The 70,949-nt window shown below is 45.0% G+C and overlaps 2 protein-coding genes across 3 annotated transcripts; one reads left to right on the forward strand and one right to left on the reverse strand.

Annotated features, from left to right (window-relative positions):
- The first annotated feature begins 2,346 nt into the window (after window positions 1-2,346).
- LOC106555069 (uncharacterized) lies at window positions 2,347-21,008 on the forward strand. The gene is made up of 7 exons (XM_087705771.1): window positions 2,347-2,441; window positions 10,479-11,428; window positions 15,893-15,944; window positions 16,045-16,147; window positions 16,358-16,500; window positions 17,449-17,697; window positions 19,435-21,008. The coding sequence occupies exons 1-7, from the start codon at window positions 2,370-2,372 to the stop codon at window positions 20,158-20,160; spliced, it is 2,295 nt and encodes a 764-aa protein (XP_087561897.1). The 5' UTR covers window positions 2,347-2,369; the 3' UTR covers window positions 20,161-21,008.
- A 5,118-nt stretch (window positions 21,009-26,126) lies between these two features.
- Window positions 26,127-57,266, reverse strand: CHFR (checkpoint with forkhead and ring finger domains). 2 transcript variants are annotated; one of them, XM_087705773.1, is made up of 18 exons: window positions 57,098-57,266; window positions 53,716-53,870; window positions 52,687-52,786; window positions 50,370-50,479; window positions 48,544-48,603; window positions 48,221-48,424; window positions 47,225-47,434; window positions 46,021-46,177; window positions 43,508-43,662; window positions 41,370-41,532; window positions 38,437-38,579; window positions 37,227-37,346; window positions 35,347-35,430; window positions 34,641-34,711; window positions 33,983-34,070; window positions 32,168-32,275; window positions 30,785-30,857; window positions 26,127-29,527 (listed from the first exon to the last, which is right to left on the reverse strand). In XM_087705773.1, exons 2-18 carry the CDS (start codon window positions 53,855-53,857, stop codon window positions 29,485-29,487), a joined length of 2,031 nt encoding a protein of 676 aa, XP_087561899.1. In that variant the 5' UTR covers window positions 53,858-53,870; window positions 57,098-57,266; the 3' UTR covers window positions 26,127-29,484. The 2 variants fall into 2 exon arrangements, with proteins under 2 accessions (XP_087561899.1, XP_087561900.1); XM_087705774.1 differs by lacking the exon at window positions 57,098-57,266 and adding an exon at window positions 54,734-55,667.
- Window positions 57,267-70,949: the final 13,683 nt, after the last annotated feature.

The following is a 70,949-nucleotide window of genomic DNA, read 5'->3' on the forward strand; positions in this document are numbered from 1 at the left end:
AAGGCATCTAATTCACAGTAAGACCTGTAAGATGGAAAGTAAAATAAATAAATGAGAAAACTTAATACAATACAATACAATACAATAGCAGAGTTGGAAGGGACCTTGGAGGTCTTCTAGTTCAACCCCCTGCCTAGGCAGGAAACCCTATACCATTTCAGACAAATGGTTATCCAGCATCTTCTTAAAGACTTCCAGTGTTGGGGCATTCACAACTTCTGGAGGCAACTTCTATTCCACTGATTAATTGTTCTCACTGTCAGGAAATTCCTCCTCAGTACTAAGTTGCTTCTCTCCTTGATTAATTTCCACCCATTGCTTCTTGTCCTACCCTCAGGTGCTTGAGAGAATAGTTTGACTCCCTCTTCTTTGGGGAGGCCCCTGAGATATTGGAAGACTGCTATCATGTCTCCCCTAGTCCTTATTTTCATCAGACTAGACATACCCAGTTCCTGCAACCGTTCTTCATGTGTTTTAGCCTCCAGTCCCCTAATCATCTTGGTGGCTCTTCTCTGCACTCTTTCTAGAGTCTCCACTTGGAGATGTCTCTTCTACAAGTTGGTGGCATCTAAGCGAAGAGGTTTTGAGTTGGTCCCATCAGCAGAAGATGGGTGGCCTTTCTACTCTCACAGCGGTTATCATTTCCAAGAGCTCATTTATACCTGCATATTAAACACCATTTCCACACAAAGCTGAGCTTTGTTTTCTGTTTGTTTTTTTCTAGCAATACCTCCATACCACCTTCTCGTTCCTTCCCTTCCCCTTCCACCCCGTTTCCTGTTTCTGAAATTTGTGGTGGATGTTGGAATGAGAAACATCAAGGAGGGGGAAAAAGATATTTATGGGACAGTGGTGGGTTTCAATTTTTTTAGAACCTCTTCTGTAGGTGTGGCCTGCTTTGTGGGAGTGGCTTGCCAGCCATGTGACTGGGGTGGGAGTGGCTTGCCAGCCATGTGACTGAGTGGGCATGGCCAACTTGTAAAATGTGGTGAAACTCACTTAACAACGCTCTTGCTTAGCAACCAAAATGTTGGCTCAGAAACTCTGGCTTTTGAAGCACGCAAGTCTTAAAGCTGTCAAGTTACAAGACCCTTGCACCCCTAACCCTTTAGAAAAAAAACCCGTTTTTTTGGGGTTCAAATTTGACAGCTTTAAGACTTGTGGACTTCATCTCCCAGAATTCCTCCTTTCGCTCTTCATCTTGATTATGTGCGGACGGGCGGGGGGGGGGGGGAGAGAGCTGGAACCGGTTCTAAACGGCACTGCAGATTTGTGGAACCTCTTCTATAGAAGAGGTTAGAACTGGCAGGAACCCACCCCTGTTATGGGCGGAAGACGAAATAACATGATGGGCTCGTTCTTCAATATATGCGCTAGAGTTTCTTTCTCCCGCTTCCTCAGCACTTAGGTTGATGGCTAAGGACATGAGGGGGAATCCCCCAGTTTCTGGTTTATTTGTGCTGTTTAAAATGTCAAACATCAGGGATGTCTTTAAAAACTGTATGCCTTCCCCTCTCTTGTTCATCTTAAGGTGGCCCAGCTGCACATGAAAATAGCATAATTGGGAGAAGGAAGGAAGGAAAAGAAGGAAGGAATTGAGAGGGGAAGGAAGGAAGAGGGGAAAGAGATGGGCAGGGAAGGGAAGAGGGGGAATGGAAAAAGAAAACAAGAAGAAGGATGAAAGGAAAGAAGGAAGGGATAGAAAAAAAGGGGAAGGGAGAGGGAGAAAAGGACAGATAAGGGAGGGAGGGAGGAAGGAAGGAAAGAAAATGAGATGGAAGGAAAGGAGGAAAGAAAAGAGGAAGGAAAATGAGAAGAAAGGAAAGAAGGGAGGGAGGGAAGAAAGGAAAGGGAAAAGTTGAATGAAAGGGACAGAGGGAGAGAAGGAAGTAAAAAGAAGCAGAAGAAAAAAACGGGAAGAAAAAAAGAAGAGGGAGGAGAAGAAAGGGGCCACCGGGGGACCCCTCCCTTCCTTCTTAGACTGTATAAAAGAAAGAGGACCCCAAGAGCCAAGGGGGGACCCCCAACCAGCGGGCCGGGACAAACGCAACGGCTCCTCCTTTCCCTCTCCCGTTAGCCGAAGTCTCCCCCGCGACCCCCGCCTCAAACAAGGCTGGCTAGAGGAGGAAGGGGGAGAGATCTCAAAGTCTCCCCTCCTGTCGCAGGTGATCCGCCCGCGCCGGGGAGGCGGCCAAGAAGCGGAGAACCGGGCGGGCGGCGTCGGGGGAGGACGGAGAGGGGAGCCGGGCGGGGGCAGCCACCCACCCACCCCGTCAGCCGGCCCGTCCCCCCGAGCGGATAGGGGCTGAGCCTCCGCTGCCGCCGGCTGTTTCGCCCAGCAGGCAAGCGTCCCAACCGGAGAAGGCAGGATGGGCCGTCCCGCCTGCTTGCCTCTGCTGACAGCGGCCGCCCTGTGCTGGTCCTGGGGGGCTCAAGGCCAGGTAAACCCTGGGAGGGGGGAGGTTTATGCCAAGGGGGGGGGATCTCCCTCTGTCTGTCTGTGTCTGTATGTGTTTCCCTCTCTGTCTCTCTCTTTCTCTATCTCTCTCTGTGTGTGTCTTTCTCTCATTCTCTCTCTCTGTCTCTCTCATTTTCTCTCTCTACTCTCTCTCTGTCTCTGCCTCTTTCCCTTTCCCTTCCTCTCTCTCTTTCTCTCGCTCTTCTCTCTTTCTCTGTCTGTCTGTCTCATTTTCTCTCTCTCTGTCTCTCTGTGTGTCTTTTCTTTTTCTCATTCTCTCTCTCTCTTTCATTCTCTCTGTGTGTCTCTCTGTCTCTTTCTGTCTGACTCTTTTTTCTTCTTCTTTCTCCTTTCCGTCTCTCGCTTCTCTTCCTCTTCTCCTCTTTCCCTAATGCTTCTTTTCACTCCTTTGCAAAAACTTTCCGACGCTGGGGACTCCCGGGTTCCCCCCCCCAAAAAAAACCCCAAACTCTGCCACCTCCCCACCCCCCAACTTTGCATGGAAAGAGCCTCTCCCGACGACGCGAAGGGCCCGGCACCTCTCCAAAGCGGCGGACGGGCTGCGTAATTGCGCTTCGCCGTGCCCAGACTTCGGGCGGGCGGGCAGGGAGGGAAGGAGTGGGGAGTGTTTGTGTGGGGGGTGGGGAGGGGGAGTTTATCCGGACATGTCGGGGTGGCTTCTCTTCCCCCCTCCCCATCTTCCTCCGTTTCCTGGGACTCGTTGGAAAGTTGCGGGCGGGAGAGAAGGGGAGAGGCAGAGCCGGAAGAGAGGGATTCCCAAACAGGGTCCATGTGGATTTAATTGAAAAGGAAAATTGGGGGGGGGGGTAGGTGGATGGAAAGAGCCATTGACGTTGTTTACGATCGCCGGAGCTGGCAGGGAAGGAAAGAGCCGGCCAGGACTCGCTTTGATTTCAAATTCCGCCCCAAACGAAGCCAGGCGGATTTGGGGAGGGGGAGAGGACTGCGGGGGGCGTCGGAGCGCGCTTTCCCGGTCGGAAAGCCTTCGCTGAACAGTCAGTTCCCTTGGCCATGACACTGTAAGCCACTGGACTAGCCACCTTGAATGAAGTGATGAAAAGAGGAAGAGGAAGCAGAGGTGGTTGGATGGCGGGATGGATGGATGGAAGCAATGAGAATAACAAGAGTGGGAAGGGACCTTGGAGGTCTTCTAGTGTTCTAGTCCAACCCCCTGCTTAGGCAGGAAGCCCTACACCACTTCAGACAAATGGTTATCCAACATCATAAAAGACAAAATAATAAATAATTATTAAAATAATTGGAGGAGGAGGAGGAGGAGAAGAGGAGGAGGAGGAGGAGGAGGAAAGAAGGAGGAGGAGGAGGAAAGAAGGAGGAGAAGAAGAAGAGGGGAAGAAGGAGAAGAAGAGGAGGAGAAGAAGAAAAGAAGAAAAGAAGAAAAGGAGGAGGAGAAGAAGAAAAGGAGGAAGAGGAGGAGAAGAAAAAAAGAAAAGAAGAAGAAAAGGAGGAGGGGAAGAAAATGAAGAAAAGAAGAAAAGAAGAAAAGGAGGAGAAGAAGAAGAAAAGAAGAAGAAAGAAGGAGGAGGAGAAGAAGAAGAGCAGGAGGAGACAAAATACTCAGCAACTTTAGAATTCAGACAAATAAGCACCTGCCACACAACACCACAACAGTTGTTGATAAGAAATTTAAAAAAAATGGATAGTGAATGTGGCATTTGCTGGAGACAGCAGAATAGAAGAGAAAGAACTGGAGGGGGGGGAAATATCACAAAATACAAAGACTTGCAATAGAAGGAGAACAACTATGGCCAAAGAAAGCCCAGATGTGGAAATATTGCAGATTCTTTCCCCCTCAGTCCGAAATGAAACTCGCTGGACAGGCACCCCAAAACATCTCTGGAGCAACATTTGAACCCCATCAGCATTGACAAAATAAGTCAATTGCAGAAGGCAGCTTGGCTTGCAACAGCTGCCATCCTGCAATGAAACCTTTACCACCAACTTTCCAGATGCTGGGGAAAGATTCCACCCGGAGGGGGGACCAAAACACCAACTCCAGTCTAAACATCTGGCTGGCTGTGTGATCAAGCCTAATAACAAAGTGAACAAAGATGGATTTTCCCCCTCCTCCCTTCCACTCGGCCTTGCTCCTAAGCTCAGTAAAGTATTTGGTTAGGGAGGGGGAAAAAATCCTTCCACTCGGAAACTATGTCCCTCAATTAGCAAAGAATGCAGTTTGATTAATAAAGTCTATGACATTTCAGCTATTAAATCTGGCAGCCCGGCTGGGATCACAGCTTGCTGAATTAGCTCCCTTGCCAGATCAACCAAGCAAATAATAGAAGCCAAGAAATCTATGCCATAAATAAGGCCAAGTGTTTAAAAAATGGGCCCCTTTGGCTTATAATAGACCAGTGTTTCCCAACCTTGGCAACTTGAAGATGTCCGGACTTCAACTCCCAGAATTCTGGGAGTTGAAGTCCGGACATCTTCAGATTGCCAAAGTTGGGAAACACTGTAATAGACGTTGGGTTGTTTGCAGCCAACAAAGACCTCCACAATGAGGAAAAATTGGGAGGGGGAGGAAGAGGAAGGTTGGGTCAGTCATGACCAAGAATGACCCATCGTATCGGAAAAAAATTGCCCTTTTGATAATGCCTTCAGCAAGGTATTGAGGTCCAGGATCACTCAGTTGATGGTCTCCAGTTCCGCGGTGTCCTAACTTTCATCTCCATACAGTTGATTGGTTTCTTCTCAATTTGGAGACCTTCCAGATATGGAGACATTGAACCCCAGAGTTGTTAGTAAAGGCTCGTGATATGGAGACTTGGAGACATGGAGCTGAAAGGATGGGACATCCAAGATCAAACCAGCGTTTTGGTCCTTGTTGTAAGAGCAGGTGGGTCTACTTGTAGAGGTGTACCTAAAACTAATGTAAGAAACTAATGTTCATCAAAACTACAGGCAATGTTCCTTCAGGCCTTCCTGTCCTCTACCATCCTCTGGTCTCCATTGAAGCTCATGCCGACTGCTTCGGTGACTCCATCCAGCCACCTCATTCTCTGCCGTCCCCTTCTTCTTTTGCCCTCCATCGTTCCCAGCATGAGGCTCTTCTCCAGGGGGTCCTTCCTTCTCATTAGGTGGCCAAAGTCTTTGAGTTTCCTCTTCAGGATCTGGCCTTCTAAAGAGCAGTCAGGGTTGATCTCCTCTAGGACTGACCGGTTGGATGGCCTTGCAGTCCAAGGGACTCGCAGGAGTCTTCTCCAGCACCAGAGTTCAAAGGCCTCCATTCTTTGGCGCTCAGCCTTCCTTATGGTCCAACCTTCACAGCCATCCATTGCAACTGGGAAAACCATCACCATGATTATGCACACAGGTTGATGTCTCTGTTTTTTAGTATGCTGTCTAGGTTTGCCATAGCTTTCCTCCCCAGGAGCAAGCGTCTTTTAATTTCTTGGCTGCAGTCCCCATCTGCGCTGATCTTGGAGCCCAGGAAAACAAAAACTGTCACTATCTATCGGCCAAGAATTGAGAGGGCCGGATGCCGTGATATTAGCTTTCTTCAGGTTGAAAACTACGGTAATATTCATCAAAACAAGGTATAATCCAAAACTCTGGAATTTGGTGGTCGGTTAGAGGAAGCATGGAGGGGAAATAAAATTATTTGTGGCATCCAGGGAGGTTGAAATCCAGAGGGAGTAATCAAAATAATCTCCTACAGCCTGGCCTCTTTCGTTTCCCACATGTGGGTTGTTTTCTTATCCATATGGCCTTCTGTAGCATGCTCAACATGTGGAAATATCCTGGGGCCCACATGAAAGAGAGCCTACTTTGGGGCGTTGGAAAACAAAGTCGACTTTATGCTTTCATCTCAGCATGGGGAAAGAGGAGAAGAGAAGGGAAGGAACTGAGCTTTGAAAAACTAACACAACCTCTCCTAAAAATTTCCTCCAAGGATTTGATTTGAACATGGCTTGGATTTTTCTCAGCAGATTCCCGGACTGTTGTTGTGAGGGGGGGGGGAGAATCTACAGGACCAGGTTTCCTGAAGAGAAGACCACTAAATTATACATTTATAAATGAATTAGAAGAAACCAATCAAGGAGAGAAGTCACCTAGAACTCAGGAGAAATTTGTTGACAGCTAGAAAAATTAATCAGTGGAACAACTTGCCTCCAGAAGTTGTGAATGCTCCAACACTGGAGGTTTTTAAGAAGAGATGGGAACAACCATTTGTTTGGGATGATGGAAGGTCTCCTGCTTGAGCAGGGGGTTGGACTAGAAGTCCTCCAAGTTCCCCTCCAACTCTGTTATTTCGATATAACTGTGATGGCGAACCTATGGCATGCCACAGCTCCACTGCGCATGTGCCTCCCGCCAGCACATTGATTTTCAGATCTTCTACGGGAGACATGCATGGGGGCCGGGGGAGTCATGCGTGCATGGGTGGGTGGGTGAAAGGGAGTATGGGGGTGGGGGGCGCTGCCCCCCTGTGTCTCATTTTTTGTTTCAAGAGGCTTCTGGGAGGCCTGCCAGGCCCAAAACGGGGTGTGAGGGGTCGCACACATGTGGGGGGGAGCGCACAGGGGGTCATATGCATGCGTGGGGATGGAGGGGGTGTGGGAGGGTGTGCTCTCATGTGCAGGGTGGCGGGGCACATTGTATTATGGGTGTGGGCACGCATGCGCAATTTTGGCATGCAAGGAGAAAAAAGTTAGCCATAAATGTGATACAGCAACCCAGCTTTTTCCATTTTGCTCAATGTTGTCCTATTAAGCTACATTTTCTAAGCCACACACATGCACGGGAACAAAGCGCATGTGCGGAATTCCGCTCACATGCGCAGAAGGCGCACACACTCACAGTTTTGGTGCACACCGAACCGGTATTACAATTATGTGAAACCCACCTCTGTCTACTACAAAGAGAAAGACATTTCACATAGAAACAACAAGCTGTTTCGTATTCAAGAAGTTTGTAAAGAAAGCCACACCTTTCTCTGAATGAGTAAACCAGCCTCCGTTGAGTCACAAACAGTTTTCTCCTTCCATGCAATTACCAGACAGACTTTCCTGGCATCTGAAGCTGTAATCAACAAGAGCAAAACATGTCAGTTAAGCTCCAGTAATTTGGCGCTATGGAAAAATAATTTCTGGCTAAGCCCCGAAGACCAGAAACAAATTCTGAATCTTTTTCCTAATAAAGAGGCAGCTGCATTGACTTTGTAAAATTCAGCTGGTGATGCAAAGTAGGCGGTAACACAACGATAATTTACTCTATTGGGTTAGGATTTTTTTTTTTAAATGTAAATCTCATGGGTTTAATGAGGTTTCTATGCTTTCTCGTCTCTGTTTATTTCGGTGTAAAAGATTCAAGATAAGAGAAGATGGATGTCCATCCAGATGTTGTTGAACATCAGCTAGTGTGGCTTCAAGCAAAGGGCCTTGAGAATAGATCTCCAGCAACCTCAGATGAGTTACCCCAAGGTGCTTTTTCAAGAGGCAATTGGACTCTCTTGTTTTCTTCTTTGAAGATGTTTTGCTGGAGAGCCAAGGTGGAGCAGTGGTTAAATGCAGCACTGCAGGCTACTTCAGCTGACTGCAGTTCAGCAGTTCGGCTGTTCAAATCCCACTAGGCTCAAGGTTGATTCAGCCTTCCATCCTTCCGAGGTGGGTAAAATGAGGACCCGGATTGTTGTTGGGGGCAATATGCTAACTCTGTAAACCGCTTAGAGAGGACTGAAAGCCCTATGAAGCGGTATATAAGTCTAACTATTGCTCTTCCCAGAAGTTTCTTTAGTTCAACAGGAATCATTTGCACCACTCAGGTGACCCTGAGGACACAAATAAACTTCCAAGTGGCCTCAATGACCCTCTAAAAGGATGCAAATGACCAGCTGTCTGCAAGGAGAATAAATCCTTCCATTCCCCACCGTCCTGTCAGAGCTGAAGAAGCTTCTTGAATGAGAAATGAAATGTCTTCAAAGAAAAAACAAGAAAGGTTCAGTTCCCTCCTGAAAAAGCACCTTTGGGAAAACCATGGCCTGGATCAGAGATCACCAACCGTAGGGACCACTAAATTCATAATTTTAAATCCTGCGGACCACTAATATGAATTTTTAGAAAAAAGATAAATAGGATTTAGTGCAATATAAAACATGCAAATAATTTTTCTGCGGACCACCAAACTTTTCTCCTGGACCAGGCCAGCGGTCACCATCTGCCAGTTGGTGACTGCTGGCCTGGATGACTGTGAATCTCTACAGAGTTGGATGGGATAGATAGATTATGGGTACCAGATCTGGGTTGTAAAAATAGGCATGACCACAAGATGGCAGCACAGACACGTTGGGGGTGATTATTCTTTAGCTCCACCTTGTGGTCACCTGGATTTTTCGGCACATTTACATAATCTAGATTTTTGCATCTCATTGCATAAAATGGGTATCAATCTTGATACCAAAATTGTTTGGGTCCGCCAGAAAAATTAGGAGAAACATTTAAATCCTAAAACACCATGCTCATTTTCGGGTCATTTTCCTGGCTGTTTTTGGCCCGAAAAACAGCCAGAAAGCAGGCATGCATGTGCCGACTAGCTGGTGTTTGGGTTTTCTAGTGCTCCGGCGCAGGTACATGCACCTGAGTTCCGGTTTGGGCACTCGGTGGCGAAAAAGTTCGCCATCACTGATATAGGGTCTCTTGCCTGAGCAGGGGGTTGGACTAGAAGACCTCCAAGGTCCCTTCCAATTCTGTTCTTTTATTATTCTCCAGCGAGTTTAATCTGAGGCCGAAGGGGAAAGAATCTGCAATATTTTCACATCTGGGCTTCCACACAAACTCTGTGTGACTTCTCTGTTTTCTTGCCAAGATCCATTTCTGTTGAAACAGACTAAAAATGACTTAATCCCTTTGTAGTTTCTTTCCCCCCTCCCTTTTAAAACCTCCTTTCCTCCACAATTAATGCCAGAGAACGGACGGCGTTTAAGAGAAAGTCTTGTTAATGTATAACTTTGCTCTATCGAAGCTTAATTGCCAGCGGGATTAGAAAATATATGAGGATTTATATCTTGTGGGTCAAGGCTGAAATTCCATAGATGCTTTATGCCAGGGGTGTCCAAACTTGGGAACTTTAAGACTTGTGGACTTCAACTCCCAGAGTTCCCCAGCCAGCATTGGCTATCCAGTCTCTTCTTAAAAACCTCCAGTGATGAGGCACCCACAGCTTCTGAAGGCAAGCCGTTCCACTGGTTTCCTCAACACAATCAGTTGTGATTGGAGTGGAGGTCTCGAGTCTCTGAACCAGCATGAGTTTTGTTCTCCTCCCAACATTTTTTTCAAGACAGGAAAAACTTTGTTTTGTATCCATGAGCAACAAATAAGTATATATAAAGCCTTAGTAAGACCGCCCCAAGAATTCTGCATCCAGTTTTGGTCACCACACTATAAAAAGGATGCGGAGATTCTAGAAAGAGTGCAGAGAAGAGCAACCAGGATGATGAAGGGACTGGAGGCTAAAACATAAGATGAATGGGTACAGGAACCAGGCATGGCTAGTCTAGTGAAGAGAAGGACCAGGGGAGACAGGATAGCAATGTTCCAATATTTGAGGGGCTGCGAGAGAGAGGAGGGGGTCAAGCTATTTTCCAAACCACCTAAAGGCAGACAAGGAATAATGGATTTAAGGTGGTGGATGTTGGATTTAAGGAGAGATTCAACCTGGAAATAAGGAGAATTTTTGTGACCATGAGAACAATCAACTAATGAAAGAGAAGTTGCCTTCGGAAGTTGTGGCAGCTTCATCACTGGAGGCTTTCAAGAAGAGACTGGACAGCCATCTGTCAGAAATGGTGCAGGGTCTCCTGCTTGGGCGCGGGGTTAGACTAGATGACCTACAAGGTATCTTCCAACTCTGTTAATCTGTAAAAAAAAAATTAACTCAGAACTGATGGGTCCAAAATGGAGGGAGAACGTGGTCAGTTGACAGAGTGAAAGCTTTTGTTGAAGGAAACGAGTGTGACTTTTCCTCCTTTTTGTTGTTTCAGGTCTATTATTCTTGTGGGGCTCAGTTCAGTTCCTGGGAAAGAGGATTGATTTTATCTCCTGGATTCCCCAACAATTATTCATCGGGGATGCACTGCGTCTGGCGATTTCTTATCCCTGCTAAGACCTACCTATTGTTGGAGATCTTTGACTTTGATGTCTTTGAAAGCCTCAGTGAAGACGCCTGGGATGGCTATTTTTCTTTGACCAAAAATACAAACAAGGAGTCATCATCTGGAGAAGAAACTGCAGGATATTCCAGCTCCATCTTTCCAACCAAGACTTCGGTGGACCCTGATCTTGACTCAACGGATCCCGTTGAGGGCCTTCTCGAAGCCACTTCTCAAAACCTTGAGTGGAAAGAATCCCATCCAAGTGGAGAACCCAAAGACTTAGCTGTCACACAATCAAGTAAATTTCCAACCCAGGGAGGAACCAACAACACCTTGATGAGACAAGGTGGAAAACAAGAGAAGAAGGACTTGGTGGACAAAATAGTATTTGCTCACTATCCTGCTAAGGAGACGGCCGAAGGTCCTCAGAAACGTTCAGGGAAGGTGATTTTTGGAGACGATGCTGCCATTTCAACCGTGATCTTGCCGCTGAACATCTCTTCTACCCCATCATTCTCCGCTGATGTTTGTCCAGATGACGTCTTATATGTCTCGGACCTCATTGCTTTTTCTTCTCGTTTCTGTGGGACAAAATCACCCTTGAACCAAAACATGACCTTTGGGTCGTCTCTGAAAATGGTGGAAGTTATTGTGGAGCTCATCACCACCACCGACCGTGGGCGAGGCTTCGCCATGCTCTTTGAGTACAAGAACGGGACGGAGATGATGCCCACCAACGATATCAAGGATGGAGAAGAGAATACCATGATGCTCGTGGTCATCACTGGCATCCTGTTCTTTGCGATGGTCCTCCTGTCCTCCCTCTGCATTGCATGTAGGTAAGTGAGCGATGGTGGATCCTTCACCGTTTTGTGTTTTCAGTCTTGACAGATTAGCAGAGTTGTAAGGGACTGTGTAGGTCAACCACACCACCCAAGCAGGAGACCCTACCCCATTTCAGACAGATGGCAGTCCAAGACTAAAACTGTAGGTTTTCGTCTTCAGATCATCTTAGATAGATTCAGATTAACAGAGGATGGGAGAGACCTTGTAGGTCATCTAGTCCAACCCAAGCAGGAGACCCTACACTATTTCTGACAGATGGCAGTCCAGTCTCTTCTTGAAAGCCTCCAGTGATGAAGCTCCCACAACTTCTGAAGGCAACTTCTGTTCCATGGGTTGATTGCTCTTCCTGTCAGGAAATTTCTCCTTATTTCCAGGTTGAATCTCTCCTTGATCTTAATCCTTAATCCCATGTTTCTGAAGTCACTTTAAGCTGCAATACTAATGGATTTAATGACGTGGAGCGATGTTTCTCCAATACTAGAAAAAAGTGAGTCCTTGTGTTATGACCATAACTGAGCCCAAAATGTACATGGTTAAGAGAGAAATTCGTTAAGTGAATTTCACCCATTTGATGACTTTCCTTGTCGCAAAATGGGACAAAAGTCACTTAACAAAGTCTCACTTAGCAACGGGCATTTTAGGCTCAATTGTGAACATAAATCAAAGACGACCTGAAATTAAATGCTTAATTAAAACATGGATAATTTTTAATACAACAGCTAAATAGGTTACATACACCATGGTGCATCACCAGCTGGATAATGCTTCTGCCTTATCAGTGGTTTTAATAGGTTTTAGTCAGATGCATTTAGTACAGATTAATAAATTAATTACTCAGATTGATACATCAAAAACACATAATCTTAGATCAGCAGTCATTTCAGCCCTTGTATGAAGGGATGTGGTGGCTCAGTGGCTAAGACGCTGAGCTTGTCGATCAGAAGGTCAGCAGTTTGAATCCCTAGCGACCCATCGTGACCCCACAGACAACGTTCCTCCAGGCCTTCCTGTCCTCTACCAGCCTCTGGAGTCCATTGAAGCTCATGCCGACTGCTTCAGTGACTCCATCCAGCCTCTGCATTCTCCATAGTCTCCTTCTTCTTTTGCCCTCCATCGTTCCCAGCATGAGGCTCTTCTCCAGGGAGTCCTTCCTTCTCATTAGGTGGCCAAAGGATTTGAGTTTCCTCTTCAGGATCTGGCCTTCTAAAGAGCAGTCAGGGTTGATCATCCCTAGGACTGACCGGTTGGATCGCCTTGAAGTCCAAGGGACTTGCAGGCATCTTCTCCTGCACCAGAGTTCAACGGCCTCCATTCTTTGGCGTTCAGCCTTCCTTACGGTCCAACCTTCACAGCCATCCATTGCAACTGGGAAAACCATCGCCTTGACTAGACACACTTTTGTTGGCAGGGTGATGTCTCTGCTTTTTAGTCTGCTGTCTAGATTTGCCATCGCTTTCCTCCCTAGGAGCAAGCGTCTTTTAATTCCTTGGCTGCAGTCCCCATCTGTGATGATCTTGGAGCCCAGGAAAATAAAATCTGTCCCGACCTCCATTTCTTCCGCAGGAATGGAAGGGGCCAGATGTCATGATCTTAAGTTTTCTTAATGTTGAGTTTCAAGCCAGTTTTTGCACTCTCCTTTTTCGCCCGCATCAAGAGGCTCTTTAGTTCCTCTTCACTTTCTGCCATTAGAGTGGCGTCATCTGACTATCTGAAGTAAAAGAATAGGCATCCTGAAGCCTTGTGGTCCAACCTCGCCATCTTCCAATACACGAATCCAGTTAATGGATTGATTCATGAGTGAGTCTTGGGAACCTCAAGCTTCAAGCTCTTTCCTTGGGGCAACGCTGATCCGAAAGTCCAAAACTTGATTGGTCAGTTATTAAGGAAAAATTCACATGCTGTTTTGGGGAGCATGGGACATTTTCTCCTTCCCTGTTGCTCTGCTGTGCTTTCCTGAAGCTTCAGCCAGTAGCTACTGTGGTGGTGGTTACTTCTCTCAGTGCTTCTCTTCATCTCCTCCTTCTCATTTTCTCTTTTTTTCATTTTTTTATTTTTCTTTTAATACAAACATTTCATCATTCATTAAACATTGTGTTGTCTGGGTATAAAATTTTTGTGTCATAATAGTTAAATCTTACATATATATATATATATATATATATATATATATATATATATATATATATATATATATATATATATATATATATATATACACACACACATACATACATACATACATACATACACATACACACATACATACATATACATATACATATACATATATTCTTATTTTAATACTAATACTTAAAACTTCGCATATCTATTATTATAACATTTCTCTTAATTTATTTAACTTTATAATACATCATTTTCATATTTATTCTCTACCCATTGATAGAATAGCTCCCATATATTATAATAGTCAGATTCTTCCTTTCCTTTAATTGCAAGTGTTAATCTATTCATTTCTGCACATTCTAATATTTTTTTAATCCCGTTTTCACCTGTGGGGAATCTCTTCACCCTTCCAATTTCGTGCAAACACAACTCTAGCTGCAGTTATTACGCGAATAGTCAAATATACATTTTCTTTACTATATTTTTCTGATAATATACCCAACAAGAACAGTTCAGGTTTTAGATCAATGCGTCATCTTCTCCAACCACATTTGGATTTATTTTTTAAAAAGTTTTTTTTATTTTTAGTCTCATACACACATTTACAAGTATACATTCCCTTCGTTATTATTCTTATCACATTTTAATACTTTTAAACATTCATTTTTCCATATATAAAATTAAAATATATGATGGGGATTACTTTGCTTACCATCCCATACACCTATTTTGTTTTGATGCCACTCTACTTTCCTTTTCTCCCTCCCTCCTTTCTCTCCTTTCTTCCTTCCTCCTCTCCTTTCCCTTTCCTTCTTCCCCTTCCTCTCCCCTACTCCTCTCTACCTCTTCCCCTTCATACCCTCTCTCCTCCTCTTCCTATCCCTCCCCATCTTCCTCTCCTTTCCTCTTTCTTCTTTCCCTCCTTCCCTCTCTTCTCTTCACACCTTTGGGTTTCTGCCCAGTATTTTTTTTAAACTTCTGTACATGTCCACCACATATGATAAAATGTCAGGTGACATGTCCAACGTTTAGTTGATTTGTCTTTAAACATTTTTCCTCCTTCTCATTTTCATTGGTGAGGCTAAAAGTAGCAGCCTGGACACAATCAGCAAACCACCCCAGACATATTTCTCCAAATTCTGGCTGTGTAGGACACCTAACGCTGTTCTAATAGTGTGTGTTTGTGCGTGTAAATGAGGAGTGGGTGGGGGAAGGAAAAGACAGTTCCTCAGTGAAATGTCCAAAGATGGATTCTCCTCCACCACTTTCTGGGGATTCTCCAAGATTTTGCCACACTGCTCCCTTTGTGTACTGGCTGGAGAAGGAATGAAAGCTTTGCTTGTTGGTTGCCCAATACTTCTAATTGCTTTTGGCCTCCGAATTCATCTGGCCACCTTTGTGACTATGAACCATGCCCTGTCGAATGCAGGATGGGGTTTGCCTTGACTCATTTGCGAAGACAAAAGAGCTTGCCACCGAAGGTCTCCCAACTTTGCAAACTGTGGAATATCTGAACAGCCAAACTTACAGGGAGTCCTCGAGTTATTGCGCCCTGAATTTGTGTTGCTAAGCAAGACGTCAGTTAAGTGGGCTTTGCCCCATTCTAAGACATATTTGAGAGGCTGACACAGAGAGGAGGAGGGTCAGGCTATTTTCCAAGGCACCTGAAGGCCAGACAAGGAATAATGGATGGAAACTGAACAAGGAGAGATTCAACCTGGAAACAAGGAGACATTTTCTGACAGTGAGAACAATCCACCACTGGAACAGAAGTTGCCTTCGGAAGTTGCGGGAATTTCATCCCTGGAAGCTTTCAAGAAGATAGTAGTGTCAGGGTTCCAAATAGCATCCAAAATAAAATAAGAATCTGAGGCAAGAGGTTCCTCAAATTTCCAATTTATTAAAAGAACCATGTTGGCACATCTGGGAAAACCTGAATCTGAAAGCTTCCAGGTTTTCCCTACCAGTTGAAAGTTCAAGACCCAGCCCCAACACCCATAAGTTCATCACATGGTCCAATCTTCCACTGCCACGAAGACAGATTCTTCCCATCCAGTTCCGGCCAGGTGCAAAGACAAAGATGACCTTGAATTTCTAAGAAGAATGTTATTATGGCTACATATCACCCAACTCCATACAATCCCCCCTCCCATTTTCAGAGTAGAAAGTGTGGCAAGCCTGAAGTCCAAAAAGAAAAGACGGCTTGCAGGCATGACAACTGGACTGGTGGGGGGTAGGGGGAGGTTGGACTAGATGACCTACAAGGTCCCTTCCAACTCTGTTTGTTATTGTGTTAAATGATTGAAATGTTTTCTGTTCTTTTTATTTTCTAGATGGAGGTTATGTCTCAAAAGAAGTTCTCTGGAAGTCCACAGTGATCAAGAAGTAAGTATAATTATTTCAGGTCCCCTTGTGAGCTTTGTTTATCACTTTTGAAACTCGTTGCTGATCGATTGCTTGAACTTGGAAATGTTTGGAATTGTAGAATCAGATCCACAACTCCGGTGTCGACGTCAGTGAACTCCAGCTGGTGATCCCATATCAAGAAAATGAAAACAACAATCATTCTCTTGGGAGAAATGGCGTCGGTAAGCAGATATAGGATTACGTTGTCCAATTCTGGAAAGTTCTTGTTCAGGGTTCAATACTCCATTCATCTTTGCTGTGATATCACACAACCATAGAGTATTACACTGTTATAGAGCATTTGAGAAGAATGCAGAGTGGGTTACAAATGATTCTGAAAACATGCTTGCTATTTCTTTGGTGCAAATAATACATTTTGGTATTTTCTCCAGTCACTTCCTGCCCTGGCAATCTGGAACCCATCATTGATCTAGAAGCCCCTCCAATGTCAGCTGTCATGGGAGGTGATGAGGTGTTCATTATTTCTGCCAATCCAGAACCTGGTCGCTTGAGTTTTACTTCTTGTAAAATACAGGTAAGGGGGGGGGGAAGAGAGAGAGAGAGAATAAAAAAGAAAGAAAAAGAAAAAAGGGAAACAAAGAGAAAGCATGTGAGAAAGAGAAAAAGAGAAAGGAGAAAGAAATGCAGAAAGAAGGGGAAGAGAAAAAAGAGAGAGAAATAAGAGAGAGAAAGAGAGAAGGGAGAAAGAGAGGTAGAGATAAAGAGATAAAAAGGTAAAGAAAGAAATAGAAGGAGAGAAAGGGAGAAAGAGGGGGAGATATAAAGAGAGATAAAAAGGTGAAGAGAGAAATAGGAGAGAGAGAGAGAGAGAAAGAGAGAAAGAAAGAAAGAGAAAGACACACAGAGACAGAGAGAGAAAATGAGACAGAAAAAGAGAGAATGAGAGCGCGAGAAAGAGAGAGAGGAAGGGAAAGAGACAGACAGACAGACACACACACAGAGAAAATGAGAGTGAGTTTTCTTGTTCAGATTTTGCCTGCTTTTAATCTTGTTTTTGCCAGTCAAATGTATAGCAATAGTAATAGCAGTTAGACTTATATACCGCTTCATAGGGCTTTCAGCCCTCTCTAAGCGGTTTACAGAGTCAGCATATTGCCCCCACAGTCTGGGTCCTCATTTTACCCACCTCGGAAGGATGGAGGGCTGAGTCAACCCTGAGCCGGTGAGATTTGAACCACTGAACTGCAGATAACAGTCAGCTGAAGTGGCTGCAGTACAGCACTCTAACCACTGAGCCGCCTTGGCTCTTTTGACTTTGCTTGCATTTCATCAATAAACACCATGCATTTTTTCCTGCATGGATTCCTGCTCCAGCCCCAATAGAGGGGCTGTCTGGGGGATGGGCTCGCTGAAGGGATCATCATTTCCCCACAAAGCCACGCCGTGGCTCAAGAGAGGATGTTCAAACCAGCCACGTGAAAATCCCACGCCATCTTCCCACGGGGGTTTTCTCTCTCCTTAGGACAAGAGGTTGACGAGAAGCGTCACTAGCCCGACGTCCGTGTCGGAATGGCTAATCCCCAAGCCAACAGAGCCCAGCATCCAAGGGTCCAATTCCCAGGGAGAAGAACCCTCCAAGGGCGCTTGTCTGAAGCCACAGGCGTGGCGCGCACGTACCTTCCATGACCTCTTGGCTCCCTTCCCACAGCTGCAGGAGCAATGGAGCCACTGGGCCAACAACGGTTCTTTCTCCAAAGGGGCCAAAAGCGGAGTGAGTATTTGTTGGGGCCCACTGGTGGCCAGCGGAACTGGCAGCAAAGTCGGACAGGGAGGAGGTTGGGGAGGAAGATGGGCCAGTCCTGGAGTCTGGGCAAGGCTCGCTTCAATGACCGTAGCAAAATGGTGGTACAATCAGGCACCACTCCAGGGTGGAAGTTCTGAGCCCAATTATGGCCGTACATCAAGTACTGCTTGTACATGAGACTGTAACAGAATCTGTGCTGAACCAAACTGGCACTTTATGCTCCAGTGTGTGTTTGTGTGTGTGTGTGTGTGTGTGTGTGTGTGTGTGTATACACACACATATATACACACACACACATACACATACACATACACATATAAACATACACGAGGTGATGGAATATATATATTCCTCATAGATAGGTAGATGTGCGTGTGTGTGTGTGTGTGTGTGTACATACATACATACACATACATACATACACACCTACATACACATATACATACAATCATCCTGTCTGTCTATCATCTATCTATCTATCTATCTATCTATCTATCTATCTATCTATCTATCTATCTATCTATCCATCCATCCATCCATCCATCCATCCATCCATCCATCCATCCACCCACCCACCCACCCATCCATATCTATCATCTATCTATCTATCTATCTATCTATCTATCTATCTATCTATCTATCTATCTATCTATCTATCTATCTATCTATCTATCTATCCCTTATCTATCATATCTATTTATCAATCATCTATCTTATTTATCTCTCTCTCTATCCTATCAATCCATATCTATCATCTATCATCATCTATCATCATTATCTATCTATCTATCTATCTATCTATCTATCTATCTATCTATCTATCTATCCCTTATCTATCATATCGTATCTATTTATCAATCATCTATCTTATTTATCTCTCTCTCTCTCTCTATCCTATCAATCCATATCTATCATCTAATCTATCTATCTATCTATCTATCTATCTATCTATCTATCTATCTATCTATCTATCCATCCATCCATCCATCCATCCATCCATCCATCCATCCACCCACCCACCCATCCATATCTATCATCTATCTATCTATCTATCTATCTATCTATCTATCTATCTATCTATCTATCTATCTATCATCTATCTATCTATCTATCTATCTATCTATCTATCTATCTATCTATCTATCTATCTATCTATCTATCCCTTATCTATCATATCTATTTATCAATCATCTATCTTATTTATCTCTCTCTCTATCCTATCAATCCATATCTATCATCTATCATCATCTATCATCATTATCTATCTATCTATCTATCTATCTATCTATCTATCTATCTATCTATCTATCTATCCCTTATCTATCATATCGTATCTATTTATCAATCATCTATCTTATTTATCTCTCTCTCTCTCTCTCTATCCTATCAATCCATATCTATCATCTATCATCTAATCTATCTATCTATCTATCTATCTATCTATCTATCTATCTATCTATCTATCTATCTATCTATATCTATCTATCTAACTATCTATCATCCCTATATCTTATCATCTATCATCCATCAAGCATCCATTATCAAACACTTTCTCTATTTCATTTTTATTTCTTCCTCTCCCTCTCTCTCTCTCTCTCTCTCTTATATCTGTCACTATCTCATCCATACGCAAGAGCCTTAAAGAAACGCTTCTTCTCTATTTTCTCTCAAAGTCCTTGACACGGATCTTCTCTTCCCTGCCAGGGTTTTTCAACCTCCACCCCAACCCAGCCCACCAGGATTCAAAATGTTCGCTCTGCCGGAGAAACGGAAGGGACGTCTGAAGGGTCCCATTTGGAAGATCTGGCCAGTAACCCGTGGACACCTTCGGCCCAGAAACCACAGAAGGCGACCGGTGGTTCTACCTTGAGAAGGTCCGAATTTGCAAACCCATCTTTTGATTTCTTGACCGGTTCTCCTGATTGCGGCCACCCGAGGCTTTCCGAGCCCTCCCAAGTTGAGAGCTCTCTGTCCCTTGTCCAAAGTCCCCGTCGGGGAGGGAAGGATGCTCCGGAGGTTGCCTTCAGATTGAAAAGCAATGCCATCAACTGTGCCAAGCCCAAGGAGGGTCCGGTAGACATAGAAGGGCCCAAAGCAGTCTTTGTGATCTCTGAAGAAGGGGATGACCAACAGCCGTTGGTTTTGGCGGAGCACACCAATCAATGCATTGATGTTTTGCCCAAGACAAACGCTGTCCTCCGTGAAGGAGGAACGGCCACGAGGAAGGAGCAGATGGTGGACCTATCGCTTGAAGATGACTTGGAGGAGGCCACCAGAAGCAGGTTGGGCATGGAACTGTGGGGGGAGCCCTCCAGTTCCTATCAAGATGCCTTTCAGGGTGACAGGGATGATGAAACCTACACTCCTGGCCCAAAGCCAGAGTCGCTGGCCCGTCTCAATTCAACGACATCTCCAAACGTGCTCTTTTGATCGTCCATGACGGTCCTAGAAGTGGTGAAGACTGCGATATCTTTGGAGATGGAAGAGGCAGACGTTCAGAAGCAGCCTTTGATCTGCTTAGGCAGGGGCACGATCCGGCACTCAACAACGCTCGCCCCAAACTTTTGTCTTAAGTGTTAATGCAATTATTATGGATATTGCTGTAGAAGCACAATTCTTGGTCTTGACGCATGGAGACCCACCTGACGTTTTCCCTTCTGAAATAAGCTTGTGTTGTTTTTTTTCAGGTTGTGTTTGACTTGGGAGGTGTGATCAAATCTAAAGCCTATCAGGTTTTAGGTAAAAGCAGTGATGTGATTCAGCCAGTTCGCACCACTTCGGGAGAACTGATTGTTAATTTTCTGAGCAGTTTGGTGAACTGGTCGTTGGAAGAAATCATTAGGGAAGAAAACCGGTTGTTAAATTATTTGAATCCCCTCACTGGGTAAAAGGACTGTTCTGGATATAATCCTTAGCAAGAAATCAACCAAATTCTGGCCATGATGAAGAAAGTTCTACTGATGTTGGATTATAATTCCCTCCCCCCAAAAATATGGGTAGCTCAGTGGCTAAGACGCTGAGCTTGTCAATCAGAAAGGTCGGCAGTTCAGCAGTTCGAATCCCTAGTGCCGCATAACGGAGCAAGCTCCCACGACTTGTCCCAGCTTCTGCCAACCTAGCAGTTTGAAAGCACTTAAAAATGCAAGTAGAAAAATAGGGACCACCTCTGGTGGGAAGGGAACAGCATTCCGTGTGCCTTCGGTGTTGAGTCATGCCGGCCACATGACCACGGAGACGTCTTCGGACAGCCCTGGTTCTTCGGCTTTGAAACAGAGATGAGCACCGCCCCCTAGAGTCAGGAACGACCAGCACTTATGTGTAAGGGGAACCTTTACTTTTATAAACAGAACTGGGATAGCTAAAAATACAAGCAACGCATGTGAAAAGGCGATTAGAGGTGCAACATTTAGATTAACACATTTTATTCAAAGGAGTCACTGGCTTTTGTGAATCCTATCTCTCTCCCCTATAGTGACTACAGCTGAGGTTCAGGATAGCTATTCCAAAGTCGGGTCAACGAAATACCACCACCATACCAACAACAGGCCTTGCAACTCGCACAACACATCACACGCAGTTTGGGTGGGTTGGCGCGCCATATGCGCTCAAGAAAAAGTTGGGTCGCATGTGCTCAAGAAAAATTTGATATATAATTTTATGGTACTACTACAACAAAAAAGTGGTGTTATTAGCCATCAAACCTCAAAATACTTTCCCCAAAAGGTTTCCACAATTTTGGCCATTACTTATACAGCTCTTGAAAGCAGCTGCATCATTTCTGAGATCGCACAATGACAGAATCTTGGGAAGAGATGTGGTGGGTTTAAAAGGTTTGCCGTCCTAAACGCACAATATTTTGAATCGGCTCTGCTCCACATTGTTAAGCCAATAGCCCAGCCTTGGGTTCAAATTCCTCCCTCAAGAGAAGATTTTCAAGAAGGGGGTCAGTCTGTGACCCCTTAGTAAATTGCACTTGGAATTACAGTATTATTAGAGAATGAAGATTTGTGTTGCTTGAGGGTTTTGAACTGAACGGGAGGTGATAAGATGTTAAGCAAACTTTGTTATGGTTTTTGCAGAAGATGCGTGATTTATTTGCAAAGTCCATGACTATTAGCGACTTACAGGTAGTCCTCGACTTATAACAGTTCATTTAGTGACGGTTCAAAGTTAAAAAGGCGCCAAAAAAAGTGACTTACGACTGCTTTCCCCACATACATAGACGTTGCGGCGTCCCTGTTTAAAATTCAGACATTTGGCAACTGACTCACCCCTATGACGGATGGTCATGCGACCTTCTGATAAACAAAGTCCATGGAGGAGAACAGATTCACTTGGCGGCTGTGTTACTAATTTAACAACGGTAGCGATTCACTTCATAAACATGGCAAGGGAAGTTGTAAAACGGGGGCACTTAACACACTTCTCACTTAACGACATAAATTTGGGGGATCGTACGTTGAGGACTACCTGTAATGCTTCCCTGTGGCCACTAAAACAGGGCACCGCTGGGTTTTAATCGCACAACTTCATACCTGAATCAAAACAATTTTTCTTTTAACCCAGCTGCTGTATTTTAATGGCCTTGTCCTGGAATGTGATTTTTCAGACTCTTTTGAGGCTGGAATAGAAGGGAATGTTATCCAAGTCCTGCATTTGGTTCAGGCAGCTGTTGGAGAAAGTCCCTGAAATATCTCTCTGGAAAACAGGGCCAAGGGAAGGAATGGGAAAAATCCAGCTCTTATTAAAAATAGATTTATTTTATTTTTTGGTTAGCATTTTTCGGGCGCTGTCTGAGAGAGCTTTAAAACTGGCTCCTAAATTGCTTAACTCAGATTAATTCCTCGTTTTCACCTGCTGTTTTAAGCTTCCATCTGCGCTAGCTTAGAGTACCCTGCACAGTTGTGGAAGGGTTTAAGATTTCTCTGTGTGTGTGTGTGTGTGTGTGTGTGTGTGTGTGTGTGTGTGTGTTTTGTGCACATTTGCACTTTGAAATGAAGTATTTTCTCCCCTATAGGAGCAGTAGATTTGATCGTAGTAATAGCTCAGTGGCTAAGACGCTGAGCTTGTCGATCAGAAAGGTCGGCAGTTTGGCGGTTCGAATCCCTAGCGCCGCGTAACAGAGGGAGCTCCCGTTACTTGTCTCAGCTTCTGCCAACCTAGCAGTTCGAAAGCACGTAAAAAATGCAAGTAGAAAAATAAGAACCACCTTTGGTGGGAAGGGAACAGCGTTCCGTACGCCTTTGGCATTGAGTCATGCTGGCCACGTGACCACGGAGACGTCTTCGGACAGCGCTGGCTCTTTGAAACGGAGATGAGCACCGCCCCCTAGAGTCAGGAACGACTAGCACATATATACGAGGGGAACCTTTACCTTTACCTTAATGGGGAAATACAAGCAGAACTTATAGTGCCTTTGAACTGAAACCTGCTTTTCCTCTCCGACTTTAATCATTTAAGATTGCTAGTTCTGTTTTTGTTCCAAGCAGGACAATCAAATTGAAGGATTCTCCCTTCCCCTAGCCTGCTGCTTCCTGTTGTTTTGGGGGAAAGAATTTTTTTTATAAGAAGCTTGTTTGAGTTTTCTTATCTCTCCAAAAAGTTGGGGTTGTGTGTGTGTGTGTGTTTTTTTTTTTTTTAAATTTGTATGGTTTCCCCCCCGCATTACATTTTCACACCTTATAGCTATGTGATCAGTGCAGGAGATGTGTCTACGTGTCAAAAACTAAATAAATACAAAATTCTTAAAATACTTTCCAGCTTTTTGTATGTTACTGGTTTGGGTAGAAGGCAGGCTGATGTGGAGTCCACATTTGTAAAACCGCCTCAATTTTGTGGCTGGTAGCTCCAAAGTTGTGCGTCTGAATTCTGAACCACACACATGGCAAGAATTGTGTCCCTTGTGTGCCATCTCTCCCACAGGTTGCCTGCCATGCCCGCCTTGGAGTCTGACTGTGACCTGGAAGATGAGCAGAGAGCGGGAGAGTGGCTCCATTGGCTGTGGAGGAAACTGGGGAAGGGCAAAGTCAGGCTGGGCAGAGTGGAGGAGAGAGAACAGGGAAGAGGGGGTTCAGACGAAGACCAAGGGCCACCCCCTCCTCATCCTAGGGAGCGCAGGGAAGAACAGAGAAGAGAGCAATGTGGGTTGCGTGGCTTACAAGGGAGGAAACGGCCTCCCTTCCTTTCCTAGGGCACACCTGGGGATGGAGTTTAAAGGAGAGGCAAATGGGAGGGGCGGTTGTCGGGAACAAACACTGAGTTTAACTGCTTATCGGAGTTCCTAGCATCCTCCCAACTGGTTTGATTTACTGCCGTGCCACTTCACTCCTGGAACTCCTTATCTTGCTTGCCCTGCCGGATTAATTAGAGCCGAGGTGGCGCAGTGGTTAAATGCAGCACTGCAGGCTACTTCAGCTGACTGCAGTTCTGCAGTTCGGCTGTTCAAATCTCACCGGCTCAGGGTTGACTCAGCCTTCCATCCTTCCGAGGTGGGTAAATTGAGGACCCGGATTGTTGTTGGGGGCAATATGCTGACTCTGTAAACCGCTTAGAGAGGGCTGAAAGCCCTATGAAGCGGTATATAAGTCTAACTGCTATTGCTAATTACCTTCTCTTGCCTTGTTGGATTTATAGTTGGAAGTTTTCTGCTTACAACATTTGGACTGGAGTATTTTCAGCCAAAGGCTGTTACAGGTTTGTGGAAGAGCCTTTCTCCAGGCCGGAGAGTTGAAAGGGATGTTGAGGGGCACAGTTGGTGTTAATAAAGGGACTCATACCGGTTCTCTGGTGCCTTTGTGCCACGCCCCGGGTCATCACATTACCACAGGTAGTTCTCGACAAAGGACTAACAGATGGGATCAGTTGTTCAGTTGCTAAGTAAGGAAGCTGTTAAGAGGATCGGGCCTGATTTTATGACATTTTTGTTGTTGTTGCCACGTTTGTTAAGCTGTGGCTAAATGAATTATGCCGTGGTTAAAACAAATCTTGACTTCGACTTTATTTATCGTCAGCTGGCTAGGAAATTTGTCGCAAGTGGTGATCACATGACCCTGGGATATGGCAACTGTGATCAATAAATGCCAGTTGCCAAACACCCAAGTTTGATCACGTGGAGGCGGGGATGTTGTGAAGGACAAGGGGTGACATGATAGCAATATTCCAGTATTTGAGGAGCTGCCACAAAGAAGAGGGGGTCAAATTATTCTCCAAAGCACCGGAGGGCAGGACAAGAAGCAACGGATGGAAACTAACCAAGGAGAGAAGCAACCTGGAATTAAGGAGAAACTTTCTAACGGTGAGGACAATTAACCAGTGGAATAAAAGTTGCCTCCAGAAGTTGTGGGTGCTCCAACACTGGAAGTTTTTGAGATGAGACTGGACAACCACTTGTCCGAAATTGTAGAGGGTCTCCTGCTTGAGCAGGGAGTCAGACTAGAAGACCTCCAAGGTCCCTTCTAGCTCTTATTCCGATTGATTGATAGTCATCACAGGAGGATTTGTTGTAAGTCATTTTTTTCCAGGGCTGTTATAACTTCAAACAGCTGGATGAATGGATGCAAGTTGAACGTTCTTGCCTTTTGCAATGCAAAAGATGCTAAGTTTCATTCTTGATAAGGATGGAAGATTTTTAAAAAACATCTGGAAGCGCCTACCACTTATTTACCCTTTTGTAAAAGGGAGGCTCAACATCTAGAGAAATAAATTTCAGCGTCCACAGATAGGTAGGCTGTGGTGAATGGGACAGCCAACCATTCCCTCTGTCTTATTACAGGTTGTACTCAACTTACAAGAGTTTGTTTAGTGACTATTCGGAGTTACAACAGCACCGAAAATAAGTGACGTAGCCAATTTTCACATTGCCTCTGCAGCAACCCCGTGGTCATGTGATCAAAATTCAGACATCTGGCGACTGACTCGTATTTGTGATGGTTGCAGTTGTCCCGGGGTCATCCCTGTGATCCCCTTTTGTGAACCTGCGTGGGCGGAGGGTGGGTTGGACTAGATGACCTACAAGGTCCCTTCCAACTCTGTTCACTTGAATTTCTGACAAGTCAAGTCCACGGAAAACCAGATTCCCGTCACAATTTTGGCCAGGAAAGTTCTAACGTGGGGTCCAAACTGACTTAAGAACTGTCTTGTTTAGCAACAGAAATGTTGCGCTCGATTGTGGTCATAGGTTGAGGACTACCTGTAGTCAATAAGGTGACCTTCTTATCTGCAGAGCAAGAAAGCTCTTCCCCCATTGGCTAATATTTATTTGGACTAGCCCCGTGATGGCAAATTGGTCTGGAACGCAAGTGCCAGCGCCCATATTTAAGGCCTCCCCAATTCGCCCAACTTTGGCTTGCATGCCAGGCTGAGATGACTGATGCCCGAAGACAAGCAAAGCAAAAAAGTCCAACATTGTGCATTTTAATATTTTTCCAAACATAAATCATAAACCCCAAAGCCCAACAGTTATCGGAATTCTTTTCTCCCCCCCCCCCCCCGGCAGTTTCCCAGCCACCAGCTCACGTACAAAGGAAACAAAAGCTGAAAACATTTCTTCTTAAGAGCAGATAACAAAACTTTTTTTTAAAGTCCCAGCCGCCCATCTTAAGCGTGGGGGGTGAATCCTCTAAATCCCCTGGAAGACACTTGTATGATTGGAATGAAGGAGGAAAGGGGTAAATTTAGCGGGTGGAGGAGGAGGGGGGGAAAGCAAATTGCTGTTTTTAATTCTTATTTACATTTTGGCTGGCTACCAAGAGCCATGGCAGCGGAGGGATCACGTCCATGGAGAGAAGACAACCAAATTTTCTTCTCTTTCCTTTTCTTTCAATTTTGGAAGAGGACAAGTCCCCCCCCCCCCCCGGCAACCTCACCTGGACTAGCCAGAAGCTAACCTGGGGAGAAACTGACTTGGCTCTGTGCGGTTTTGCAGTCCCCTTTGTTTTCTCCATTCCCTGAGACGGGAAAACACACCTGTTGCAGCAAGAGTGACATGCAAAGGTCCCTCAATTCTTTATAATTTTCGTGCAGCCGGGCGTGGAAGCCACGCAGCATGTTCAGCCATCCACTTAACCTGGGTTTTCAAATTCAAGGAGCCACGGCTCCTTGAAGCCTTCACGTGGCTTTTTAGTGAAACAGGTGATGAGACAACAAAGGTCTCCAAAACATGGCAACTTTTTAAGAATTGTGGACTTCAAATGTCCAGAATCCCCCAGCATGGGGAAAAGTCAAAAGCGACCAAGTCTTAAAAGTTTCCAATTTTGGAGAGCCCTGTTTGTACAGGATAATCTTGAAAGCTCTCTCTCTATATTTTTAAAAGGGGAGCGAAAGAAGTCTGTAGATAGAAAACGAACCAATCCTTACCATCTTTTTAACATAAAGGGCATTGAATTCTGGAGGGCCCTGTGGCTTTCTCTTCAGACCACCCCCCACGTTAGCTCTTCAAGACCCAGCTCTGAAAACATCCATTGTTTCAGTGCATAAAAATATAAGGTCAACGTTCAATCATTGTGTCCAGCACATTATTCCGTTAAGTCTCCTTGAATTTGAGAGCAGAGGGAGGGGAAAAAAAGGCCCATCATTTAAGTGGATTGGAATGAGGCCACTATGACTATAAAGTTGTGTTTCTCCTGCAACTTTTAAGATTCAGTGGACTTCGACTCCCAGAATCCCCCAGCCAGCTTGGGAGCTCCAACTCTGGGAGTTGAAGTCCACCCATCTTAAAAGTGGCCACGGTTGAGAAACATAGCTATAAAGGAAGACAAGAAATCCTGACTACAGAACTAGCACAGAAATGCCAAAATGTTTTAAACCATGGGAAGACTGCCCCAAAACGGGCTTCGGTGTAGCCTCCCCCAATCGGATGCCTTCGGTAAGTTTTTGAGATTGCAGCTAACAAATCAATTAGCCATCAGGATTCCGGTACGTGCGAATTCCAACACATCTGAAAGCTTTAGTTGGAAAAGATCCATTTGGGATACAGTTATGGCTGAATTTAAGCAACTTTGCAAGTTGTAAGAAGAGGAGTGAGGGGAAAGGCTCGGCTATCTTTATCCAGTCTTCCTAAGGGGCTACGTTGGCCTCTGTCTCGTCTTAAAATGTGCCCAACAGTGGAATCAACAGAACTGTTATGCCAGCACTAAATTATTTCAAAAGCCATTCTGTTTATGCAAATTATCCGTTATTCCTAGTTGGTCTTGTTGATGGGTTAGAGCAGTGGTCTCCAACCTTGGCAACTTTAAGACCTGTGGACTTCAACTCCCAGAGTTCCTCAGCCAGCAAAGCTGGCTGAGGAACTCTGGGAATTGAAGTCCACAAGTCTTAAAGTTACCAAGGTTGGAGACCACTGGGTTAGAGGATAGCTTTTTTTTTAAAAAAAATTAAGTTAGGAGAGAGGTCGCTCTGACATGATTTTTTTTTTTTAAAGGATATTATGTAGAGACACACTTCCCTGCCTACCCTCCTGCAAAATGAATGGTGCGGCTCCATTTTAGGGAGACCAAAAAAGCCCAATTAAGGAATAGCCCTTGGGAGATCAGGATAAAAGCTGGCAATATTAATGACCTTCACCCAGCAACTGTACTGAAAAACCTTCAAGTTGGATTATGCCAAATTCCCATCGTGAAGACTTCTTTATCATCAGGGGATTTTTATTTTAAAAAAAAGCATTTCTAATGGAATTGGACCACTAAGAAGGGGAAAATGCATAGTTGTTTTTGAAGCATAACTCTCAACTGCTAAGAAAAAGGGATTTCCTGGGGAGGGGGAAAACTTTCTCGTGGAGCCCAAAGAAAAATGGCAGAATTGAAATTCGGTTTAAGAGAGCACCAGTGTAAATCCTAGAATTGAGCCTGGGGAAAAAGAAAACGACAGGATCTAAGGAAGGAGGAAAATAAAGACTGAAGAAGAAGAAAAAAAAATGAAAAGAGGATGAAACAATTGGAGCTTTCCTATCGGAGGAGGCTGGGTCAATTGCAAACAGCTGGACAGCTGCAGCATTTAAGAAATACACCTGGAGTGTGTCAAGAAACAACAAGGCAGCCTAAAGTTGGTGTTTCTAAACCTTGGCTATTTTTTAGACAGGTGGATTCCCATCTCCCACAGTTCCTCAGCTAACATGACCGGCTGAGGAAGTCTGGGAGCTGAAATCCTTATGTCAACAGGCTGAGAAATACGTCCTTAAGTGGCCAGTGTTGGACAAACTTTGTCCAATCCAGCTGTGACCTTTTGACCCAGGAGCCAAGACGTCTAGGCCCATCAAATTCCACGAGATGTTGCGTTGGTCCAAGAAATTGACAAGATGCACGGCCCAACAAGGAACCAAGAATGCACTTCTTTCTTCTTGTACTTGGCTCTACACGTTGCCTTCTCAGTTAAGACCTTGCCTCCTTCCACCATTGACGTTCACCGAGAATTGTTCCATTTCTACCATTCAGCCTCTTTCGGCAAGTCCTTAGATTCCTACAGTAGCTCAAATTCAGGAAGAAAAACAGGGGCAGCCGCACCCTTCTGGCTTTCAAAACAAAGCAATTTTTTTTAAAAAAGGCAAGGAGAATGCAGGAAAACGACAAAATAATAACCGTAAGGAAAGAAAAAACCAGCACGCTAGCACATCAGAGTACCTGACGTAAAAAAATTGCCAATCCCCCCTCCCTTTTTTTTTTGCGGGAACAACCAGGCAAAAAAACCTGTAAAGTTGGTGTTTCTGGGTTTAATTTTCCCATCCTCTACAAGCACGGAGGTTAAACGCCCCGGGAATCCTGCTCAGTTTTTGAACCGTGTTTGTTCGCAGATGTGATTGAACTTCCTGAAATTAAAAAAAAAAAACCCAAGAAGAAAAAAGTTAGTTTTGGCTTTGTTTGTTTTTTTGAACATCACATGAAAGAGATTTTCAACAAAGGAGAGCAGCTTGGCTTCCTGATTAATAATACCCTTGGGGCCCTCCAAATATTTGGCACCTCTTAATTCATTTCTCCAATTTTAGACCCAAATTCTGAGCTCGGAATATTTCGGCTAAGACTGGAACAGCTGAAAATACTTCGCATAGCACTGCTAGCGATTCTGAGCTTTAATATCGAAAGCCTGGAAAATGAAATAGCAGGACAGTCTGCCAAGAACTGCCTCTAAATTTGATGGATAGATGATAGAGAGGGGGAGGGGACAGATAGATAGATAGATAGATAGATAGATAGATAGATAGATAGATGAATAGAATATAATAGGAGAGATAGATAGATGATATATAGATAGAAAAGACAGAGATAGATGACAGGTAGATATAGATAGATAGATGAATAGAATAGAGAGAGAGACTAGAGTAGAGATAGATAGAATAGAGAGATAGATGACAGAGAGATAGAGAGATATAGAGGATGATAGATGACAGGTAGATAGAGATAGATAGAACAGAGAGATAGAATAGATAGAGATAGATAGAATAGAGAGATAGATGACAGAGAAATAGATATAATAGAGAGCTAGAGATAGATGATAGGACAGGTAGATATAGATAGAGAGATATAGATGATATATAGAATAGATAGGTAGGTAGGTAGGTAGGTAGGTAGGTAGGTAGGTAGGTAGGTAGGTAGATAGATAGATAGATAGATAGATAGATAGATAGATAGATAGATAGAACAGAGAGATAGATGATTGAGGTAGATATAGAGATAGACAGTTGATATATACATGATATAGAGATGATAGAATGGTAGAACAGAGATGACAGAGAGATGATATAGATCAAAGACAGATGATAGTTAGATGATAGAGATTAGATAAATGACAGCTAGCTAGCTGATATAGAAGATAGAGAGATAGAGATGATAGATGATAGATAGATAATTTGAATTTAGATAGACAGACAGACAGCAGACAGATGAGCTTCACTCCATGCTCATCAATTTAATACATTTGATAAATAAAACCTATTGATTTGAGCTGGACAAACAGATTAGCCACAGAACTCTATTCGCCCCAGAAGGGAACATCTCTCTCTTTTTGCGCCCGCTGTCTACCCACTCCGGCCTGCAAACCCCTCAGCTTGCAAAGAGGGCTCACTCACATAGCATGGTGCGCTTTCACCTGAGTGCGACAGTTGCGACCCCAGTAACAGTCGGGACGAGATGTGACGGCAGCTGCAAGACAAAACCGGCGCAGAGTTCATAGGCATGGCCCAGACTGACCAAAAGCCCAGGGGCGTTTTGACCTTTGGTGAACCTCTGATGAAGCAAAACAATATCAGGGCCAGATTTTAATGCAGAAGATTCATGAAAGGGATAATATCAAAACTGAAACCAGAGCCTTAGGTTTGTGGTTTGAGAAACGGCTACTTTAAACTACTACTGTATGTTGAGGTTTGATGTTCATGCCTTATTTTACTGCACCGAAGGGAAATCAGTGTCTTGTCTTGTCTTTGTCCCAAAGGGGCTTCCTTTTTTCAGAAGGCAACTGGACTTTCTGGCTTTTTGTTTTTTCCTTCTCATCCAAGAAGCTTCTTCAACTCTGACAGGATAGAAACTCCAGTTTGAGAAAAACTGAGAAAAAAAGCCCCTTTGGGACAACCATGACCTGGAGGACTGAGAATTTCTACAGACTTTTAGCCATACAATTTGGGATGGACGCCCTTGGAATGGTGTGGGAGCAGGAATGGATTTCCAGAGGGGGAAAAACTGCAGACTGCAGGAACCATTTGCAACATTCAGGTGACCCTGAACACAAGATAAACCTCCAAGTGGCTTCAAGGACCCTCTAAAAGGTTGAAAATGACCAGCTGTCTGCAAGGAGTATCAATCCTTCTATTCCCCACCATTCAGTGAGAGCAGAAGTTTCTTGGATGAGAAGTGAAACCTCTTCAAAAGAAAAAAACAAGAAAGTCCAGTTGCCACCTGAAAAAAGCACCTTTGGGACAATCATGGCCTGGATAACTGAGAATCTCTACAGACTTTTAGTCATACAATTTGGGATGGAAACCCTTTGAATTGTGTGGGAGGAATGAATTTCCAGAGAAAAAAATGGCACAGACTAGAGGAATTCAGGTGACCCTGAGGACAGAGATAAAACCTCCAAGCGGCCTCAACGACCCTCTAAAAGGATGCAAATGACCAGCTGTCCGCAAGGAGTAGAAATCCTTCTATTCCCCACCATTCAGTCAGAGCAGAAGAAGCTTCTTGGATCAGAAGTGGAACATCTTCAAAAGAAAAAAAAACCAAGAAATTTGCCTCATGAAAAAAGGACCTTTGGGATAACTGTGACCTGAAGGACTGAGAATCATCACGGACTTTTTCTATCTTCCCCTTCTTTTCCACACTTTCCCTTTCTTGTTTTTCCTACTATTCACTTTTACATTTTTTGGAGGGTGGGGGGGGGTTATGTTATATCATAAACCAATAAAAATGGTTAAAAGGAGAAGATGCCACTGCTCTCTCTCGTCTCCTTCTCCTTGTACCTGGCAAATCCGCAGCAGGAATAATTTGTCTGTACTGGTAAGCGAGTTCTCGGAAGGTCCGTAGGCCGCAAAAATAACAGAGCACCGTTTCCCCCGTGATTCGGTAATCTGAAAGAGGAAATTGGGGTCCTGGGTTATGAAGAGAATATTCTTTGGAAGAATAAATCCCTCAAGAAGGAATTCAGTAGGTAGTCAATCACCCTCTGGTGAACTGGGCTTAGGAAGTGTCCTTGTGAGCTTGCAAACATTTGAATACAGAATAACAGAGTTGGAAGGGACCTTGGAGGTCTTCTAGTCCAACCCCCTGCTCAACCAGAAGATCTTATACCAAGTCAAATAATGGTTGTCCAATCTCTTCTTAAAAACATCCAGTGATGGAGCTTCTAAAGGCAAGCAATTCCATTGGTCAATTGTCCTTACTGTGAGGAAATTTCTCCTTAGTTCTAGGTTGCTTCTCTCCTTTTTTAGTTTCCACCCATTGCTTCTTGTCCTGCCCTCTGGTGGTTTGGAGAATAGCTTGACTCCCTCTTCTTTGGGGCAGCCCCTCAAATATCGCAACAGTGCCATCCTGTCCCCCCTAGTCCTTCTTTTCACTAGAGATACCCAACTCCTGCAACCTTCACGTTTTAGCTCCAGCCCCCTAATTATCTTTATTTTATTTATAACTGAATTTATATTGCCGCCTTTTCGCCTGTGGCGGCTCAAGGCAGCTAACAAAGTATAAAACCCCATTTAAAACAGTAAAACCAATAAAAAGACTCCAATAAATTGATATAATAAAATCACTCCCCCCCCCCCAGTGGATCACACAAGCTATTTAATGGGCTCCATCCCGCTCTGGGTTCCCCAGTCCCGCTGGCAGAACCAAGTCTTCAGCGCCTTCTGGAAGAGTGCTAGAGTGGGGGCCGTTCTAATCTCTGGGGGTGATGTTACAGAGAGAGGGAGCCACCACGGAGAAGGCCCTTCTTCTGAGTCCCACCAGGTTTATCTCCCTCGGGGATGGGACCTGCACCATTCCCTGCCTCCCTGCTCTGGTGGGTTGGGTAGATGAGACCAGCAGATCACCTTGCCCCCAACAATGAAGGGCTTTGAAGGTCCTTTAGGAGAAGTGTACAGAATTGTTGAGCTTTGATGGCTAATAACGCCACTTTCTTTTGAAGTAGTACCATAAAATTATATATCCATGGAAAGATAATTGAATCAAGAATGCAATGCAATAACTTTTATGAAGGATTTGCTATTAGAACAGCAGTTATAAAGAAGAAAAGTGAAACATAGAAAAAAAAAGAGATATACAAAAATTATCTGCATGGGATAAATGAGAGATACAAAAATGATCACATCAGTTAGTACTTAGTTGGGTAACTTTTAGCATAAATTATGGCCTTATAATGTCCTACCATAGAGTGGACCAAATCTTTTAGTTCTGCAGCTGTCATAATGTGAAACCAAGATTGAATGATTGCTTCTCTTAACTGCGTTTTATCGCTGGCTATATTTGGCTATAATTTTTCATAGAATACAGATCATTGAACAAACTGTGCTGCATTACATTCTTGATTAAATTTTCTTTTCATTATAATTTTATGGTACAACTCCAAAGAAAAAGTGGTTTTATTAGCCATCAAACCTCAAAAATACACTTTTCCCAAAAGGTTTCCACAATTTTGGCCACTACCGAATATCGTGGCGAGCAAAACTGGATGCAATATACAATAAGTCTTGCAAAGTGGCATTAGCACTTGGACTAAATAAAGAAGCAGAATCCAGAAAAATGTCTCAGGAATAAGTGGCCGGAGGGGAATGAAGATTTACCTGGTAAAATAAAAGTTCCTTTTTGAAGAGCTAAGAGGCTTTCGTTCAGCATGTCTTTCCATGTCAACCCCCTAGACTGCAAGTAATCCTAGAATGGAAGACAGGTGAAATGAAAAAACTCCAGGAGAACTTCAAGCGGAGATTTGAAACTCTTTGGGAAAGTGCAAGAATGAAAATGACAAAAACACCAGAGTGGAGATCAGATGCTCTTAGGTAAAGGTGAAGGTTTCCCTCGCACATTATGTGCTAGTCGTTCCTGACTCTAGGGGGCGGTGCTCATCTCTATTTCAAAGCCGAAGAGCCAGCGCTGTCCGAAGACGTCTCTGTGGTCATGTGGCCAGCATGTCTAAACACCGAAGGCGCACAGAATGCTGTTCCCTTCCCACCAAAGGTGGTCCCTATTTTTCTACATGCATTTTTACATGCTTTCAAACTGCTAGGTTGGCAGAAGCTGGGACAAGTCACGGGAGCTCACTCTTTTACCCAGTGCTAGGGATTTGAACTGCCGACCTTTCTGATCGACAAGCTCAGCGCCTTAGCCACTGAGCTACCGCGCAGGCCAGACGTTCTTGCAAAATGCTTCTCAAAAAACAACAACACCCACCCCATCAAAAAAACAACAATAACAAACCCTCAACCTTTTGCAAACTGTCCGTACCTTTAGAATATCTGATTCGTAATTATTGCCATTAAGAACGCCATCTAAACATTTGTCACCAAGATTGAGTTCTGTTTTAAAAAAAGAAAAGAAAAGAAAGAACATTATTAGTGCCCTGGAGAGGCTGCAAGGTGTTTACTGGATTAGGCAGGATCTCTTAGAATTGAGCTGCAGCAGATGCCAGCAGAATATTAGCCTAGACTAGCTGATACCTTGGCGCTGCCCAGGTGTTTGTTTATAGGGGGAATATATCCGGACCAAACGTAATGTCTAATGTTGGATTTTCCCCCTTATCAGAGGGAGCCCCTTTGTGGAGTACTGTGAAGCCGTTACCATGGCAACTCCTTTGTGCTGTACAGTAGAATTCATTTTACGGCAGTACGGTAGAAGCCATTTTAAGGCACAACAAGCTGTATCTTAACAGAACAGTTGTTAGGGGTGAGAGAGAGAGAGAGAGAGACAGAGAGACAGACAGACAGAGACAGAGAGAGAGAGAGGGAGATTGATTGATTGATTAAGGAAAAGGGATTCTGTTTATTATTTCATTTAGCTAGCTTTATTTACAGAAAAGACTTACTCATGGAAGCCAACTGCCTCCTGCAGAAGGCAGGCTGGAGGCCCGAGGAACAGAAGAATATCAGAAGTGCCAATAAATTACAACAGTTTGTTTTTTTGCAAGGGGAAACAATTGCAAATAAAATCATACCGCAGAATGGGGCTAAACAGCCCAAGCAGGACACACGGGCACATCCCCAGTAGAGATGACAGAAGGACTGCTGGCAAATGGTACCTAGGAAAGACGGAAAGGAAAAAAATATAGACATGACACTGGCTCATGGTTTTTTGTTTTTTGTTTTGCCATGGAAATAACAGGAGACTGAAAAAAACCCTTCAGTCATCATAATTTTTAGGTGGGACTAGAACTCCCAATCTCCTGGTGATTGGCCCAGAGTCACCCAGCTGGCTTTTTATTATGGCTAAGGAACTAGAACTCACTGTCATGGTTCCAACCGGATGCCGTAATTAAATCATGAGCCTCGAGCCATTTATTAGGGGCTTCATGTCGGCAGGTACCCAAGTGAAGCCAACTCTGACCCCACATAATTTACAGCCCAACTATGACCCTGTTCCACCCCTCCCCCCAGGGTGTGTCATAAATCACATTTGTCAAAGGAGCAATTTCGAGAGTTGTAGAGATCACTCCCTTCAGCCTGCTGTGGGTAACCCTGGGATACAGCCTTGAAAAAGGCATGAATGGAATGTGCTTCTGTTTGTTTGTGGCTGCTGTGCTGCTTTGTCAGTTTCCCGTCCCCCTTGCCTATGGCAACTTGAGAGCAGGCCAGGGATGCTTTGCAAGTTGACACTCACCACCCCTGGCTTTCTAGCTTGGTGCCTTAACCACTAGACCTGGCTCTAGCTAAAGATCTGACCACAGATGGAGTAAGCAGCAGAATATAAAGGATAAAGAGGAATCGGAGTACTTCAAGACCGGGGGGGGGGGGGGGGGAGATTTTATGATTGGCTAGGGAAAGCAAGCTAGAAAAGAAAGTAGGGAGAAGATAAAGTACTCAGACGATGCACTATTAAATGGAAAAGTGGGGGAAAGAAGGGGAAACAGAAAAGAAAATATTAAATATATAAGTATATATTCAAGAATGGGATATAAAGGGGGGAAACATGACTAGGGTAGACTAGTGAAGGTAAGGGAATAAGAAATGATACTAAATTATATTTGGGTTGGCAGAAATACCATCCCAAGGAAATATACACCAACAATAATAGAAAAAGAAAGGGAGAGAGGAGGAGAGAAAGGAAGGAAGATGGGGGAAAGAAGAAAGAAGGAGAGGAGGATGGAAGGGAGAGAAAGAGGAGGAGAGAGGGCAGGAAGGGGAAGACGAAGAGTAGAGGAGAGGTAAGGGAAGAAGAAAGAGGTAAAGGAGAGAAAGAGAAGGAGAAAGGGTAGGAAGGGGAAGAGCAGAGGAGAGGTAAGGGAAGAAGAAAGAGGTAAGGGAGAGAAAGAGAAGGAGAAACGGTAGGAAGGAGAAGAGGAGGTAGGAGTAGGGGAGGTAGGTAGGGAGTAGGTAGGAGTAGGTAGGAGTAGGGGAGAGGTAAGGGAAGAAGAAAGAGGTAAGGGAGAGAAAGAGATGGAGAAATGGTAGGAAGGAGAAGAGGAAGAGTAGGAGCAGGGGAGAGGTAAGGGAAGAAGGAAAGGGAAGGAGAGGAGGAAGAATGTAGAGAAGGGAGGGAGGGAGAAAAGAAAGAGAAAACACGGAGGTATTACAAAAGAAGGAAGGGATGGTAAATAAAGCAACCCAAAACGTACCTTATAACATTAAATGAAATAATAAATGCATCAGAATGATAAATGTAAAGAAGAATAACAATGATGTGAATGTATACTTAAAAGGGTATGTAAGAGAATTAAAAAAAAAAAACTTTGGGGACTAAGCAGCAGAAGAAAAAGCTTCTATGAAGTTGGGCTGACCAGCCACAATGGTGTTCCTGACATCTGCCTCTCCTTCAACTCCATCTTTGGTCAAGCTGAAAGGCCCAGGGGTTCCCCAGGGGGAAGCCTCTCTTGCTTACACTGCTGTGGAGCGACGTTCTGGTTATGCTCCCGGTCCGCTCTACGGTCCGGCATGGGCTGGAAACAGCAAGTGCAGAAGATGTGGCTTCCTTGAGCGGGACAGACATATTCCTGGAGTGCTGTGGGAGGAGAAATCACCACCAACAGTTGGCGCCGAACAAGTTTCAGATGAACGTTTTAACGTCAAATAGATTAAAAGAGTTGGAAGGGACCTTGTGGGTCATCTAGTCCAGGGGGTGTCAAACTCAATTTCATTGAGCGATGCATCAGCCCTGCTGTGGTTGACCTCATTGGGGGGAGGGAGTTGGGTGTGGCTGTGGCCAACCCGGGGGTATGGCCAACATGACATCCCTCCCCAAACTGCTGGCTGTTTCTTCTTCGCATTGGGTAGAACAGGACAGTCCTGTAGGCAGGATCCTACCACTTTGTGGACTGTATTGTGAGCTTTGCGTTTGACATCCCTGATCTAGTCCCCACCCACCCACCCAAGCAGGAGACTCTACACCATCCCTGACAAATGACAGCCCAGCCTCCCCTTCAATGCCTCAACAGTGATGATAAAAAGGTAAAGGTCAAGGTTCCCCTCGCACATAGTCATTCCCGACTCTAGGGGGCGGTGCTCATCTCTGTTTCAAAGCTGAAGAGCCAACGCTGTCCGAAAACGTCTCCGTGGTCATGTGGCTGGCATGACTCAACACTGAAGGCGCACCGAACGCTGTTACCTACCCACCAAAGGTGGTCCCTATTTTTCTACTTGCATTTTTTACCTGCTTTTGAATTGCTAGCTTGGCAGAAGCTGGGACAAGTCACGGGAGCTCACTCTGTTACGTGGCACTAGGGATTCGAACCGCCAAACTGCCGACTTTTCTTATCGACAAGCTCCACATCTTAGCCACTGAGCCACTGGGTCCCTCAGTGATGAAGCTCCCACGTTAAACAACTTGCCCCACAGTTACTCATCTCCATTCTCCACTTCCAAAGGTTCTTTCCAGGAAGGATTGCGTGCCGCATTGGAGCAACACAAATCCATGCCAGCAATATCATAAATATTGCACAGAGGCAGAATAAACAGCATGGGGCCCCATCAACCCACATTTCACTGGGGCACGCAGTAGAAAAACCAGGGAAGCCAAGATCTTGATATGCTTGTGAGAAAGGTACACCTCGCCTTTCCAACCCCAGAAGATAACAACACCTGGATGTGCTCACCTGTTGGGAAGTTGGAAGAAGTTGATGGGGAATCTCCAGGAATCTGCCCAGGTTCTGTTTTTCCTTCCTGCTCGGGAAATGTGAGGGGTGGGACAGTTTGGCGACAAAAACCAGGACATTGCCGGCATAAGACATATGGCTGACTGCAAAGAAGAAGAGTCATGTTCATGAAACTGACATGGTAATTGCCACAAACTGAGTTCTGATCCAGCCCAACTATCCTCCAGTCACCTGGAAGCCTAACTGGTTCATTACGGCATGTTGTAATGTTGTAATTTAATGGGACAGTTAACCAGCTGAAAGGCTTCCCTCCAGATGTTGTGGGCGATCCATCACTGGAGGATTTTAAGAAGAGACTGGACAACCATTTATCTGAAATATTATAGGTTCTCCTGCTTGAGCAGGGGGTTGGACTAGAAGACCTCTGAGGTCCCTTCCAATTCTGCCATTCTGTTAACAACAGCTTCAAATTGTCATTGTGGGTCTCCTTGTCTGGAAACTCTACAAGATAGTCCTTGACTTACAATCGGTTGTTAAGAGACCATTCAAAGTTATGAATAGGAGGAGGAGGAGGGGGGGGAAGTAACCAGGCAACCAGCCAGCACCTAGTTTAGACAATGTGACTTGTTTGGGGGAAGGGGTAACTTGACTTTACTGCAGGAACTCTCGGAGTTGGTTTTCACCAGTCCTTGCCAATATGATATTTACAAATAAAACTGTTCTTTGATGAATCTACCTGATTCAGAGTTCTCTTTGCTATGGGTGTATTACTTGGAATGCTGGGTTATTATACAACCCACCCAAACAAAGCTTCAACCACAATAATACACGGGCAAACAATAGATCCAAACTCGATTGCAGAAAATAGGACTTCAGCAACAGAGTGGTCAACGCCTGGAATGCTCTACCCGACTCCATTGTTACATCCTCAACCCCTCACAGCTTCAACCTCAAACTGTCTAGCGTGGACCTTACCCCATTCCTAAGAGGTCCATAAAGGGGGCATGCATAAGCGCACCAGCGTGCCTGCCGTCCAGGGGTGGGTTTCAAAATTTGTTCGAACCTACTCGGTGGGCATGGCCTACTTTGTGGGCGTGGCTTGCCACCCATGTGACCGGATGGGAGTGGCTTGCTAATGCTGCCGCCGCTACCGCCACTACCACTGCCCCCCCACCCGCCTTCGGCCGTGTAGTGCACACGAGCCCGCGGCTTTTGCAAGGGAAGGCCTGGAGGCCTTCCCTCGTGAAAGGTAAGCCGCCCCCCCCACTTCAGCCGCTACCGCCGCCGCCACTACCGCCGCCGCTAACCCCACCCCCCACCCGCCTTCGGCCGCGTAGTACACGCGAGCCCGCGGCTTTTGCTCGCGAAAGCTAGGCCACCCCCCCCACTTCAGCCGCTAACGGTGCTACTGCCGCCGCTGCCGCTACCGCCACTAATGCCGCCGCCGCTACCGCCGCCCCCCCAGCTTCGGCCGCGTAGTGCACGCGAGCCCGCAGCTTTTGTGAGCGAAGGCCTGGAGGCCTTCCCTCATGAAAGCTGGGCCGCCGCCCGCCACCCACCCGAAGCCTCCCGAGTCCCGCTGCTTGGGCTTTGTTGCAAGGCCGAAGGGAATTTTCAAATGGAGGTCAAGCGCGAAAAAAGCTTCGCTTCGCCTCCAGCCCGCTCACTGATTGGCTGGACTCCAGCCAATCAGTGAGCGGCAGGCTGGGCTTAGTGCGGGTGGGCGGGGGAGCAAGGGAGCGAGCTGCGGATGGGCGGGGGAATGAGCAAGTGAGCTGCGACGCGCCGGCAAAAGGGCGCTTTGCAGCGACAGGGGCCAGGACCGGTACCGGCGTTCCTGGAAGTTAATTACTTCCGGGTTCACCAACGAACTGGTTCGTGTGAACCGGTGCGAACTGGGAGGAACCCACCCCTGCTGCCGTCCCTGTCCTACTGTCCCCATTTATCTGTATTTAATTCCTTTGTGTGCGTTTATGTTTAGATTTACAGTAGTGGCCAAAATTGTGGAAACCTTTTTGGGAAAAGTGTACTTTTGAAATTTGATAGCTAATAACACCACTTTTTTTGGAGTACTACCATAAAATTATATATCGATGTAAAGAGAATTTAATCAAGAATGTAATGCAACACAGTATGTTTAATTATTTGTATTCTATGAAAAGTTATAGCCAAATATAGCCAGCGATAAAACCCAGTTAATAGAAGCAGTCATTCCATCTTGGGTTCACATTATAACAGCTGCAGAACTAAAAGACTTTGGCCACTACAGTATATAGCTCTTTAAAGCAGCTGCATCTTTTCTGGGATCGCACAATGATAGAATCTGGGGAAGAGATGCAGTGGGTTAAAAAGGTCTGCCATCCTAAATGCGCAATATTTTGAATCAGGCCTGCTCCACATTATTAAGCCAACACCCTAGCCTTAGGTTCAAATTCCTCACTCAAGAGAAGATTTTCAAGAAGGGGGTCAGTCTGTGACCCCTTAGTAAATTGCACTTGGAATTACATTATTATTAGACATTGAAGATTTGTGTTGGTTCCATCTTGGTTTCACATTAGAACAGCTGCAGAATTAAAAGACTTGGTTCACTCCATGGTAAGGCTGTAATTCATGCTAAATGTTACCCAACTATTAACTGACATAGTGATAATTTTGGTATGCCTCATTTTTTTCTACGCCTTTCACTTTTCTTTACAACTGCTATTCTAATAGCAAATCCTTCATAAAAGTTACATTCTTGATTAAGTTATCTTTCCATGGATATATAATTTTATGGTACTACTCCAAAACAAAGTGGTGTTATTTGCCATCAAATCTCAAAAGTTCTATACGCTTTCCCCAAAAGGTTTCCACAATTTTGGCCACTACTGCATAACTGTTTATCTTGTATATGTTTGACAAACATAAAGTAAATAAATAAATGAGCTTTTCACCTAATATCAGAGGATTCACTGTCTACATCTGACAGATCCAGCAGGTCTTCTGAACTCCCTTCTTCATCTGAAAAGGACCTTCGAACTTTCGGCTGTAACATGTCCTGAGTGATTTTGTTCCGGGCATCCATACTTCTAATATCTTCTTCGCTACGACATTTATCTAGAAAGATGAAAAAAACCCAGACTTCTGTTAGGGTCGAGATGCGAGTCATAGAACTGTTGCTTTGTTCCAAAGATTTTTTTTTTCCCAAAAAACAACTGGAATTTTGGTTTTTCCTCCCGAAGAAGTTTTGCTTCTCATCCAAGAAGCTTCTTCAGTTTCTGAGTGAATGGTGGAGGATGGAAGGATTTATATTCCTTGCAGTCATCAGGTTGTTAGTGCTCTTTCTGAGAGTCGTTGAGGCCACTTGGAGGATTTTCTGTGCCCTGAAGGTCACCTGAATGGTGCAAATGGGTGTGGAAACTTCTTGCTGAAAAGATTGTGTTGTAAATGCAGAAGTCTCCACACCCGTTTGCATTACTTAGGTAACTCTGAGAACACAGACAAATCTCCAAGTGGAATCAACAACTCTCTAAAGCAGTGTTTCTCAACCTTGGCAACTTGAAGATGTCCGGACTTCAACTCCCAGAATTCCCCAGCCAGCGAATGCTGGCTGGGGAATTCTGGGAGTTGAAGTCTGGACATCTTCAAGTTGCCAAGGTTGAGAAACACTGCTCTAAAGGATGCAAATGACCAGCTGTCTGCAAGGAATATCAATCCTTCTGTTCCCCACCAGAGCTGGAGAAGCTGTTTGGATGAGAAGTGAAAAATCTCCAAAGAAAAACAAGAAAGTCCAGGTGTCTCTTGAAAAAAAAAAGCACCTTTGGGACAACCTGGATGACTGAGAATCTCCATAGACAGGTGTGCTTTGAATCTCAATGGCACTTCCTCGAGATTAAATCCCAAAGCTTTTCAATAAACATTTCAATAATGTTTGAAAAGGAGCAAAAAAAACCTCCTGATTCATGGCTGGTCCTCGCACCTATGACGATCGCAATGTCCTTGTGGTCATGTGATCAAACTTTGGGTGCTTGGCAACCCGCCTGTATTTATGACGGTTGCAATGGAGGACATTTGGGCCCTTCCTAAGAAAGCCAGATTTGCTTAACAACCCTGGGTCTTAAATTTGGGTACAAGTGCCTTTCTTAGTAAAAGAAATTCTTTACCCAATTGTCATAGATTTGAGGACTATCTGAGATTCATTTGCTGGAATCCTTGCAAATTGTTCCTGCTTTCATCTTAACAAATCTTGTTAAAGAAAACTCAGAGAATGTATACTGGGAAAAATTACTTTTCGTTCAGGCAGCTGTCAATAGCTTAAGACAGACAGTTCCTCAACTTACGACAGTTCATTTGGTGAGCAATGAAAGTTACGAAAAACGCTGAAAAAAGTGACTTATGACCTCTGCAGCACCCCCATGGTCATGCAATTTATATTTGGATATAAATGACAACTGGTTCATATTTATAATGAAGAAGCAAGAAGTCAATGAAATGGGGCAAAGCTAACTGAACAAATTTCTCTCTTAGCAACATAAATTTGGGGGGCTCATTTGTGGTCCTAAGTCGAGGACTGCCTGTAGCCCATTCCCAAAATATTTTTCAACTGCCTCAGAGCACAAATCATTGGGGTCCATTTGTTCTTCTGTGCATCACCCATGTGTCCATGCAATGTTGAATTGTTAACAATGAAAAAAACAACACAAGTATTTTTAAATGGCTGTTACGTACAAACTGCTTTGACCAAATCACAAATGAGGTGGTGATAAGACGCCAGGGAAAGCCAAGGGAAATCATCAAAGCCATTAAAAAGCTAAAGTTAGATTATTTCGGAGATGAACACGGAAAATACGGCATCCTTCCCTTAATCATCTAGAGAAAGATGGAAGGCAAATGAGGTCCAGGCAGAAGAAGAGCATCATGGCTTCAAAATCTAAGGGATCCATTTGGACAAAACTCAACAGCACTTTTTCAAGGGGCTGTTGACAAAAATAGGATTGCCGACATGATCGCCAACGTTCAATGATGAATATGGCAGAAGAAGAGTATTTTTAATGACAAGAACGCTTGCAGATATTCCATGTTCCTCTCGTACCTGGGTGTTGGATGAGATATGCTTCGACCAAATTGTTCAAAATGTGATTTTTACAGATCCGTTCCACGGGACAGCGGCATGTTGGACAGAGAGAAGATCGCTCCATCCATCCTGAGTAGCAAGCGGCGCAGAAAGTATGCATACAGGGCTGCAAACTAAAGACAGGAGATGAATGAATTGAAGTAGGACCTGATTGGTTAATATAGTCTAAACCTTGGGAGACAGGAAGAAAATGTTGTGGCCCACCAGTGGCCCGCAGAGCCTGGCAGCAAATTCAGACGGTGAGGAGGTTGGGGAGGAACATGGGCGAGTCCTGGAGTGTGGGGAAGGCTCTGACGGAGACTCGGCATCGGAGGCAGAGAGGGGGCCAGGGCTGCCTTCAGAGTCAGATTTCAGTGAGGCAGACAAACAGCCGGAGCCTGTTCCCAGTGTGCGCATGTGTAGAGTTGCCAGACAAAGGGAACAGCTAAAGACAGGGCTTGACTTGGGAGTAAGGCCACAGGTGGATGGTGAATGGCCCCTCCCATAGGGAATAAAGAGGAGTGAAAGGGGAAAGGAGTTTGCAGGAGACCATTAGTTCATTCCTGCATTCTTGCCAAGTATTGCAGTGGAGTCTGAAAGATATTGGCCTGGCCACTCTCCAAGCCTGATAAAGGTTGGTAATTGGGAACTGTCTTGAAAGACTGTGGGAAAGGAAAGACTTTGCTGGAGAGGAATTCACTGTAAATTAAATAAAAGGGGTTTATCGGGACGAGGACTCAGCTTTGTACTGCTGAGGAAGCCTAGGTCAGAACAGAAAATTTGCTGCCTCGGGTGGAAGTCTTCCTTCTGTCTCCCAAGGTCATCCCCATACACCATTAAAGCAAATCACCCGTATTCCAAAATTCAAAAATCAACATCTTTTTAAAATAAAACAAATCTGGGAAGTTGGTACTCACTGCTGACTCACATGTTAATCAAGGTTCATCTCATGGCCATGTATAATGGACTGTGTATTTAATTTAACCCTTCTAGCTCCTTCTCTTTCTTCTCTCTCTTCTCTCTTCTAATTCTCACAACCAAAATACAAATATGGTTGAGAAGGCCCGGAGCTTTCTTTCTCGTCTTGTCCCTACCCATTTCAACTGGAGGCATCTTGGTCCAACACGTTAACCACTACACCTCGTTGGCTCTCTCCTGACATGGCTGATATATAACTTGGTGGTACACCAGGAACGCCCACTCCATTGAACACTGAAATAGGAAACTGATTGGCTGAGCCAGAAGGCCTGTTTCAGAAGGTTCCATGGAACTGATACAACAAGGGAGAAGGGCTATGAAGTAGCCACAGAGCAAAGGAGCATTGGAACATTTGGGTGGGAAAGTGTTTGGGGAAAAAAGATCCTACAGAAAATGAGGTGAGGAACCTAAGGGAGCTAAAAGCAGGAGGTTCAAAAACCTAAACTGGACATATAGCCCAAGTGAAGAAAGAGTGGGGTAACTGCTGATAGGATGAAAGTTTTCAAGGAGGAAAAGGAGTCAAAACAACCTCTGTGTGCAAATTTTAAGCCTTGATTAGAAGTTGAGAACATGTGGCATTCAAAATATGCCTGGCCTACTACCCCTAGCAGTCTTTTCCATTCGGCCTGCTTCTTCCAGACTCTGTGAGTTGTGGTTCAGCAACATTCAGAAGTCCCAGATTGTTTTGATTTAGACCTCAGCAAGCAGCATTTGACTTCCTAAGCTCTATGGTCACCAGGGGACTCAAGAATCCTGACTGGTCCCTCTCAAGAAACATGAGTTCTCCTTCTTGAGTCAGCTCAACGCTTCTTGAATGGAATCAACTCAACGCGTCTTGAGTTGAATCAACCCAACAACTGCTGAGTTGAATCAATTCAACGACTGCCGAGATGAATCAACCCAATGCCACGTGAGATGAATTAACTCAATGCAACTCAACGCTGCTTGAGTCGTATCAACTCAACGCTGCTTGAGTCGTATCAACTCAACGCTGCTTGAGTCGTATCAACTCAACGCTGCTTGAGTCGTATCAACTCAACGCTGCTTGAGTCGTATCAACTCAATGCTGCTTGAGTTGAATCAACTCAACGCTGCTTGAGTCGTATCAACTCAACGCTGCTTGAGTCGTATCAACTCAATGCTGCTTGAGTTGAATCAACTCAACGCTGCTTGAGTTGAATCAACTCAACGCTTCTTGAATCAATACTTCAGGAATCAACAGTTCTTGAGCTGAGTCAACATTTGGCTCTTGGGCTTTAAGACAAAATAGAGGCAGCAGGGCAACTTTATTCTCAATCCCATTCAATGACTACAAAGGTGATGTATGACCTTTCAACTGTCCTCCTGACAAAGACTACTTCTCTTTGAAGACCTACTGCGGAGCAAATGAGCTAGTTCAGCCCTTACCCTCCATCCAACCTTCTTCACTTTATTTTTTCCATCAGACATCCTTTCTCCAGCTCATCTGGATTACTCCTTTCTTTCTTAGTCAACCTATGATCATCCACCTATACCTGACACAGTCATGAAGCAGTTCCTGGCAGATGATGCAGCTCAGGCTTTCTCCCATTTTGTCGGGCTTCATGGTTGCCGATTTGACATCTCCAGGGTCAGGTCTCATTTCGTGTCCGTCTGGGGTGACCACCTGAAGGGCAGAGCTGGCTTCACCATCTGCAAGAGAGGTTCTTATGTCACATTGGGGAAGGCATGTAAAGGAAAAAACAGCATGGAACCCAACACATTGTTGCTCAACAATCAAGAGGTTGACTGTTGGCCACAGAAATAAGAGCAGCTCTTTAATGTTCACAACCCTGGATTAATTAGTGGAATAGCTTGTCTTTCAGATGTGTGGGTACTCATCACTGGAGGTTGTCCAAAATAGAGTAGATAACCATTTGACTGAGATAGTATAAGGTCTACTGCTTTGAGCAGGAGGTTGGGCTAGAAGACCTCCAAAATCCCTATGATTCTATGTTCCATATTCTAAGGGCTGTGTGTTGTGGCCCACCAGCTGCCAGCGGAGCTGGTGATAGACTTGGATGAAGAGGAGGTTGGGGAAGAACTTGGGCCAGTTCTGGGGAAGACTCCGATGGATGCTCTGAGTTGGACGCAGAGATGGAGCCAGGGCTGTCAGACATTTCCCAGCCACCAGGGAGGCAGCTGTCTGTGGAAGCTGAGATAAGTGGGGAGGAAGAACAGCTGAGGCCTGTTCCAGATGCACATATGTGCAGAGTTGTTAGGAGCGGAGAACAACTGAGGACAAGGAGTCGACCCAGGAAGCAAAGCACACATGGACGCTGAATGGCCCTTTCCTGGCTGAGAAATAAATAGAAGGAAAGGGGAGTGATTGTCGTAGGAGACAACAGTTCATATTTCTGAAGATTTTGCTCATTGTGTTTCATGCCACAAAGACTGCTTGCCAGAACTTAATTTATAGCTTTGGGGCTGGGAGCTCCTGGCCTGGCAATTATCTCAAGGAACTGATAAGGTCTGTTACTCCAGTTAACTCTTTGTTATTGGGATTACTGCCTGGACTTTTTGGTGTGTGAATGCCAATTAATCCACAGGAGATAAATAAAGAGGAGGTTTTCGGGACAAGGAGTCTGTTTCTTGCTTGTGCCAAGGCTGGGTCAGAACATTGTGATCTTAGCTTCTGCTAAGAAGGTATCAAATCTCTCCCTGCAGAACACAAAAATATACATTGTCATATATACCCACCTCTTCTGATTTTCTTCCTAATGGGGTAGGGTGAATCTTTTCCTTCCCTTCCGGAAAGCTGGAACATGGCTGTTTTCTCTGCATCCCTCATAGAAGCACCAGAAGTTTCTGAATTTACAACAGGCTGCCTGAGTTGAAGCAATGTCTGTGGTCCAGATGGTACCAATTTGAGCAAAGCGGGTGCAAAAATTAAGGTAGGATGTTGGGATCCTGTAATCAAGGAAAGAATGATGATCACTGTGAAGGATCTTTGGATGCAACCAAATGACTCAGGAGCAGGGTTCCGCAAGCTTGGCCACATTAAGGCTTGTGGACTTCAACTCCCAGAATTCCCCAGTCAAGCACGGCTGGCTGAGGAATCCTGGGAGTTGAAGTCTACAAGCCTTGAAGTTCTCAAGTTTGGAGAACTCCTGCTCCGGAGGAACAGCTCCCTCTCTCTACTTCCTCAGCCCATTCGAAAGGTGCTTTTTTCAGGAGGCAACTGGACTTTGTTGTTTTTTTCTTTTGAAGACATTTTGCTTTTCATCCAAGAAGCTTCTTCAGTTCTGACAGGAGAGTGGGGAATGGAAGGATGGAACCCCCTTTGAATGGTGTGGGAGCAGGAATGGATTTCCAGAGGAAAAAACTGCAGACTACAGGAACCATTTGCACCACTCAGGTGACCCTGAGGACGCAGATAAACCTCCAAGTGGCCTCAAGGACTCTCTAAAAGGATGCAAACGATCAGCTGTCTGCAAGGAGTATAAATCCTTCAATTCCCCACCATCCAGTCAGAGCAGAAGAAGCTTCTTGGATGAGAAGTGAAACGCCTTCAAAAAAACCTCCAAGAAAGCCCAGTTGCCTCCTGAAAAAAAGAACCATGATGTGGAAGACTGAGAATCTCCACAGACTTCCTGAGCCAGTTCTTTTCCTGCTCATTCCCTTCCACTTCCCGCAATACCTTGGTCACCCTTCAAAGGACGATTCAACCTTGGGCCAAAGAGGCTCAACCTTTACCAGCTATTGAAGGGTTCGCCTTCTCAGTGGAGGTGGACTCGGCGGGAGAGGTAGCAACGATTTGAAAGAGGTTTGACGTCGAAGTGGATGGCTGCGGTTCCTCGTAGCTCGTCCGAGAAGCTGGCGGCGGCGATGCTGTTGTTGAGGTCCCATCATTGCTTTCTCTGGTGCTTGAGGTATATTTGGTTGTGCGGCATGCGCCGTCTAGAGATGGGGAAGGCGGGGGAGAGTGTGACCTCAACATGGCCAGGAGAGCCGCAAAGAGCTGAAATGTCTCCTTAGTAGGTCCATGGGGTTCAATTCCTCCATGCTACTCTACTCACCTCCTGGATCATTAGCTCCATCCTTTTCGGGGTGCAAAGATTCGTACAGGTACGCCACGTCTGAAAGGAGAGAAGATGATTGAACTCAACAGAGCAAAGCGAGGTGGCCCTCCTTAGAGGTTGTGGCTGCTCCATCACGAGGTTTTTTTTAAACAAGAGATTGGACAACCATTTGTCTGAAATGAAACACTAACATCTCTGGGCCTTTAGTGGCTAAGATGCTGAGCCTGTTGATCAGAAAGGTCGGCAGTTCAGCAGCTCGAATCCCTAGCGCCGCGTAACAGAGGGAGCTCCCATTACCTGTCCCAGCTTCTGCCAACCTAGCAGTTCAAAAGCACGTTAAAAATATGCAAGTAGAAAAATAGGGACCACCTTTGGTGGGAAGGTAACAGCGTTCCGTGCGCCTTCGGCATTGAGTCATGCCGGCCACATGACCACGGAGACGTCTTCAGACAGCGCTGGCTCTTTGGCTTTGAAACGGAGATGAGCACTGCCCCCCAGAGTTGGGAACGACTAGCACATAAGTGCGAGGGGAACCTTTAACCTTGCTATAGCCCTTAAGCTGTGAATATCAACTTCCTGTGAATGTTTAACCCGATTCTTAGGATGACCTTGAGGTCTATTTCTGACAGCTTAGTACCATTAGGAAAGGATCAATCTTACACCCACACATTCCATTTTTAAACCTCAACCGGAAGCATTCAAAGACAACTCCCAGTTGTAGAGAGTATGAAGTCTGGATAACTGGAAGGTCATTTCTTTTAGTTTGATTTACAAGTAATGCTCTTCTATCCCCAATCACAGCTGTCCTGCCTTAACATTTCCTACAATCATATGGTTAGATTAGATTAACAGAGTTGGAAGGGGCCTTGTAGGTCATCTAGTCCAACCCCTGGCCCCCAAGCAGGAGACCCTACACCATTTTTGACAGATGGCAGTCCAGTCTCTTCTTGAAAGCCTTGAAAGTGATGAAGCTACCGCAACTTCTGAAGGCAACTTCTGTTCCATGGGTTGATTATTCTCACTGTCAGAAAATCCCTCCTTATTTCCAGGTTGAATCTCTCCTTGTTCAGTTTCCATCCATTATTCCTTTTCTGGCCTTCAGGTGCCTTGGAAAATAGCTTGATCCCCCTCCCCTCTGTGGCAGCCCCTCAAGTATTGGAAGACTGCTATTGTGTCTTCCTTAGTCCTTCTCTTCACTAGCCTAGCCATGTCCAGTTCCTGCAACCATTCATCATGTTTTAGTCTCCAGGCCTTTGATCATCTTAGATAGATTCAGATTAAGAGAGTTGGAAGGGACCTTGTAGGTCATCTAGTCCAGTGGTTACCAAACCTGGCAACTTTAAGACTTGTGGACTTCAACTCCCAGAGTTCTCCAGCCAGAAGAGCTAACTGGAGAATTCTGGGAGTTGAAGTCCACAAGTCTTAAAGTTGCCAAGTTTGGGAACCACTGATCTAGTCCAACTCCCACACCCCACCCAAGCAGGAGACCTTATACTATTTATGACAAATGGCAGTCCAGTCTCTTCATGAAAGCCTCCAGGGATGAAGCTCCCACAATTTCCGAAGGCAACTTCTGTTCCATGGGTTGATGGTTCTCACAGTCAGAAAATCCCTCCTTACTTCTAGGTTGAATCTCTCCTTGTTCAGTTTCCATCCATTATTCCTTGTCTGGCTTTCAGGTGCTTTGGAGAATAGCTTGAGCCCCTCCTCTCTGTGGCAGCCCCTCAAATATTGGAAGACTGCTATCATGTCTCCCCTGGTCCTTCTCTTCATTAGACTAGTTGTATTAATTAAGCCGTTTAAGGGAATGAAATACAACTTACTGTTTTCTGGATCGTATTTCCTGTAAACAACATAGATCACGTCCCCGGTTTGCAAAGGGCAGGTCTGTCTCTTCACCACCTTCTGTTTATTGATCACTGTTCCATTAGTGCTGCAGAGGGAGGTAGGAAATACAGGTGGGATTAAGACAGAATTCTTTTTTTTTAAAGAATTTTTTTAAAGATAAACTTACAAAACAAAACATAAATCATCTTCTAGTTACATCCAGCGTGTCGGTTGGTTACAAAACTTTTGTGCATCCTTTCCATAGTCTCATATAAAGTCTCATATTATCAATCTAATATATATGTATAGATTATTAATCTTTTATTTGACTATAACTATTATTCCTTCATTTTATACGAGATATTCTAATTTTTGAATTAATTTACATTATAACAATTCATTACATCCTCCTAAACCCTTCCTATAATAGTACATCTCTATATTATATTCTGTGTCATTCCATTGTCCTTGTGTTGTAAAATTCACAGTCATATTTCATTTCCATATTTTTTTTTAATCTAACCATTGGTAAAATAAATCCCAAGACAGGATTCTGGATTGGCCTTGTGTGATGGGACGCACAAGGAATTGGTCTTCGGTGCATAAGCTCTCACTGTACATAAAAGCTCTAAGTGATCAATCATGACCGTAGCCGTCGTAAAGAGGATAATGATCATCATTATAAGATGCCCACCCGTCTCCTTTCTACCACTGCTGACCTAGGTTAGTGACCATTTCAAGTTACGATGGCACTGGGAAAAAGTGACTTGGGGCCAATTTTCACCCTTATGACCATGGTCACATAAACAAAATTCAGACGCTTGGCAACTGGCTCACATTTTTGACACATGCCATGTTTGACAGTCATGTGATGTTTTTCACACCCTAAGATCATGTGATCAAAATTCAAAAGATTGAAAATTAGACTCATATTTATGACGGTGGCAGTGTCCTCTGTGTGTCAGGGTTCCAAATAGCATCCAAAATTAAATCAGAGTCCAAGGCAAAGTATTGCTCAAAGTTCCAATTGATGAAGAGAGCCACGCTGGCACATCTGGGAAACCCCGAATCTGAAAGCTTCCTGGTTTTCCCCACCCCGATGAAAATTCAAGATCTTTCCCCAATACCCACAAGCCCAACACATGGTCCAATCTCCCACTGCCATGCTGGCAGTTCCATCCATCCAATTCCGGCCAGATGCAGAGACAAAGGATGACCTTGGCTTTTTAGAAATAATTTTGTTATGGCTACATAGCATCCAACTCCATACAACACCCCCACTCCCGATTCTCCACTAATTAAATAGCATAGTAGAATAGAATATTAGTGTGGCAGATCCCAAAAGGAACTGGCTGCAGGCTTGACAGTGTGTGTGTGTGTGTGTGTGTGTGTGTGTGTGTGTGTGTGTGTGTGTGTGTGTGTCCATCCATCCTGATTCCCTTTTGCGACCTTCTGACAAGCCAAGTCCATGGGGAAGACAGATTCACTTGCTAACTGTAGGGACTCACTTAACCACTGTAGCGGGAGGTCATTAAAATGGGGCAAAGCTCTACTTGTTTCACTTAGCGGCAGAAATGTTGGGTTCAATCGTGGCTGTTAAGTCGAGGACCACCTGTCTTAATACAAGGAAGCTCATCCAGCCAGCTGATTTCCAAAGAAAAATCAAGTCTTACAAATGTTGTGGCCCACCAGCGGGCAGCAGAGCTGGCAGCAGATTCAAACAGTGAGGAGGTTGGGGAGGAACATGGGCCAGTCCTGGAGACTGGAGAAGGCTCTGAGGAGGGCTCTGTGTTGGAGGCAGAGAGGGGGATAGGGCTGTATGCCAGTTATCAGCTGCCTTCGGAGTCGAAGATCAGCAGGGCAGAAGAACAGCTGGAGCCTGTTCCCAGTGTGTGCATGCGCAGAGTTGCCAGACGAAGGGAACAGCTAAGGAACAGAGGTCGACTAGGGAGTAAGATCACAGGTGGACGATGAATGACCTCTCCCAGAGGAAATAAAAGAGGAGCGAAAGGGGAGTGGAGTTTGCAGGAGACAATTAGTTCGTTCCTGCATTCTTGCCAAGAATTGCGGTGGTGTCTGAAAGATCTCGGCCTGGCCACTCTCCAAACCTGATAAAGATCGGAAATTGTGAACTATCTTGAAAGACTGGAAGAGGAATGACTTTGCTGGAGAGGAATTCACTGTAAATTAAAGGGGTTTATTGGGACAAGGGCTCATGCTGCTGGGGAAGCCTAGATCAGAACAACAAAAGAGACACACAAGAAATATTCGTTTTCACCCACAAAACCACAGAAGGATAAGAACAGCGCTGACCTGGTATCTTGTAGCAAAACCTGACCGGATTTTTCATCCACTGTTATTTTACAGTGATAGCCAGACACCAATTTATTGCCAGGGAACGATAAGTCACAACCTTCGACAGAAAGAGAGATAAAGAGAGAGAAGGGAGAAAAAAAGCATTGCTAAATTTGGTAATTTCACCTGAACTTTCAACAAAGTCTCCTGCTGTTTCTCCCCAACACCCCCAATTTTGCACATAATTTCATAACTGAAGGGCAGTTACCGTATTTTTTGGAGCATAAGATGCTCCGAAGTATAAGACACATCTAGCTTTTGGGGAGGAAAACAAGGGGAAATAATCTGCTTCTGCCTCTCAGCAATTTGCCTCCTTGCAGAAAACAGCAATATACACAGCAATATACAGACTATATACACTGTTTGTAGTGTTACATTTCAGATTATACTTGAACAGATGCTGTTAAAATTGATGTACTTTCTGGAAGTATAGTTATTCTCTGTTATTTCAAAGAAGATATAATAGCAATGGTCCTCTTCAGATCAAGCATTTATTCTAAAAAGCTTCTTCATTTTGTTAAGCTGCCTAGAACAATAATAAAGCAGTCTTTAAAAATAAGTCTAATCATTTGAACATTCTAAAGGCATTTATAATTATTGACTTACCTTCTTGCAGCAAACGTCCTGATTAGCACAAGAAAAAAAATCTGCCTCTGCCTCCCAGCAATTTGCCTCATGCAGCAAACAACAAATTTCACTTTCAGTTTAAGTGAACCTCCCCATCATCAGCTGTTTCAGGCTGCAGGGATTGCCATAGCCTATTGCAGCCTCCACAAACCCCATTTTCCCCCGTTTGCTGCAAGGAGGAAAATTTCTGGGAGGCAGAGGCCAAAGGGTGGGGGATGGTGGGTGGGTGGGCTTACATTCAGTGTATAAGATGCACCCAAATTTTCACCCTCTTTTAGGAGGGAAAAGGTGCGTCTTATACTCCGAAAAATACAGTATGTTAGTTCTACGAGTGCAAGACTAGAGTTTGGAATCCCGTACCTTTTTTCCTGCCAATGGTCCACTCGTTTTTCAGCAGCAAGACGTGGGGCTCTGCTTGTTCCACCCCCAACCGGATCAGTTTCCCCCAAGGTTGTGGCATTCCGATGGGTTGTATCTGCCCTCCGAGTTCTATGTGCTCCATTGGGACTTCACATCTGCGAAGGGAGGGGAGAAATACATTGATGCAGGACAGGGGGGTGGGTGTGTTAACAACAGCTCTAAATGGGGTTGACAAGTTGAGCTTTTGGTGGAGGGGGGCTCAACTGTTTTTGCAAGAAGCCCGGAAGAATATATATGGGAGGGGCATACAGTAGTGGCCAAAATTGTGGAAACCTTTTGGGAAAAGTGTATTTTTGAAGTTTGATGGCTAATAACACCCCTTTTTATTGGAGTACCATAAAATTAGATATCAATGGAAAGGTAATTCAATCAAGAATGTAATGCAGCATGGTTTGTTCAATTATCTGTATTCTATGTAAAGATACGGACAAATATAGCTAGCAATAAAAGCCAGTTAATAGAAGCAATCATTCAATCTTGGTTTCACTTTATAACAGCTGCAGAACTAAAAGACTTGGCTAACTCCATGGGAAGAAGTTGTAAGGCCATAGTTCATGCTAAAGGTTACCTAACTAAGTATTAACTGACATGGTGATAATTTTTGTATATCTCGTTTTTCCTATGGTGATAATTTTTGTATATCTCGTTTTTTCTATGTCTTTCACTTTTCTTCTTTATAATTGATATTCTAATAGCAAATCCTCCATAAAAGACATTGCATTACATTCTTGATTAAATTATCTTTCCACTGATATATAATTTTATGGTGGTTCGCCCAAAATAAAAGTGGTGTTACTAGCCATCAAACCACAAAAATACTGTGCACTTTTCCCAAAAGGTTTCCACAATTTTGGCCATTACTGTATATACATTTGAGATATATGCATTACACATATATCCCTTCTTAGACCACTTTGGGTGGTCTTGGGAGTTTTGAGGGGCCTGCAGAGGATCTTACCAGATCCTAACCTTGCACACTTTCGAACATAAGAGAATTGTAGCATTGAAAGAAATGTCCTTTTGGGTTCGGCTCCAAGTGAGGAAAAAGACACTGGAGACATGGAGGCTGCTCGGAAAGATGGTTTAATGGTGGACAGGACCCCATGGTTTGAGTCCTGGACAGAAAAGGGGGATCAGATGCTTCAATGTTGATGGAGAAGAAGAGAAGGAAAAAAGCTGAGATGCTGAAAGTCCCTGGTTTTATGCCCTCTCTGGCCTTTGATCTTGAGCTTGTATTCTGATTGGTTGTCAGACTCCCAAGGGGCCATGCAGGGGCAACTCTCTAGGCTGTGTTTTGAATCCAGGTTTGGTTGAGTTCTCAGATGCCATGTGGCGAGTGGCTAAAGGCTAATGCCTTCATCCCATCACCTTGGAGCTGAAGGGGAGAACTCTTTATTATGTAAAGGGACAGGCTTGGGCATGTTAATGGCCCGTTGACAAAGGTGGATGGGCAGGAAGCTGCAGGGAGCTACTCTGGCTTTTTAAAACATGTTTCTTCCTTTTTCACATCCAGGGAAATATAATATTCTGCCATGTCAATATTTCCTAGGATATTTCATTTTTCCTGGGAGAGGGCTGGGCGATAACTTTCCACAATAGTATCTCATAATTACACTTATGTGATATTATAATATAGGATAAAATTATCTCACACTGCCTTTTTAGCCTGCCTTTTATGCAAAGACAGAGATATGTGGTTCACTCAAGGTAGCAAACACGCCCAAAATTATCGGTCTATTTTCTCCACTGCAACACTGAAAGAGGGCCCAGCTTTTTAAATATTTATACATGCACACAACACTCACTCACGCCAGGGGTGGGTTCCTGCCAGTTCTAACCTCTTCTATAGAAGAGGTGCCACAAATCTACCGTGCCGTTTAGAACCAGTTCCAGCTCCCTCCCCGCGCACATCATTAAGATGAAGAGCAAGAGGAGGAATTCTGGGAGTTGAAGTCCACAAGTCTTAAAGCTGTCAAGTTTGAACACCCCTGGGGGTTTTTTTCCTAAAGGGTTAGGGGTGCAAGGGTCTTGTAACTTGACAGCTTTAAGACATGCACACTTCAATGCCAGAGTTCCTGAGCCAACATGACTGGAGGAGGAATTCTGGGAGTTGAAGTCCACAAGTCTTAAAGCTGTCAAGTTTGAACACCCCTGGGTTTTTTTTTCCTAAAGGGTTAGGGGTGCAAGGGTCTTGTAACTTGATAGCTTTAAGACTTGCGTGCTTCAAATGCCAGAGTTTCTGAGACAACATTTTGGTTGCTAAGCATGAGCATTGTTAAGTGAGTTTCACCACATTTTATGTTGGCCACGCCCACTCAGTCACATGACTGCCAAGCCACTCCCACTCTGTAACATGGCCGTCAAGCCACTCCCACAAAGCAGGCCACACCTACAGAAGAGGTTCTAAAAAATTTTGAAACCCACCACTGACACTTACACAACCCATGTTCGTCTTGGAAAAGAAATGACTGCACAGATCCAACTAAGGAAGCCCGTCCCCATATTCCTCAGTTCCCTTGGCTCTTCCACATTCCTTTACACAGTTGCACACTAGTCTCCTTCCCTTTGCACGTGTGTGCATGGACGCACAAACAAACCACCCAACATGCTTGGGAAAAGAAATGACTTTGCTAAGGAAGCACCGTCCCCAAATTCCTCAGTTGCATTGGCTCTTCCACATCCCTTTGCACACTTGCCTCTTTCCTTTACACGTGTGTGCATGCATGCACAAACAAACATGCTTGGGAAAAGAAATGGCTGCTAAGGAAGCCCCCTCCCCAAATTCATCAGCTGCACCGGCTCTTCCACATCCCTTTGCCCACTTGCATACTTGTCCGCCTCCCTTTGCACCTGTGTGCATGCGCACGCATGTACGCAGAGACACAAACATGCTTGGGAAAAGAAATGACTTTGCTAAGGAAGCATCGTTCCCATATTCCTCCGCTGCACTGGCTCTTCTACAACCCTTTGCACACTTACATACTCCTCGCCCTCCCTTTGCACAAGTGAGCATGCTCGTATGCACACAAACAAACATGTTTGGGAAAAGAAATGACAAGGAAGCCTCGTCTCCATATTCCTCAGTTACATTGGCTCTTCCATATCTCTTTGCACATTTGCACCCTCGTTCCTTTGCACGCGTTGCACGCCCTCCCAGCCGCCTTTTGCAACCCCAGCTCCTCTTCCCTCTTTCCAGGCAGGGGCCCCTCTGAGTGGGCTGGTCTCCCCACCCGCTGCACCTTCCAGGGGGCTCTGCTCCTCCCCTCCCCCCCAGCCGGGCCTCCCTGCCCCGCAATCCCCTGCTGGCAGTGGATGCTGGGACCTGTAGTCCTCCCCCACAGGGAAGGAGGGGGGCGCCCGGTCCGAGCCTCCCTCCGGCGTCCTCTGCCTTGGAACGCGCGGCCGAAGAGCAGCCCGAAGGAGCCGCGCCGGGCCCCGCCGCTCACGCCCCGCTCCGGCCGCCCGGGAGGAAGCTCCGCCGCCGCTGTCAACAGACCCGGCCAGCCCTCAGCTGATCCGGAGGGGCGGGGCCAGGGGCGGGGACTCGGCGCACATTGGTCGGCGGGGCTACGTGACGCCACTGGAGGGGGGCGGGAAAAGGAAGCGGCGGCGGACGTGCGCGAGGTGGCGGCGGTGGCTAGAGCGTCCTGCGAGTGCCATAGAGGGGAACGCTAGAGCGGCGTTCTTTGGCCAAAGACACGTGGTGGTGGAGTCGCCTCTCTAGTCTGCCTTTCAATTATACATACGCATCTATATAGGCAATTATATCTATATATTTTATATAGACATAGATATACCCATATAGATACCCACCCATATATACCTACATATATACCTACATATATACCTACATATATACCTACATATATACCTACACACACACACACACATACACACACACACACTCTTTAAATATCTATATAGATATCTATATTTCTTATCATCCATCCATCTCTATCTACAGTATCTGTATCTTCTATATCTATCCATCTATCCATCTCTATCTACAGTATCTATCTAACTTCCTATCTCATATCTTATACACGTGTGGATTTTATGTATATAATATTACATATACAGTATATATTACATCTCTCCATTATATATGTTTATTTATTTAGTTTGTCAAATGTGTAAAAAATAACAGGTATAAGTATAAAAATAAATATGAACACAGTAAATCAATTACTTATGCACGCCCCTTACAGACTTCTTATATTTATATGAGAGGGAGGGGGAGGGAGGGAGAGAGAGAGAGAGAGAGAGAGAGAGAATGCCTACATTCCCTGTTCTGCTGTCTCAATTTATTCGTATTGATTTACTGTGTTCATATTTATTTTTATACTTATACCTGTTATCTTTTACACATTTGACAAACTAAAATAAATAAATATATATATAATGTATATATGTATACATATATATGAATTCATAAACCATTGTAATATAATACACACAAAGTATGATTACACAATGCGAATACCAACATCCGTATATTGTATTATATATTCAAATGGGTGAAAGGATGAAATACATATCTTATAGAGCACACTACAAGTTGAGAATATAATCACATAGCATTTAGATAATACAACTATATCAATCCCCAAGTATTAGAAATCAGGTGTGTACCATAATTGCATCTTCTAACAACATAATCAAATGAAATACAGCTCTAGGCACACATGCACTCACCTATTCAATATGCCTCTTTAGCTCAACGCTTCCAGCTCTCAAGCATAGAGACAAGAAGCCACCATTCACTAATCCCGGCTAGGTTTAGCAAGGCAGGCTTCTTATATAAGTATAAAGTAAAGAGTCCCATTCTCCCTGCTCCCTCATTGGCTGTGAAAATTAAAAGGAGGGACTTGAAATGAAAACAGCTGTTGGCTATTGCCAAGTTAATTATTGGGGGCCAAAAAAGGAATGCATTGCAGAAGCCAGGCAATTGACGGTTGAAACCCAACTAGGTGATATCATCAGTGTTAGAAGGGGGTGGGGGTGGGGGTTGTTCTGTTCCAGTGGCTTGCCCATATCAGTGTTGGTAGGAGAGTTCATGGGGGTCTCAGTAAACAACACCCTCATCAAGAAACCATCCCACCCACACTGGTGCCACTGGAACGGAGAGCAAACCCCACTCCCTTCTAGCACTGATGATGTCTCCTAGTTGGGCCATGAGATGTTTGCAAGAAAAGCACCTCAACCCAAAATGCACCAAGGATCCCAAGCCATCGATTCTAGCTTTTGCAAGAGGTAGCAGAAATAAACTCCTTTTCAAACCAAGAAAACCACAGGAATCAAAAAGGTAAAAGTTGATATTAGGGGGGGTGGGGAATGTATTTGGTTGGTAAGAGTCAACAACATGATGGCACACAAAAATAATCCACAATTTTTAGGATTATAAAATGGGGCAGATTTCTCTTTGGAAAATACAGGATGTAGACCTTGAAGGACAATCCAAAATCAGACCTCTCTCCAAATTTTATTAAGCTGCTTCTTAAGGAAGAAAAATAAAATTTATAAAATCCGTGTTGGTGGAAGGCAAAGGGAATAAACCAACTCAAGAATATATGTTTTTTTTGGAGGGAACAAGGGCACAATTGGAATATATTGTATATGTAAGAAATATAAGAGGAGAAAAAGGGGGGGAGGTCTCCAGAGGTTGGGGGTACACTGTAATATGTTTTTTCCCTTTTGTCTTTCTTTTTTTGTATTTAGTTGAATGTGTACTGTTTGTATTATTTGTGTTTAAAAAAAAATAAAACGGAAGAAAAATAAATAACATCCTAGTAAATTCTAAAGCATAAGCTGCTGATTTTATATTGGGATTGAGTCCAATTCCATCCACCCTTCGGGTATTCTAAACTCAGCAAGGGCTTGTATTTTGGGGGACCGGCAAGCCGTTAACTTATCCTTTAAAAATATATATTCAGGATGATCCTGGAGAGATCACAGTTTCTCCTTTTATTATACCTAATCCGTGGCTTTCCAGAGCCAGGAATGGCTGTGGGACAGAGTCCAACATTGCTGGTTGAGGTGCTTTGATGAATGGTTGAACTGTGTGAAGGTTTTTGATGGATGGAGAAGATGGTTGCCAATGATGGCTTATTAATCAGAGCCAAAACTGTCTGCTGAATACAAATCACAGCATTAAGAGACAGCCTCTCATTCTTCTAAATATAGTTCAGAGTTAACCTCTCTTCTCTTGAAGCAGGCAACTTTTCACACCGTGGATTGTGACCTCCAGCCTGGTCAAACACAGGCTTTGAAACTCTGTGTTCTTTTGAAAAGCAGGTCAGGGCTGACCCTTCCCTCCCTTTGATTAAAACCTCCAGGCACTTGGTTACTTTAAGGGTCTGGCCAGAAAAGAGATAAACCTGTTTCGGTGCTAATTTTTCTCCTGACAGAATCAATTTGTTCTTTTTCCAACCTTGGCTGGTCTTTTCCATTTGATTTCAAATTGGATTTGGACCTCCAGGGATCTGGGATGTCAGCTTCCCTAATGTAGTGTCAGTCGAAAGCGGCTGAGAGATAAAAAGTCAGCTTCGGTTAAAACAGGAGATTCCCCCCCCTCCCCCCCAGCCAGCCTTCTTCCCTTTTTAACCTGGTTTGTCTGTTTTTTCTCATTCTCTTCTGCATTGGTTGTCTGAAGAGCAGCATAAAGAGATCAAGACCCACAAAAGGGAAATGGCTCTCTTTGGGAACACTCTGCTTTGCTACGTATTTTTCCTTTACAGATAACAGAGTTGGAAGGCGTCTTGTAGGTCATCTAGTCTCACCCCCTGCCCAAGCAGGAGACCCTACACCATTTTTGACAGGTGGCCGCCCAGTCTCTTCTTGAAAGATTCCAGCAATGAAGCTCCCACAACTTCCAAAGGCAACTTCTGTCCCATCGGTTGATTGTTCTCACTGTCAGAAAATCCCTCCTTATTTCCAGGTTGAATCTCTCCTTGGTTAGTTTCCAACCATTATTCCTTGTCTGGCCTTTGGGTGCCCTAGAAAATAGCTTGACCCCCTCCTCTCTATGGCAGCTCCTCAAATATTGGAAGACTGCTATCCTGTCTCCCTTGGTCCTTCTCTTCACTGGACTAGCCATGTCCTGTTCCTGCAACCATTCTTCGTATGTTTTAGCCTCCAGTCCCCATCACGAAACAGAGTTTATCTAGGTTTGTTGTTTTCTTTCCTTTTCTTAAAAGTCCCATGTCAGAGGTTATTCTGGTTTTTACCTGCATTAGCTTTTTAACCAAGTATGGAAGGCCATACATAAGGGGGGAACAGCCAGTCTTCCAGAGGTGAATTACAACTCGTGTCTCCAGTTGGTTTGACCAATACTGGATGTTATATTCTCCCAAGAGGCAGTACAGAGAGTCCTCGTCTTATAACAATGTGCTTATTGACTGTTTGAAATTCCAACAGCACTAAAAAAGCATGATTTATAACCCGTCCTTGCACTTATGACTGTTGTAGCATCCCCATGGCCATGTGATCAAAATCCAGGCGTCTGACAACCGACAAACGTCTTCCCAGCCAACCTTTCGACAAGCGCCGTTTACTCTGTTTGTAAAGGCTCTTGGTGCGAAATCCACAGCGTGCACCAAGTTAAGACAAGGCTTAATGCAGCACCTTGGCCACTAGATGGCACTGTGGGTCTTTGGAAACTCTCACCCGTCCTGTTTTACAAAACAGAAAATCCTTCCTTTCTTTCTAAAGATTTCAATTTAGCCCTTTCGGGCTTGGCTCTGTTATCTTCGCCCTTCCCTCCACTTCTTCTTCTTGTAAACTCTTTGTAAGCCCTCTGGCAGTTTTACAGATAAAATGAGAAGAGGGGAGGGGGAAAGGAAGCCCCAGGCTGGATTGCTCAACCGCCTTCATTATCTGCAACCTCTGTAACAACTACAGATTTCAACACCCTCCCTACTTTTCTGAAAGTAGCTGCAACCTCTGGATTCCTTCAACCTGGCTTAATAGCTCTGCTTTGGGTGAGCACAAAGGGGAACAAAGGAGTTGGTGGGATCCTACCCTGTTCCCCCCAAAATAAGATAATAAGCCCAATTGGGCTTTTGAGCGCATGCACTAAAATACACCCCCCCCAAATAAACCCTCCCTGGAAATATTGCAACACAGCAGCAGCCATGAGGTGACCACACTCGCCGCCTCCTGCACCTCAAAAATAATAAGACCTCCCCAAAAATAAGGCCAAACACTTATTTCGGGGGTCAAAAGAAAATAAGACCCTGTCTTATTTTCAGGGAAACACAGTAAGCATGTGTTGATGTTGAGGATCTTGCAGTATTAACAAAGCAACCCAAAGCCTTAACTTACAATGATCCGTTTAGTGACCACTTGAAGTTGCAGCTGCACTGAAATAAATGACTTACAACCATTTTTCCCGCAACTCTTCCAGCATCCCCAGAGTCACGTGATCGAAATTCAGACGCTTGGCAACTGACTCGTATTTATGACGGCTGCGGTGTCCCATGTGGGTCCCCTTTTGCGACCTTCTGACAAGCAAAGTCAACGGGGTAATCCAGATTCACTTAACAACCGTGTGTCTTGACAACTGCAGAGGTTAGCCTAACAACAAGAAAGGTCATAAAATGGGAGCAAAACTCACTTAACAATGGTCTCGCTTAGCAGCAGAAATGTTGAGCTCAATTGCGGTCATAAGTCGAGGACTGCCTGTCGCCACAGAATGCTGGTTTGCTCTCTGGGTTAGAAACTAGGAGTCTGGGAGTTCTAGTCCTGCCTTAGACCAAAAACCAGGTGGATGACGGTGGGCCAGTTCCTCTCTATCAGCTCTATGAAGAAGATAGGAAGGCCAAATCCTTTCCAGAAATGTTGCCAAGAAAACAGTTTTCAGACAGGAATCAAGACAGCCACAAGGGCACAAAGATATTTAAAGATTTAAAGCCAATTGTGGTTCATGCAATAAACCAAGGTTGTTAGTTGAGAAGTCATGTCCGACCCATCGCAACCCCATGGACCATGTTCCTCCAGGCCTTCCTGTCCTCTCCCATCCTCTGGAATCCATTTAAGCTCACGCCAACTGCTTTGGTGACTCCATCCAGCCACCTCATTCTCTGCCATCCCCTTCTTCTTTTGCCCTCCATCGTTCCCAGTCCTTCCTTCTCATTAGGTGGCCAAAGTCTTTGAGTTTCCTCTTCAGGATCTGGCCTTCTAAAGAGCAGTCAGGGTTGATCTCCTCTAGGACTGACCGGTTGGATGGCCTTGCAGTCTAAAGGACTCGCACGAGTCTTCTCCAGCACCAGAGTTCAAAGGCCTCCATTCTTTGGTGCTCAGCCTTCCTTATGGTCCAACTTTCCCAGCCATCCATTGCAACTGGGAAAACCATCGCCTTGACTAGACACACTTTGTTGGCAGAGTGATGTCTCTGCTTTTTAGGATGCTGTCTAGATTTGCCATCACTTTCCCCCCAGGAGCAAGCCTCTTTTAATTCCTTGGCTGCAGTCCCCATCTGCGGTGATCTTGGAACACAGGAAAGTAAAATCTGTCACTACCTCCATTTCTTCCCCATCTATTCGCCAGGAATTGAGAGGGTCAGATGCCCTGATCTTAGTTTTCTTAATGTTGAGTTTCAAGCCAACTTTTGCACTCTCCTTCTTCTCTCGCATCAAGAGGTTAAGGAGGGTCATAACAGTATGATACAAAGCTCTAACCAAGATACCTTGATTATTTTGGGGCATTGCAACCCAACCACGCTCTCTTTCTACATCATGGACATAACCAATACACATCTTTTTCCTATTTAAATAAGATGTGTCTGGGTGTGCCAGCATAAAAGCTAGGTAATTTCCCTCTGCGTTGCAAACACTATAGATCTAGAAGTAAACAAAGCTATTTAAGAGAGTTGAGATTGCTCAGATGTCTGTTAATTATGTATATAAAAGAGGTCAACAGAAACGCAGCCACCGAGAATTGCATTACTGTTGCCGGTGGAAAAACAGGATATAAATGAAACAAAAAAGGAATTGATTGTAAATTTGATGATGGCAGCTAAACTAGTGATGGCTAAATATTGGGGACGGAATTGGGATATTCAAAGAAATGAGTGGCATAATGAAATTTGGAGTATTGAAGGGAGTTGGGTGAAGCAAGGAAGGAAGAGGGAAGGAAGAAGGCAAACAGGGAAGGAAGGAGAGAAGAAAAAGAAGGATGAGAAAGAGAGAGAAGGAATGAGAAAGAGGAGGAAGGGAGGGGGATTGGATGGAGACAAGAAAAGAAGGAGGGAAGGACGAAGGAAGGCAAGTGAAAGGAAGAAAAGGAAAGAAGCAGAAAGGGAGGGAAGAAGGAAAAATGGATTTGAGTGGAAGGAAGAAAGAAAAGGAAGGAAGGAGAAAGGGAGGGAGGAAGGAAAAAGGGATTTGAATGGAAGGAAGGAAGGGAGAGAGAGAGGGAGGGAAGGGAGGAAAAGAAGGGAGAGAGGGAGGGAGGGAAGGGAGGAGAGGAAGGATCAATCAATCACACAGTCTAGAGCAGTGTTTCTCAACCTCAGCAAATTTAAGATCTGTGGACTCCACCTCCCAGAATCCCAACCTACCATACTCAGGCTGGGTGAGTCTGCACGGCGTGTGAATCACCCGCCAGAATATTCCCAACCAGGAAAGGGACCCCATTCACACCCCGGCTTGAAGGTAAGAGAGAAGATGATCATAGGCCTGGCACCTAATTTTGCTTGGTGACTGCAAGCTGCTCACACTTGCCATCTTGAAACGGGGCCCAGGAATCTTCTCCTCCTTCTCTTCCCCAAATCTGTGGAGATGGAGGGTCCATTGTCTGTCCCTGCCCTGAAAAGGGCAAAGGTCTGGAAGGATGGGTAGCACCTGGGTGGGCTGGTGGAAGCCCTGACCCAGAGGAGAGCTTTAATTACAGTCCTCTGAGCGGTGTCTTGCAGGATTCCTTGCGGTTCAGCCCTGCTCTTGAAAGACGGTGCATTTGTGTTTTGACGGTGCTAAGTAGCTGTGGCTTTCACACCCCAGCAGGTGCTAAAACAAATATAATTTCTGGTGACGGTACAGGAAGGTGATGGAGAATGTCAGGCAGAGGGGAGGGGGACACCCGGGGTGGGGAGGGGAGAGACACGAGGGAGAAGAAGAAGCGCCGTTATTCATCCTGGCAGGCAAAGACAGTCGCTGGCTGCACGCAGCTCGGCTGTCAGCACGAATTTAAGCATCTCAGGGCTGCGATGCTCGCAGTCAGGCTGACGGACTCTCTCAAAGTCACTTTCCCCTCTTGGATAAGGACTTGGCCTCTCTTCGCCGCCACTTTGAAGGCGATGGAGGGCGTTTCGAGAGGAAGGGCTCCTTTGGCACTGCCCAAGGCCAGGGGGGGTGGAATTGGCATGGTCCTGTTCCCAGCAGGCTCTCTGGTTTTGGGTCAAGAGGACCGCTGAGAAGTGGGCAGGCACCATAGTGATCATAGACTAGTGTTCCCAAGGGTTTTATTGTTTTTTTTTTAAGATGACAGCAAGATCAAAACATCTTCGTCTTCCTGCTTCTCCTCCTCCTCTTTTCCTTCTCTTTCTCTCCTTTATCCTTCTCCCCTCCTTCTCCTCCTCCCCTCTTTCTCCCTCTCCTCTTCTTTTCCTTTTCATCAACTTTCTCCTCCTCTCCTTTCTCCATCTCCTCCTCTTCTCTTCCTTCTCCTTTTCCTCCCCTCCCTCCTCCTTCCCTTTCTCCCTTTTCTCTTCCTTCTCCTTCCCTTTCTCCTCCTCTTCTTTTCCTTCTCCTCTTCCTCCTCCCTTTTCTCCTCCTTCTCCCCTCTTTCTCCTCCCTTTTCTCCCCTGCCCCTCCCCCTCCTCTGCCTCCTCTTTTCCTTCTCCTTTCCTCCTCCTCCCCTTTTTCCCCCTCCCCTCCTCCCCTCCCCCTCCTCTACCTCCTCTTTTCCTTTTCCTCCTCTTCCTCCTCGTTCTTTCCTTCTCTTCCTCCTCCCCCTTTCTCCTCCTCCCCTGTTTCTCCCTCTTCCCCTCTTCTTTTCCTCCTCATCCTTTCTCCTCCCCCCTTTCTTCTTCTTTTCATCCTCTTCCTCCTCCTTTTCCTTCTTCTCTTCTTCCCCTTTTTCCTCCTCCTCCTCTTCTTTTCCTCCTCATCCTTTCTCCTCCCCCCTTTCTTCTTCTTTTCATCCTCTTCCTCCTCCTTTTCCTTCTTCTCTTCTTCCCCTTTTTCCTCCTCCTCCTCTTCTTTTCCTCCTCATCCTTTCTCCTCCCCCCTTTCTTCTTCTTTTCATCCTCTTCCTCCTCCTTTTCCTTCTTCTCTTCTTCCCCTTTTTCCTCCTCCTCCTTTTCTCCTCCTTCTCCCCTCTTTTCCCCCTCTCCCCCTCCTCTTCTTCCTCCTCCCCTTCCTCCTCCTCCTCTTTCCCCCTCCTCTTCCTCCCCCTCCCTCTTTCCTCCTCCCTCCACATGGCATCTGAAAGAGAATCCCTTTTCAGAGACTTTTCTTCAGAAGAAACCCCCCCCCCCCCGCTTCTGTCCGCTTCCATTCCCAGGGCTCTTGCTTTGTGTCCACCCAGAAGGGAGACCTTGTTTTCAGGAGTTGTCTCGAGTTTGCTGTCATTTAACTTGCCTGGGGCTCGCTCGTGCTGAGAAGGAGCCTTCTGCACATGTTTTCCAAAATTAGATAATGGGGAATGACTGTGGGAAGGTGGGGGGGGGGGGAAACCACATACACAGACAAAACCTTCCACAATAACAAGAAAAACCCAGCACGATTAAAATGTCTCTGGGGCCAGCAGCAATCTCCTGGATGGTTTTCTCTCTCTCTCTCTCTCTCTTTTTGCTCCAATACCCACACCTTCGAAATTGCTTTATTGTCTTTAATAATGTGGTGGTGAAAAGCGAGAGGGAGGGGACCTGCCACATTTCTTATTTACAGCTGGCAAAAGATGAAAGTGGGCAATTACAGCCTTTTTAGAAGGAACTGGGTTTTTTGGGGGGGAGGGGGAGAATGGCCTGCCCTGTGTTTGTGGGTCTTTCTAATGGCCTCAGCCCATTAGGTAAAGGGAAAGGTTCCCCTCACACATATATGCTATTCGTTCCTGACTCTAGGGGGCGATGCTCATCTCCATTTCAAAGCCAAAGAGCCAGTGCTGTCCGAAGACCCCTCCATGGTCATGTGGCTGGCATGACTCAATGCCAAAGGCGCACGAAACGCTGTACCCTTCCCACCAAAGGTGGTTCCTATTTTTCTACTTGCATTTTTCATGTGCTTTCGAATGGCTAGGATGGCAGAAGCTGGGAGGAGTAACAGGAGCTCACTCAGTGTCCCCAAAGACTTAACCTCCCACTTGGGGCAAAGTGAAAAATAGCTTGATCTTGGTGGTTTCTTTGGTGGCCTAACATGGGCTCAGAAGCAAACTGTTAACTAACGCAGCTGTTGTGGCCCGCCAGTGGCCAGCGGAGCTGGGAGCAGATTGGGACAGTGAAGAGGTTGGGGAGGAACCTGGGCCAGTCCTGGAGTCTGGGGAAGGCTCGGATGAGGGCTCTGTGTCGGAAGCAGAGAGGGGGCCAGGGCTGTCTGACAGTTATCAGCTGCCTTCAGAGTCAGACATCAGTGAGGCAGAAGAACAGCTGGAGCCTGTTCCTAGTATGAGTTGCCAGACGAAGGGAACAGCTAAAGAACAGGGGTTGACTTGGAGTAAGGCCACAGGTGGACTATAAATGGCCCCTCCCAGAGGAAATAAAAAAGGAGCGAAAGGGGAGTGGAGTTTGCAGGAGACAATTAGTTCGCTTCATTGGTTCGTGACTCTCCGAGATTCCTTACCAGGTTTTGCAGATCTCGGCCTGGCAGCTCTCCAAGCCAGATAAGGTCTGTGACTGGAAATCCTCCCTTGAAAGACTTTGCTGGATGTGAATGAGCAGAATTCACAGTAAATTAATAAAAGGTTTTTTTTTGTCCAGACAAAGAGTTTGCTTCAGGCTCTGGGGAAGCCTCGGTCAGAACAGCAGCTCATGACCCAAGAGGTGTAATATGCGCCATTTTGCTGCTGCAGTTTTGAACCCAGCTGGGGTTTTCTCCCCCTGTCACCAACAGCCAATTTTCCACCTCTGGTTTAGCAAAGCTGTGAAAAGAGCAGGCACTGAAGGTGTGCATCAAGCATTCAACCCTGCTCTACCGAAAGCCAGGTTTTGTGAACCAAGAATTGCAAAGCTCTAGCAAAAAAAAAAAAGTTTTTCTCTCCGCTAAATTTCCATTCAGCGGCGGAGAGCAAGGCAGAAAGTCTGCGCTGACTTAGGTATCATCAAGAGCCTCACTTGACCAACACTAGGAGAGTTGCTGGGATGAAGTTCTCACTCGAGGCTCCGCTTGAAATAGCTGAAAAAACCACCCTGTTGTTTCCAGTCATGGGAAGAGAAGGAGGAAAACGTTGAAAAAGCCCCTGGGGAATTATGGAGGAGGATTTTGGTTCCTACCAGGAGCATTACGAACAAGACTGCCCAGCCTTTGGGTTCGGTGCAGCCTAACGTGGCTGGTGAATCATAGACTATGGCTGAGTTTAATGTGGCAACGCTCTGTATGGGACCAAGGCACCAAGCCATTCCATCCATCCATCCATCCATCCATCCATCCATCCATCCATCCATCTCTTTGATATAGAGATCGTTCTGTCTGTCTGTCTGTCTGTCTGTCTGTCTGCCTGCCTGCCTGCCTGCCTGCCTCTCTATCTATCTGTCTGTCTGTCTGTCTGTCTGTCTGTCTGTCTGTCTGTCTGTCTGTCTGTCTATCTATCTATCTATCTATCTATCTATCTATCTATCTATCTATCTATCTATCTATCATCTATCATTTATCTATCTATTTATCCATCTATCTATCAATCATCTATCTATCTATCTATCTATCTATCTATCTATCTATCTATCTATCTATCTATCTATCTATCATCTATCTATCTATCAATCATCTATCTATCTCAGGGGTGAAATCAACTTACCTTTGGCACAGGTTCGGTAGCAATGCTGGTGCACATATATGCATCACCTTCATGCATGCACAGGATTTTCCAGGTAGCATTTCACCCCAAATCAGTCAATCAGTCAGTCGGGCGGTCTGTTGGTCTGTCTGTCTGTCTATCTATCATCTATCTATATCATCCACCTGTCTAGCTTTCATCTATCATCCATCCATCCATCCATCCATCCATCCATCCATCCATCCATCCATCCATCTATCTATCTATCTATCTATCTATCTATCTATCTATCTATCTATCTATCTATCTATCTATCTTCCATCTATCATTTATCTATATGTATCTATTATTTATGATGTGCAATGTGTATCATCTATCTTTTCTGCAATTCTGTCTACATTTTCATTTCTATCTGTCTGTCTGTGTCATCCATCCATCCATTTATCTATCATCTATGTAATGTATCTGTCTGTTTTTCTCTCTCTCATCTTATCTATATCTATTATCTATCTATTGCTTATGACTTGTGCAATGTATATCATCTATTTTTCTGCAATTCTGTCTGCATTATCATCATTTCTATCTATCTGTCATCGATGTATCCATCCATCATCTATCTGTCTATCCGTCCATCCATCCATCCATCCATCCATCCATCCATCCATCCATCCATCCATCCATCCATCCATCCCTCCCTCCCTCTCGCTTCTCTCCATCCTACAATTATGTAGAAAATGACATGGCCAAGAATGGGCGTCATCTTTTTCTGGATAATGCTGATACAGACAGCGGTTGAGTTTTCTCTCCAATCCAAGCAATCCTAGTGCTGTGTGTGTGTGTGTGTTTGTGTGTGTGTGTGTGTACTGTATCTATCCAGCTGTGCCGAGGTTGCTGTCTTGTTACCCTTTAATTCCGCTCTCTATCTTGCTCCTGTTTAAGGAAGCCTTCAAGCAGAATGCCAAGATTAATCAGACTCTGCTTTCTTTCACACAGAGAAGCAGAAGCAGATATACGTGCTGGAACACACATTAGAGTGGTTTTCCCGCAGCAGCCCGTGGTTGGCTTTGGGAGAGCTCAAAAAACATCAGCCAGGCAGGTCAGGCCTGGTTAGACCTTATAAAAAGATTCTGGAGGACAGTGAAACATCATGAATGTGACTATGTTGTCCTTAGGAATCAAACTCAACAGGAGGAAGGCTGAATTTTACTCGCAAGTTTTTGGGCCAAGAGAATGGAGGCCAGTTTGGAGGATTATCCCTGCCTCACTTTCCTTCTTGTTCTGACTGACGCTTCCCAAGATCGTGAAGAGATTTCTCATCCCGATAAAACCTCTTTTATTGAGGTGAAAGAGAATTCCTCTCCAGCAAAGTCCCAACAGAATTTCAAGAGATTTCACAATGACAGACCTTATCAGGCTTGGAGAGCTGCCAGGCCGATATCTTCCAAATGCCACATTGTAGCAGCAATTCCTTGGCAAGAAGTCAGGAACAGATCTTCACCCGAATGAATTGAACTTATTGTCTCCTGCAAACTCCACTCCCCTTTTGCTTCTCTTTTATTGCCTATGGGAGGGGCCTTTCATCTGTGGCTTTACTCCTGAGTCAACCACTGTTTGTTAGCTGTTCCCTTCCTCTTGCAGTTCTGAGCATGCGCACACTGGGAACAGGCTCCAGCTGTTCTTCTGCACCACTGATCTCCGACTCCAAAGGCAGCTAATAACTGTCAGACAGCCCTGGCCCCATCTCTGCCTCTGACACAAAGCTCTCCTCAGAGCCTTCTCCAGACTCCAGGACTGGCCCAGGTTCCCCCACAACCTCCTCACTGTCCGACTCTGCTGTCAGCTCCGCTGACTGCAGGTGAGCCACAACACTTGTTTGGCAAATCATCCCTCAAATGACCAGTTGGCTTCACTGATGTAGCCAGGATGTACCAGACTTTAAAAATGGCTCATTCATGGAGAAGGGTTTTGTCATTTGTCATTTGTCATTTATTAAAATTTATAGGCCGCCCTTTTCCCTGAGGGGACTCAGGGCGGCTTACAATCACGAGGGAGGGGGGTGCAGTATCAAAAAACAAAACAAAATGTGAACAAAGAAAAATAATAAAACACAACTTTCGTTCAGCAATCAACACTCGGGCGGGTGAATTGGGAACCTATCCCCAGGCTTGCTGGGAGAGCCAGATCTTGAGGGCTGCGCGGAAGGTCTGGATGGTGGTGAGGGTACGGATCTCAACGGGGAGATCGTTCCA

This window comes from Thamnophis sirtalis, unplaced genomic scaffold (genome assembly GCF_051295495.1).
Source record: "Thamnophis sirtalis isolate CommonGarterSnake01/CBP01778 unplaced genomic scaffold, rThaSir2_p1.2 scaffold_2, whole genome shotgun sequence".
Taxonomy (NCBI): domain Eukaryota; kingdom Metazoa; phylum Chordata; class Lepidosauria; order Squamata; family Natricidae; genus Thamnophis; species Thamnophis sirtalis.

What these genes read in the sequence shown, in the direction of transcription:
- LOC106555069 (XM_087705771.1), top strand. Translation starts at nt 2,370, where the DNA reads ATGGGCCGTCCCGCCTGCTTGCCTCTGCTGACAGCGGCCGCCCTGTGC. An exon ending in CCTGGGGGGCTCAAGGCCAG is followed by an intron (nt 2,442 to 10,478) that starts GTAAACCCTGGG and finishes TTGTTGTTTCAG; the next exon opens with GTCTATTATTCTTGTGGGGC. An exon ending in CCAAAGGGGCCAAAAGCGGA is followed by an intron (nt 17,698 to 19,434) that starts GTGAGTATTTGT and finishes CTTCCCTGCCAG; the next exon opens with GGTTTTTCAACCTCCACCCC.
- CHFR (XM_087705773.1), bottom strand. Translation starts at nt 53,857, where the DNA reads ATGGAGCACATAGAACTCGGAGGGCAGATACAACCCATCGGAATGCCA. An exon ending in GAACGTCGCTCCACAGCAGT is followed by an intron (nt 35,431 to 37,226) that starts GTAAGCAAGAGA and finishes CGTCTTTCCTAG; the next exon opens with GTACCATTTGCCAGCAGTCC. An exon ending in TCCTGCTGCGGATTTGCCAG is followed by an intron (nt 30,858 to 32,167) that starts GTACAAGGAGAA and finishes TTTGTCTTGCAG; the next exon opens with CTGCCGTCACATCTCGTCCC.